This window comes from Lycium barbarum, chromosome 8, assembly GCF_019175385.1.
Source record: "Lycium barbarum isolate Lr01 chromosome 8, ASM1917538v2, whole genome shotgun sequence".
NCBI lineage: Eukaryota > Viridiplantae > Streptophyta > Magnoliopsida > Solanales > Solanaceae > Lycium > Lycium barbarum.
The window spans coordinates 70756775-70828863 of record NC_083344.1 but is presented as its reverse complement, the minus strand read 5'-3'; the positions used below and the strand labels follow the sequence as shown (position 1 = coordinate 70828863).

At 40.6% G+C, this 72089-nt stretch overlaps 1 protein-coding gene across 1 annotated transcript; it reads left to right on the top strand.

The window, feature by feature from the left end:
- The first annotated feature begins 13720 nt into the window (after positions 1 to 13720).
- Positions 13721 to 42948, top strand: LOC132607870 (uncharacterized). Its single transcript, XM_060321944.1, has 2 exons — positions 13721 to 14603; positions 42746 to 42948. The coding sequence occupies exons 1-2, from the start codon at positions 13721 to 13723 to the stop codon at positions 42946 to 42948; spliced, it is 1086 nt and encodes a 361-aa protein (XP_060177927.1).
- Positions 42949 to 72089: the final 29141 nt, after the last annotated feature.

The window sequence follows — 72089 nt, the reverse complement described above, 5'->3', positions numbered from 1 at the left end:
AACTTGCTCACCATGCATTCATGATTCACCAAATATACACGGCTATACATGTGATATACAACTCACCGCCACACAACTATATTCTTGCTATTCATGAATTTCACTCACTTTTGCACACTACAACATGCAAAAATATCCATAACATGTAAAGAATAAGTTCTTACCTTCTTCCTTGTTCTTTCACTTAGCTAAGTCTTGCAACTTGCTAGAATATGAATTTTTCTTGCTCCAAAGACCACTCCACCTTGCTAGGAATCCTTTAATTGGTAGAAAATAATTTTTGAAGAAATTTTTGTCAATTTTCTTGTCAATTTTTGCACTTGGCCGAAATGGCCTTGGAGATTTTTCCTTCTTTCCTTTTTCTCAAGTGTTCTTGAAGTTTCTAAATGAGATATGACTCATTAATTTATCCTTTATATTAATTATCACATGGATAATTAATAAAATCATGGGCTTGGGCCATGTTGGCCGGCCATCCCTCACAAATTTGGGCCTTATTATTTTTTTTTTTGATTTTTTTGGGCCAACCCGGTTGGTCCCGAGTTGTGCTAGCCCACTGACCTTTCGACCTTAAAACGTCCATATCTCCTTGTACCGACGTCACCTGGGGACCCACGACCTATGGTTGGAAAGCTAATTCAATTATCTATAACTTCTATTTCTTGGTATTTTTCCAAATTCCAAACTTATAATACTGTTTTTCCCCTAGAAATCAGATCACCCGAAAACGTTTTCTTAAAAATATTCATTTGGAGGACTTCCACTTTGATTTGGCCCAAGGGTCCTTCTTGAGTTGTGTTTAACTTCACATATGTGATTCATATGACTTTTCAGATGTGCCAAAAAAATCTCGATGTGTGGGCCCCACCTCAGCAAATAATCTGATGTTCAAAAATACGGGATATAACAATACGTTACGAGCATGACAATACCGATGATGAATCTAAGTCTAGAAGTCCTAAAACTCATGATACAATATTCCTACGAAGCTAATGATCCTTATATGATTCCTATGATATTGTTACCCCTACCTCTCCATGACTTTATTACATTTCGGGAACTATGAGACAATATTGATAAAAGCTTCTTATGAGATAAAGATGAGAAATATGTCATGAATACGATAATAATGATGATAAGTTTAAGCCTAGAGATTCTAAAGCAAGATATGATGTCTAGGAAACTAATGATCCTATTTACGATCCCTTGATGTTGTTCATGGTGTATACTCACCTTAAAATGTTAGTTCCTTCAAGGTGAGATATAATGCATATGATCACTCCATAATGTAATCGGGGGTTCTCGACCTTATGTCACCCCGATATTGTCACAGATTGTCTATAAGCTCTAATGTATGCCCTACGACAAATGTTCTGGAAGAACTACGAGTCTATGTTCATAGAGGATTTCATATGAGATAAAGGTACGAAATATGCCATAGATACGATAGTGGAAATGATGAGCCTAAGTTTAGAGATTATAAGGTCTATCATACGGTCTTTAAATTCAAATGCATGCTCTATGAAAGGTTATGATAAGCTTATGAGATGTATGTTTAATGATGAATGTATGACGATGCTAAGTTTACAACAAGGTTATGATATGCCTTTGATATGTATGATAATGATAAGTTTATGTTGACTATATGACGACGACGATAACAGTGATAACGATAATGATGACGATGATAATAATGCTAAGTCTATGATATGCTCACGATGATACGATTCCACCGTGCCTAAATGGCCGGACATGTCACCGCTAAGGTGGGTTGCTTGTTATTCCACCGTGCCTAAATGGCCGGACACGTCACCGCTAAGGCGGGCTACTTACGATTCCACCGTGCATCGAAGGCCGGACATGATCACCACTAGTGGGCGGCATATGATGGTTACCCGGACGCGGGTTAATAATAATGATTTATATGTCACGATGATGAATGCGCTATAATGATACATGCACTATGATAATATATATGATATATGTATGAAACGTCGGGAAGATATGTAAGTGATATTGTCGAGCCACTACGGGGCCGAATGCGGATAATGTTGAATGTGTATGAGCAGCTACCATATTATGATATATGTATGTTATGATGATGTATGCGCTATGATGATACATGTACTGCGATCATATATGATATAAGCATGAAAGGTAGCCTCCCTTAAAAGTTACGCAGGTTATATCTACATCTTCTGTCTTATGATTTCTCTATTATGTTCATTTCCTTCATGCCTTACATACTCAGTACAATATTCGTACTGACGTATGTTTTCTTCGGACGGTGTGTTCATGCCCACAGGTAGACAGGGAGGCGACCCAGATTTATAGATGCCGATAAGCTGACTTTTGAGAGCACTCCATTATTCCGGAGGTGCCATTGATTTACTGTTTAGTGTACATATATGTTTGGGCACCGGGGTCCTGTCCCGTCCATATGTCTAGTATTCTAGTATAGGCTCGTAGATACGTATGTGTGGGTAGCATTGTCTCACGATATTACTATTGTATGTATATTATTTTGATAGTCGAAGGGCTTATGTATATAAAAGTAATTATATTTTCAAATGAAAAATGATTTTTCCTATGATTTGAGTATGAATTTGATGAATGCACGCTTAATGAGTATGATGAGTAATAGAATGAGTGGTGCTCGGTGGTTAGCCCCGGGTACCCGTCATGGCCCCCTAGTCGGGTCGTGACATCAACGTTATTCAATTCCCACAATTCCTTACCAAAATGATTCATGACCATAACCATGGCATAACACCGTATGGGTTATCATATTATAATTCCTTAACGTCATTTATATCATCTACAACAAGATTTTTTTCATAATATATCTAAGGTCATGATTCATGTTAGCCTACTATTCAAGAATACCATTATTTTCACATTTGAGCTCCATATTCTACTTCTGTTACACCTCGGAAATTTCTCCGTACTTGTATGATGAGTGGAATGATGAAGAGTTTGAGTGAATGATGTTTTATTAAGTCGGGAATGGCTAATTAAGAATTTTTGGAAATAAGAAAGTCGCGGAAATTTTTTCAGCCCAGTGGTCGTATATGGCACTATACGGTCCGTAAAGTGATTTACGGACCGTATAGTGCAATCTTCCTCCAGCTTGTCAAGAATCCCAACGGACCGTAAACCTCAGTCGTAAATTGCCATAATCGCCAGCCAAACTTTCTGTTTCTGGGATGATTAAAAAAGACCATGGAGGACAGACCACAAATCAAAATACGGTCCGTATATGGTGGTTTACGACCGTTGTTCATCCCGACGAGAATTCATTAAAGATCAGATTTGTGATTTTTAAAGGGGACTTAAGCCTCATTTTAACTCATTATTCATTCAACCAACTCAAGAAACTTCTAGACCTCTCCACATACTTCATCTATGGAAATCCCAAAGAATCAAAAGAACATCAAGACCAACAACACCAAATTCATGAAATCAAGTGTAAGAACACAACAAAGGATCATCTAAGTGAAGAAATTCCCAAGAAGGTGGAACTAGGGTTTTGGCTAATTGAAGCATTTCAACTTAAGGATCGTTCAACCATCATCCAAGGTAAGTTTCATGATTTTTCCATGTTGTTTGAAGTATTGGAAAGCTTAGACACTTGAAATGTAGAAGAACATAAAAATGGGTCATTATTGAATGAATAGTGACATAAATGAATGATAGCGGAATGGAACTATGAACATTGAAGTTTTGTGAGTACTAATACGTTATAAATGATGTTTATATCATGAAACAAGCATTAAACGCATGAAAACACAGGGACGAGCTAGAAGTAGAAATAAGGGAAAATTGGAGGAAAATGGTGGATTTTGCCAAATGTACGTAAATGACGATTGTCGATTATGATATTGTGAATAATATTATGAATGTTGGGAGTTAATGTAAAACATGAGAAAAGTAGTATGAGCGAAGGAAGCGTTGTCCGACTTTTCCTAGAATTAGCGATGCACTCTTGTAGTTAGTTTACTAATGTTGATACAAATTCTCTTATGAAGGTAACGACGTGATATCGACGGAGAACAAGTGAGCGATATCTTAGCTAAACGACCAAGGTATGTGAGGCTAGTCCTTCTTTCTAATGGCATGAATCTTTTAGCTTGAATCCCTATTCCTTTCATGAGTTCTTGCATTCCAAGAAGTTAAAAGCCTATACCTATGAATCTCTATATGAGATAAGTCATACGATATGATGACATTAGAATGATGATGATGTTATTCATTGCCTACACTCACCTTATGTACTAGTCCTTTCAAGGCGAAGCAGAATGTCCATAATGGTCCCATAATGTAATCGGGGGATCACGACCTTACGTCACCCCGATAGAGTAAAGTTGATCATGAGTCTTATATACGCATTATGACAAGATAAGTATTTTATGATAAGCATATTACTATGAGTATTTACGTTAAGCATGTCATGATTGCATTCACACGGGGCCTAGTTGGCCGGGCAGACACCGCTTCGGCGGGCGGCAATACGGATACACCACGACCTACGGGTGTGGGCAGACACCACTAGTGGGTGGCATAAGATGGTACCCCGGACGCGGGAGTCCTGGACGCCGGCTAATATTATTGATTATCACACCGTTCCGACATAGACGGGCAGCTTGCATATGATGCATACATGTTATGATGATGATTATGAGTAAGATAGCATGCATTACTTCATTTATGATTATCAGTCAGATCCATATGTCTCATGTTGATGTTATCCCCATATTATTGATGTCTCCTTTAATTATGTATGCCTCTCATACTCGGTACAATATTCGTACTGACGTCCTTTCTTCGGACGTTGTGTTCATGCCCACAGGTAGACAGGGAGGAGAGCTTGGCCCAGGTCCTCAGTAGTTGTCAGCTGGTAGATAGCACTCCATTGTTCGGAGGTGCTTATGGCTATCCTTTTGATGTACATTCATATATGCATATTTTGGGCATGACGGAGTCTTGTTCCGTCTATGTATTCATTATGTTAGTAGAGGCTCGTAGATACGCAGTGTGGGTTAGATGGTCTCACAAGATGTTTTCATATGTATGTATATTACTTTGATGGCCAAAAGGCAAATGTATATAAAGTATTTATGTTTTTATTAAATATGATTTTCCTACAATTGGTATGTAAAATTTATAAAAGAGTATTAAATGAGCAAGACAAGCAGTAGATTGAGCGGTGCTCGGTAATTGCTCCGGGTACCCGTCGTGGCCCCTAGCTGGGTCGTGACAGGAGTGGTATCAGAGCAGTTCGTCCTAGGAAGTGTCTACGAGCCGTGTCTAGTAGAGTCTTGTTTATGGTGTGTTGCGCGCCACACTAATAAACAAGAGGCTACAGGGCATTTAGGAAAATGACCATCTTTCTTCTCATGAGATCGTGCGATAGAGCCATGTCTAGGATTATATCATTCCTAAAAGTGCGTTATGGTTTCAGAAAAATGCCGCTGAAAGGAAAAGCTACAGCTGCCCAGAAGGGCAAAGCTACTACAAAGAGGCAGGCGGAAAGATAGCCTCCGGTAATGGTAGAGGAAAGTGAATCGCAAAGTGAGGTCACGCCCAATGTAGAAGAGCAGGGAGGAGCCTCAGCTTCGATTCCTCCACCGGGTGCTTCGGGTCAACAAGTGTCCGAGGCCATACTTTTATTGACACAGTTGGTTGCCGCTCAGGCACAATGACAGAATGCGGGCCCAAGTGATCGTTCGGCTAGTACAAGAGCCCGTGATTTCCTTACTCTAAACCCTCCATAATTTTTCGGGTCGATGCCGGATGAGGACCCACAAGGTTTTATCGATGAGATGTTGCGGACGCTGAAACTTATGCATGGTTCTGAGACCGAATCCGTGGAATTGGCCTCATATAGACTTCGCGACGTGGCGGTACTATGGTATAAAAATTGGGTGATATCAAGAGGAGAGAATGCTCCACCTCCCATGTGGCAAGAGTTTGCAGATGCCTTTATTCGTCATTACTTGCCACCTGAAGTCCGCCGAGCTAGAGCGGACAGGTTCTTCAATTTGAAGCAGGGAAGCATGAGTGCCCGAGAGTATAGTATGCAATTCAACTCATTGGCCCGGTATGCTCCGACTATGGTGGCTGACATGGGAGACCGAGTCTATAGATTTGTGAGTGGTTTAGGACCACACTTGTTTAGAGATTGTCTGACAGCCTCTTTGCAAGACGGGATGGATATTTCCCGGATACAGGCCCATGCTTAGAACCTCGAGGAACGACAACGACAACAGAGAAGTGATCGTGAGGGTGACAGAAGACAAGCTAAGAGGGCTAGATCAATGGCGGAGAGCAGTGAGTAACGAGGGGGACCGAGACAGACGCATTCCAAGCACTCAGGTCAGTCAGCGACCAGTGCACCTCCCAGATTCTCGGATAGGAGATTTGACCGTTCTTTTCAGTCAGGCCAGGGGCAGAGTTCGAGGGCCTGAGATTCGCAGTCTAGGGGAGAATTTAGCCAGAGGAGACCATCAGTACCGCGGTGTAGCCAGTGTGGAAAATTACATTCCGGACAGTGTCGTCAGGGTTCGGATGCTTGTTATGCTTGCGGGCAGGTTGGTCATATGATGAGAGATTGCCCTTCAGCGAGGGACAGAGCGGGGACTCAGCCCACAGGTTCAGCAGCGGGGTCTTCTTCAGCGCGCCCGACAGCACAGACTCCTCAGACTACAGCAGGCAGAGGCAGAGGTAGAGGGGGAGCATCCACTTCAGATGATGTTCAGCCCCGTGTATATGCCTTAGCTGGGCGACAGGATCTTGAGTCTTCCCCAGATGTGGTCACAGGTACCTTGACTATATTTTCCCGCGACGTATATGCTCTGATTGATCCGGGTTCTACCTTCTCATATATTACTCCGTATATTGCTGATCGTGTTGGGGTGAGACTCGAGCCGATTAAACCTTTCGAGGTATTCACTCCGGTTGGTGATGCTGTAATAGCGAGGCAAATATATAAGAACTGTGTAGTCATTACATGTGATCGCCAGACGACAGCGGATTTGATTGAACTTGAGATGATAGATTTTGATGTAATTATGGGTATGGACTAGTTGGCATCGTGCTATGCTAATGTTTGTTGCCGGACAAAGGTAGTTCGATTCCAATTTCCGGGAGAGCCCATACTTGAGTGGAAGGGTAATACAGCTTCCCCAAAGGGTAGGTTTATTTCCTACCTTAAGGCGAGAAAGATGATAGCCAAAGGTTATATTTGTCATCTAGTTCGGGTTCATGACACGGAAGCGGAAGTGCCAACTTTCCAGTCTGTCCCGGTAGTGAATGAATTCCCAGATGTGTTTCCCGACGAGTTACCAGGCCTTCCTCCAGAAAGGGAAATCTACTTTGCTATTGATGCATTACCAAACACCGAGCCTATTTCTATTCCTCCGTATCGAATGGCTCCAGCAGAACTGAAAGAGCTAAAGGCACAGCTAAAAGATTTACTTGAGAAGGGGTTTATAAGGCCTAGTTCTTCGCAGTGGGGAGCACCAGTCCTGTTCGTAAAGAGGAAAGACGGATCGCTACGAATGTGCATCGACTACAGGCAGTTGAACAAGGTGACAATAAAGAATAAATACCCTCTTCCCAGAATCTATGATTTGTTTGATCAATTACAGGGCGCTAAATGGTTCTCTAAGATAGATCTGAGATCGGGTTACCATCAGGTGAGAATTAGGGAAACAGATATTCCCAAGACTGCCTTCAGGACAAGATATGGTCACTACGAGTTTCGAGTAATGTCGTTCGGGTTGACGAATGCCCCGGCAGTGTTCATGAATTTTATGAATAATGTGTTCAGGCCATTTTTGGACCTTTTTGTGATAGTGTTCATCAACGATATCTTGGTGTACTCTCGCACAGAGTCAGAACATGCAGATCATCTACGAATTGTTCTTGGCGTTCTTCGAGATCGGGAATTGTATGAAAAGTTTTCAAAGTGCGAGTTTTGGCTTAATTCTGTTGCATTCCTGGGTCATGTTATTTCAGATGATGGTGTTCGAGTTGACACTCAGAAAATAGAAGCTGTGAAGACTTGGCCAAGACCTACGACGCCTACAGAAGTTCGTAGTTTTCTGGGTTTGGCAGGTTATTATCGAAGATTCGTAGAGGGCTTCTCATCTATTTCAGCCCCATTGACAAAGTTAACCCAGAAGTCGGCTAAATTCCAGTGGAGTGATGCCTGTGAGCGTAGCTTCCAAGAGTTGAAAAACAGGTTGACCTCAGCGCTAGTGCTAACACTTCCAGAAGGATCAGATGGCTATGTAGTATATTGTGACGCCTCCAGTGTGGGATTGGGATGTGTATTGATGCAGAATGGGAAAGTTATTGCATGTGCTTCGAGACAGTTGCGAAAAGATGAACAGAATTATCCCACTCATGATCTTGAGCTAGCTGCGGTCATTCATGCATTGAAAATGTAGAGACACTACTTATATGGTGTGCACGTGGACATCTATACGGATCACAAAAGCCTTCAATATATTTTTAAACAGAAGGAGTTGAACCTGCGGCAAAGGCGATGGTTAGAATTACTGAAGGATTACGATGTGAACATTCTATATCATCCAGGGAAGGTGAATGTAGTAGCAGATGCACTTAGCCGCTGATCGATGGGTAGTTTATGTGGAGTTCCTTCGGAAAAGCGAGAAATGGTTCGTGAGGTCCATCGGTTAGCAAGTCTCTGCGTACGGCCAATTGATTCAGGAGATGCAAGTATTAGCATCAATGACCCCACAGTTTCATCATTGAATCTAGAAGTGAAGGAACGACAATATGAAGATCCTCAATTAGGCCACTATCGAGATCTATCTCATGAAAAGGAAAAGTCTCCATTCGAAGTTTCCATAGAAGGGGTTCTTAGATATCGAGACAGGTTATGTGTACCAAATGTTGCAAACTTGCGCCAACGGATTTTAGAGGAAGCACATTATTCCCGGTTTTCCGTTCATCCAAGTGCAACTAAGATGTATCACGATCTCAAATTGATTTATTGGTGGGATGGCATGAAGCGAGACATAGCATAATTTGTAGCACAGTGTCCAAATTGCCAGCAAGTGAAGGTCGAGCATCAAAAACCAGGAGGCTTATTGCAAGCAATTGAGATTCCTACGTGGAAATGGGAACAAATTAACATGAATTTTGTGGTAGGATTACCCCGTACGCGAGGGACGTATGATTCTATATGGGTGATCGTGGATAGAATCACGAAAGCAGCTCATTTTCTTCCCGTTAGAACCACATATTCAGCGGAAGATTATGCTAAATTGTATCTCAAGGAGATTGTACGACTTCACGGTATTCCTTTGGCCATTATCACAGACAGAGGGGCACAGTTCACAGCCAAGTTCTGGAAGTCCTTTCAAGAAGGTCTAGGTACTCAAGTTAAGCTCAGCATGGCGTTCCATCTGCAGACCGACGGACAAGCCGAACGTACTATTCAGACCTTGGAAGATATGCTACGAGCGTGTGTGCTGGACTTTGGTGGTAGTTGGGATGAGCATTTACCTCTTGTTGAATTTGCCTATAATAATAGCTATCATTCCAGTATTCAAATGGCTCCATACGAGGCCTTATATGGAAGAAAATGCAGATCTCCAATTGGATGGTTTGAAACCGGAGAAGTACAATTGATAGGCCCCGACTTGATCCAACAAGCAGTTGAAAAGGTTAAAGTGATTCGAGACCGACTGTTAACAGCCAAAGTTGCCAAAAGTCTTATGCAGATAATCGCCGACGAGACTTGGAATTTCAAGTGGGCGATTGGGTGTTCCTGAAGGTATCGCCGATGAAGGGAGTGATGATATTTGGCAAGAAGGGAAAGCTAAGTCCCAGATATATCGGACCCTACCAAATCATTCGCAAGGTGAGTCGAGTAGCCTATAAATTGGACTTCCCTTCAGAGCTCGAATCCGTGCATCCAGTATTCCATGTTTCGATGCTCCGCAAGTGTATTGGAGACCCAACAAGAATAGTTCCGGTTGATGATGTGCAAGTAACAGAGAAGCTAACATACGAGGAAATGCCCATTGCCATTTTGGATAGACAAGTACGAAGGCTTCGGAATAAAGAGGTTGCTTCAGTCAAAGTTCTATGGCGGAACAATAATCGGGAAGAAATGACTTTTGAAGCGGAGGAGAAGATGAAATCTATGTACCCCCATTTGTTCCAATCCCCAGAAGATATTTAAGATGAGACGCCGATGATGTAAGGTATGTATGTTTTAATTTTATGTTTTTGGTCGTGTGTGGCCATAAATGTGTTGATATTATGATATGGCCCTGTGAGGCGAAGATATTGTGGGTTGTTGTAATGGAAAGGTAGTGTCCAAATTACAAAGGAAACTCTAGCAAAATTTTTCTAGAATTCCCAAGTGTCGAACATTCGAGGACGAATGTTCCAAAAGGGGGGAAGAATGTTACACCTCAGAAATTTCCCCGTACTTGTATGATGAGTGGAATGATGAAGAGTTTGAGTGAATGATGTTTACGGACCATAAACCTCAGTCATAAATTGCCATAATCCCTAGCCAAAATTTCTGTTTCTAGGATGATTAAAAACGATCATGGAGGACATATCGTAAATCAAAATACGGTCCGTATATGGTGGTTTATGACCACTGTTCATCCCGACGAGAATTCACTAAAGATCAGATTTGTGATTTTTAAAGGGGACTTAAGCCTCATTTTAACTCATTATTCATTCAACCAACTCAAGAAACTTCTAGAACTCTCCACATACTTCATCTATAGAAATCCCAAAGAATCAAAAGAACATCAAGACCAACAACACCAAATTCATGAAATCAAGTGTAAGAACACAACAAAGGATCATCTAAGTGAAGAAATTCCCAAGAAGGTGGAACTAGGGTTTTGGCTAATTGAAGCATTTCAACTTAAGGATCGTTCAACCATCATCCAAGGTAAGTTTCATGATTTTTCCATGTTGTTTGAAGTATTGGAAAGCTTAGAGACTTGAAATGTAGAAGAACATAAAAATGGGTCATTATTGAATGAATAGTGACATAAATGAATGATAGTGGAATGGAACTATGAACATTGAAGTGTTGTGAGTACTAATACGTTATAAATGATGTTTATATCATGAAACAAGCATTAAACGCATGAAAACGCAAGGACGAGCTAGAAGTAGAAATAAGGGAAAATTGGAGGAAAATGGTGGATTTTGCCAAATGTACGTAAATGACGATTGTCGATTATGATATTGCGAGTAATATTATGAATGTTGGGAGTTAATGTAAAACATGAGAAAAGTAGTATGAGCGAAGGAAGCGTTGTCCAACTTTTCCTAGAATTAGCGATGCGCTCTTGTAGTTAGTTTACTAATGTTGATACAAATTCTCTTATGAAGGTAACGACGTGATATCGACGGAGAACAAGTGAGCGATTTATTAGCTAAACGACCAAGGTATGTGAGGATAGTCCTTCTTTCTAATGGCATGAATCTTTTAGCTTGAATCCCTATTCCTTTCATGAGTTCTTGCATTCCAAGAAGTTAAAAGCCTGTACCTATGAATGTCTATATGAGATAAGTCATACGATATGATGACATTAGAATGATGATGATGTTATTCCTTGCCTACACTCACCTTATGTACTAGTCCTTTCAAGGTGAGGCAGAATGTCCATAATGGTCCCATAATATAATCGGGGGATCACGACCTTACGTCACCCCGATAGAGTAAAGTTGATCATGAGTCTTATATACGCATTATGACAAGATAAGTATTTTATGATAAGCATATTACTATGAGTATTTACGTTAAGCATGTCATGATTGCATTCACACGGGGCCTAGTTGGCTGGGCAGACACCGCTTCGGCGGGTAGCGATACGGATACACCACGACCTACGGGCGTGGGCAGACACCACTAGTGGGCGGCATGAGATGGTACCCCGGACGCGGGAGGCCTGGACGCGGGCTAATATTATTGATTATCACACCGTTCCGACCTGGACGGGCAGCTTGCATATGATGCATACATGTTATGATGATGATTATGAGTAAGATAGCATGCATTACTTCATTTATGATTATCAGTCAGATCCATATGTCTCATGTTGCTGTTATCCCCATATTATTGATGACTCCTTTCATTATGTATGCCTCTCATACTCGGTACAATATTCGCACTGACGTCCTTTCTTCGGACGCTGTGTTCATGCCCACAGGTAGACAGGGAGGAGAGCTTGGCCCAGGTCCTCAGTAGCTGTCAGCTGGTAGATAGCACTCCATTGTTCGGAGGTGCTTATGGCTATCCTTTTGATGTACATTCATGTATGCATATTTTGGGCATGACGGAGTCTTGTTCCGTCTATGTATTCATTATGTTAGTAGAGGCTCGTAGATACGCAGTGTGGGTTAGATGGTCTCACAAGATGTTTTCATATGTATGTATATTATTTTGATGGCCAAGAGGGAAATGTATATAAAGTTTATATGTTTTGATTAAATATGATTTTCCTACAATTGGTATGTAAAATTTATAAAAGAGTATGAAATGAGCAAGACAAGCAGTAGAGTGAGCGGTGCTCGGTAATTGCTCCGGGTACCCGTCGCGGCCCCTAGCTGGGTCGTGACAATTTCCTTCCATAATCCTAGTCTTCAACCCCTCAATATTCGTAATATCATGAAATGATCATAAAACTCACCTTTGATTGTGTAGGGATGGGCTTTTGATGAAGATACTACACTTGGAGAAAACCCTAGCTCCACTTCCAAAGAATTTCTTGACTTCCAACAACCCTAGAGAACTCCGTTGCACTTGATTTCCTTGAGTTGATGATATTGATCATTTATTCTTGGAAAACGATCAGCCCATCTGGACTTATACAGACCCGTATATGGTCCGTATAAGTGATCGTATTTCACCATCAGGGATTTTGCTTTCCTGCTGGGGGTTATATGGACCCTTATACGGACCGTATAAGTGGTTGTATAACTCCAATTTTTTCGAAGTTCATCTCGTCGTTTCGTTTGATCTCCAATCCTTATGGAACCTTCTTAGCACTTCATTAACTATCTAAGGAGCGTTATAACTCTTCCTCAAGACATTATTAAATCCACATTAGCTCGGTACTTGCAAACCCTTCTTCAAAACACGACTTATGCTTGGCATTCTTCAACGAACTTTCTTCTCTTGTCTCAAAATTCTTTGGAATCTTAATTAGATCCGTCAAGTACTACTTCTTACTTGTAGAAACATCATATACTTCTTATCCCGCATTAGTCTATTTACTGAGCAACAACATGAAATTGTTTGAGGTGTAACAGGTTTGTGGCATTTTGGTGAGTCGTTCGGATAACATCGGGTCAAAGGGAAAGTAGTCATGACCAGTAAAGAATCAGACACTACCATTATTGACCCGTCAAAGAATCCTGTGGAACAAGATTCGGGGTCAGACAATGAGGTTCAACAGTTGAAACAACAAATGATCGAAATGCATCAGGCATGGTCTAGCGGGAACCCCCGCCGCTATTTTCCACTTCCATTGACACTTTGCTACCGCACCCTTCAGATGTCATCCCATATCACATCTATCCTAGTAGCTCCGACCCCTATTTCATTACCCAACAAGACAAAATCACTGCATGTCCTGCACCACCCGCCATACCTGCCTTTGTAGCCCCTCTACCCACCACACCTGCCTTTGCAACTCATCCACCAGTTATGATTCCTGGGTCCACTTGTGCACCTGTGTTCAATATTCTTGAGACCCAGTATTATGCTCCTGAACTGACACTTAAGGTGCCTGAGTCATATTGCTACACCTCTCAGCTCAAGCACCTATTTAAACTTGAGAATCATGTCAACACAGATGATTATGAGGAGAAGTTTAGGAAAATGAAAAGTTCTATGAAGAACTTACAAGGTCTTGGAGGTCATAGAAGTGTTTCGTACAAAGACTTATGCATGTTCCCTAATGTCCACTTTCCTATTGATTTCAAGGTCGCAAAGTTTGACAAATATGATGGACATGGTGATCCTATGGTCCATTTAAAGAGGTATTGTAATCAATTGAGAGGAGCTGGGGGTAAGCAAGAGCTGCTTATGGCCTACTTAGGTGAGAGTTTGACGGGTTTAGCCTCAGAATGGTTCATTGATCAAGAATTCACTAAGTGGTATATTTGGGACGACATGGCTCAAGAATTTGTGCCGCAATTCCAATACAATATAGACTTAGTTCCTGACAAGAAGTCTCTGATCAATTTGAAGAAGAAAACTGTAGAAAATTTTGGGGAATTTGCCATCAGGTGGCGGGAGCAGGCTGCAAGGGTGAGACCACCGCTGAAAGAAAGCGAGGTTGTGGAGACTTTTATCCAAGCTCATGATGAAGAATATTATCAACACATGCTCCCTGCCTTAGGTAAATCATTTGTTCAAGCCATCAAAATGGGGGAGATGATAGAAGATAGGTTTAGAACAGGACGTATTGTGAGTTTTCCTACCTTTAAATCCACCACACATGCAAGTGAAAGTTGGTCAAGAAATATTGGGATAGAGAGGGATGGAAATTCTGATGTTGTAATGATTGGATCTGGACAAGGTCAAGGTCCGAGGGCTGCCATCGGCAATATACTCAGCCTCAACGTCGATCAAAAAATTACACACAATGGCGAGCAGCAACACCACAAAACCCTCATCCGTCTCCATAAAATTTTCAAGCATCATATAATCCCCGTTCGAGGCAGGAGTACAGTAGGAGACATAGGCCAACGGATAATTTCACACCGATTGGGGAATCTTATAAGAGCTTGTTCCAGAATGTCACGACCCAACCCCGTGGGCCATGACTAGTGCCTGAACTGGGCACCCATATACGAACCTGTTACATATAATCAAACTGAATCTATGAGTAGTATGGAAACTTGCAAAAGAACTCCAACGGTTCATAACGTCGTCATATATATATATATGCCCAGATAAACTGTCTCCTGAGGAGTCACAACTGATCAAATCATAAAATGATCCGCAAGACGACAAGGCTGCCACTACACATCAATATCATGTCATATGCTAGCCGACAAGGCTGCCATTACAGATGAACATATACACAGCACAACGTATAGACACAGCTGAACAGAACTTATACACAACCCACACACATGGCTACAGACCTCTAAGAGTACTAATAGTGAAATATGACGAGACAGGGCCCCGTCGTACCCCTGGATAAACATATATATATATATATATATATATATATATATATATATATATATATATATATATATATATATATATATATATATATATCATATGATCTGTACCAAAAGTCTAAACTCCGGAACAACGGAGCTCTCCAAGACAGCTGAGTAGAAGTCCTATGCTGAAGGGTCACCAAACTGACTATTTGTACCTGTGGGCATAAAACGCAGCCCCCCGAAGAAAGGGGGTCAGTACGAAATATGTACTCAGTATATAAAGCATGAAATACAGTAAAAAGGATCATAACTGGAATAAGGAGTACAGAAACAAGTACAATGTCCAGAGTACCAAAACACTCGCCTTTGAAACATAAATCATGCATGTCAATATCATATATCATATCCGGCCCACTATGGGACTCGATGAACATGGTCGCCACCCCGTCTTTGGCGCCATAACACAACATAACACCATAAACACATCATAACGCCATAACACAGCATAACTCCGTAACACAGCATAACTCCATAACACAGCATAACTCCTATATATATATATATATATATATATATATATATATATATATATATATATATAATATTCCAGCCCTCTAGTGAGGGACTCGGTGAACAATGCAGTGAAACTGTGCACGATAACATACCCGGCCCGGGACTCGGTGAAAGACATATTGAGACATGCACGAGTGGAGTAGTGAGCAACCATATGCAAACTAAAACATTTTCAAAGACTCAATGGAATAATCAAATCGAACTCTCATTTGAAAATCAAGACAATAGTCAAATCAAACACCTTTCGAATGTCACTCGGAAACATATCAAACATCTCTCGAATGTCATCATAAAGTATATCCAAGAGCCTTAGGAATCATAGTCATATGTCAATATAGTATGAAACATCTTATATAAGTCTGGACATTTGTTATCATAAAGTTTCTAAGAATAGGAGCTTATATATATATCAACTACTATCCAATGTACCGGAACTGAAAAGGGAAGCTCAATCACTTAAGAGTTCTAACATCAAGACGTGAATAAGAATCATAAATCACACTCAAAACTTATGAATAGTATTACCCCAAAGTTCATATCATTCATCGCTTAGATCTAAGACATGCCAAAAGAAAGAAGGGACAGCTTTACATATCTGTTAACGATTAATCGCAAACCCGTTCGCTTCATCGCCCCTTTAGCCTATTTAATATAAGAGTAACGCTATCGTTATATTTTCTAGTTCGTAAATCTGTAGCCCGCCGCTTATAGAACTTATTCTTTAACTCATACTTTCTCGATTAGGGTTTTTCATTAGTTAAGGACTTAACGGAAATCGGACAACATTTCCCCTATATATTCGCCTAACCCGAATTTCCAATTATTCTCCTGTTATCACATAAATACCAACAATAGAGACATACATACAAAATTCTTAGAATTCAGCCCACAACAATTCTAACAACCCAACAACCTTTCTGAATCCATTTCAACCCACAATTCCATATAATGACGATTTCATGCATTTTCTTAATTCCAATTTCGTCCAATCCAATTTTAATCCTTCCATTACAACACCATTAATTTAATTATACTATAAAACAAGAAAATCTTACCTAAATTTTCTCGAAGAAATTTCTGCACTTAATTGCTCCAATTTCACAATTTCTTCTTCCTCAATTCAATATCCAATGTTGCTATCACCTCCTTAAACTTGCAAATCATCTTGGAATTAAATCAAAGCAAACAAAATCAACATTTCTTGGCCATGGCTGGCCGTGAGCAGCAGCCATGGCCATGCTCTCTTCTTTCTTTTTTTTTTTTTGCAAGAATGAAATTAAGTGATGAATAATTCATCACTCAATTTTGTACATATATGTTTCCTCTTGGTTTGACACGTTAGTGTCCTAAGTGCAGCCCACTTGGTGACCACGTGGCAGCCCACTTGGTGCCACATGGCAGCCCATTGCAATTTTTTTTTCGGGTGGGGCCCACAACTAATAATTAAATTAATTAATTTTAATAAATTATTAATCCTTACTTAATAATCTAATCATAATTAATTAGTTCCTAGTCTCCAATAATATTTCTACACTAAATAAAATTTATAAACAATTTAGGTAATAATTAAAATTGAAAATTAAAGGTTCCTATTTCATATCCGAAAATAATTTCGCCTTTAACTTGAGTCAATTTTCTTGTGAATAATTCGACGTATAAATATACGGGGTATAACACAGAAATTGAGACATTTGGGCATGATCACTCCTCTACTCGGGTATACTCCTGACCCGCATTCAAAAAGTTTTGATCCCACCGTACGATGTGCATATCATTCTGATATTCAGGGACACAGCACTGAAGACTGTCGCACTTTAAAAAGAGAAATAGAAAGAATGATTCAAGAAAACCTGATTGTGGTACAAGACAGCGATACTCCAAGCGTCGCAGAGAATCCTTTAATGGCACAGGATGATGCACATTCGTAGCAATGAGTGTGTTGGCCAAAGGGACCCAGAACCTAATTGTTGAGGGTAATATATTTGACATTGGTGAAGGTTCTAGCAGTGTTGATATGCAACTTAGTGGCTAAGGTGTCAAGTTCAGCAATTGGGGAAGTCACTCCTTTTTCAACTTTAAAGGAGTATTGGTAGTTCGTTTTGACGCACTTTCTGTTATCCGGATTATTCAGAGTTGCAATCTAGATTTTACTTTGCTTGTTTTGATGTTCGAACCCTTCTATCCTTTTTATTTAATGAAAAAAAAGTTTTGTTTTTGTTAAATTTTCAATTAATTTTGTTTAGTTTTCTTTTGTACAATTTGTTTGAGGCTGGTTCTAGTGACATGGCATGCATGCGAAATTTTTGGTCAAATCTTAAAACCTGATCTAGCCAGGGGACAAATGCACCAAAACTTGAAAATTGTGAAGAAGAACATTTGAGGAAACATGCAGAGATAAGTATGAAGGAAAAGTGAGAGACAATATCCAACAATGCATTTGTCGTGAAGAGATACCATATCATTTTCATTTCTCATTCTCAAATTGCGTGTTTTGTACTTGACATTTTTAAGGATTGGTATGACGAAGGCATTTCATTCTGCATCTAAATGTTATGTCACCATTTGCTACCCCTGTTGAACCTTAGTTTTATTTTCTTTCATACCCCCTCTTTTGGAATCAAAATAGAATCAGAAAAGGAAAAAAAACAAAAATAGAGAAGGACAACGAAAAGAAAAAGAAAGAAGGAAACAAAATCACACAAAACAAAAAAAAAAAAAAAAGAGAAGGACAACGAAAAGAAAAATAAAGAAGGAAAAAAAATCACACAAAACTATAAAAAAAAAAAAACAAAACAAAACAAAGAGAGAAAACACAAGAAATGAGCTGCCGGAACTACGTCTGACCTGATTCTTGTCTCGACAGGATACGTAGGCAACCCTATTCTGGGATTCGGTCCAACCAAAGAAAATTCAAAATTTCCCATTTCAAAGAAACTGGGATAGAAGTTTTTTTTCCTTTTGAGTCGATTCCAAAAGTTGTAAGTCTCACCCCTATTATTTTGTGTTGTCTTCGAGCCTCCAAGCCATCCTTTCTTTTCAACCCTTTCCAAAAGACACGTTACAACCAAAGAAAAGACGAGAAAGAGTTTGGAAAAGCCGGGTATCATACGGCCCAACATACTGGCCGTATGTTCTGCCAAGAATGGGACTTTCACTGGACCAAATCTACGGCCAGACATACGGCCAGTATAAAATATATAGACCGTATGTTGGTCCATAGAATTTGGTCGGGACAGCTTCTAAAATTTATATAAAAGACCAACCTCATTCAATTTATTTCATTTCCTCACTTCACACTTCAAGAACACTCTATAAAGCTCTCCACACTTCTTCCACATGAACCTAAGAGAAATTCATGATCAACTTCATCAAACCAAGAAAATCAAGTGTAAGAAGCTCATTGGAGTTCATCCAAGTCAAGAAATCCCATTGGAAGTGAATTAGGGTTTTGGCTCAAGTGAAGTATTTCTACTCAAGGCTCATTCCTACACTATCTAAGGTAAGTTTTATGATCTTCCATGTTGTTGAAGGTATTTAGAGGTTGAAAGGCTTAGATTATGAAAGGAGATAGAAAATGGGTCACAAAGATGAGAATAATAAGATTTTGAGTAGTAGCTTGGGATGAGTCATGTTTCTTGATATGTTGTGATTGTAAATATGTTATAAATGACATTAAGAACATGGGATAAGCATTATATGTGAGAAAACATACTAGTGTACTATGACATTGGTTATGGATGAATTGATGTGAAATTGTGAAATGTGGATAATGTAGGTGTATGAAGATTGTTGCTTATGATGTTGTGAATCTAATTATAGAAGTTTGCAAGTTGATATATGACATGGGGAAAGTTGTATAAACAAAGGAATTGCTGCCCAATTTACTCTAGCTTTAGTAAGCACGTTCATATAATCGATTAGCTAATGTTAATGCGAACCCTCTTGAAGGTAGAGCATTGAAGGAGAACGATCAAGCGATAGAGTAGCTAAATGAAAAGGTATGTAAGGCTAGTCATTTCCTTCTAAGGCATGACTCCTATTGCATGAATCTTCCTATTTTTCCATGATTTTCCTATATAATGGAAATTATGAGTCTATGACTATAAAGAGCTACATATGTATAAGATAAAGAAAAAAGATACGACGGGAGCATGATGATGATGATGCTGAGTTTAAGGACAAAGAATCCTAAAGTAAGGTACGATGTTCATGAGGTTAATGATCCTAAGTATGGTTCCATTGATGTTGTTCCTTGTGTACACTCACCTTAAATGTTAGTCCCTTCAAGGTGAGATATGATGAATATGATCACTCCATAATGCAATCGGGGGTTCACGACCTCATGTCACCCCGACATAGCTATAGTTGCCTTTATGTTCTAATGCATGTTTTATGATAAATGCATGATGACGATAAGTTCATGATGAGTGTATGATGATACGATTCCACCGTGCCTAATCGGCCAGGCATGGCACTGCGAAGGCGGGCTGCATATGATTCCACCGTGCCTAATTGGTCGGGCATGTCATCGCGAAGGTAGGCTGCATATGATTCCATCGTGCCTAATTTGCCGGGCATGTAACCACTAAGGCAGGCTGCTTATGATTACACCGAGCCTAGAGGGCTGGGCATGACACCACTAGTGGGCGGCGTATGATGATTACCTGAACGCGGGTTAACGATGAGGGTGTATGTGATATGGTAAACGTGATATGATGATTTATGTGATTTCATAATATATGTGATATGATAAAAATGCTCACACTCTTAAAAATCAAGCGGGTTATATCTATTCTTCACCTTATGTCTTATGATTTGTCTATTATGTTCATTTCTTGTATGGCTTACATACTCAATACAATGTTCGTACTGACGTCCTTTTTCTTCGGACGCTGTGTTCATGCCCTCAGGTAGACAGGAAGGAGATCCGGACTCGTAGTAGCTGTTAGCAGGACTTGAGAGCTCTCCATTGTTCCGGAGGTGCCACTGATTTATTCTTTTATGTATATATTTTTTGGGCACGACTGGTGTCACGACCTAACCCCGTAGGCCGTGACTAGTGCCCGATCTAGGCACTCAAACGCATTCCAGTATATAGCAGAAGCCGACAAGGCTTTATTTCAAATTTAGCTAATTTCCAGAAAAATTTTGGCAGAGTCTCCTTTGTTTTACGGACTATCCCAAATACCCTGCACGCAGAAAATACCAACAAAGGCCACACAGGGCCAACAGAGCAACATTTAAATATATGCGGACCGGCCGCCGCGGCGAATGGGATCGTCCAAACACAACATATGCACACAGCTGTACAGAAAGACCCCAACCCCCAAACATGTCTACAGACCTCTAAACAGACCAACAGAATCATATGGCGGGACAGGGCCCCACCGTACCCAAGAACGAGAATATACATATATAGAAGTGACAGACTGTACCAAAAGATGGCTCTGAATAAAAGAGCGCTCCAAATGGCAGAAAAGATATCCTAGACAGACGGATCGGCAAACCTGTCGTCGGTACCTGCGCGGCATGAAAACGCAGCCCCCGAGGAAAGGGGGTCAGTACGAAATATGTACTGAATATGTAAAGCCTGAATTACAGAAACAAAATCATAACTGGTACAGAACGTACAGAAAGTGAGCAGAAAATCCAAAGTATCAAATACATATTTTCAAAACATGCAGAGTGTGTACGGAAACATATGTCATATCAAATTCGGCCCCTGCCAAGGGACTCGGCAGACAGAACGTGGCCACCCTCCCGACGCTGGTGCCACAACACAGAAGAATCAGAATGGGGGCATAACCCCATCACATAATATATCATATCAGATGGCCATAGCAAATCATATCAGAACAAGCGTACATGGCACAGCATACTCCACAAACCCATGTACGCGTATACCTGCCCCCTCACATCGAGGCACGGCGAACAATGCAAAGGATCACGCTTGACAACATATCCTGGCCCGGGCTCAGTGTGGGAAACATTGGGGCATCCACGAGTGGAGTAGTGAGAGACTAAATGCAATTAAAATAGTATCAATATTTTCAGAGACTCGATGAGGCATATTACTGACAAACCAATCCAATGAAGTCGGATGGGATCATGCTAAATGAGTTTCGAATGTCATAATAAATTACAGAAGTATAACCTTTCTGAAATCGTTCCGAGTGTCAAAACAACTTATCAGACTTAATGGAATATTTAAAACAATGTTTGTTAGGTAATTAGAATGGTAGTCAAAACCTTTCTTTCAAAAACCGCTCGAAAATAGGACTTAAGTACAATAAGGGCAAAACCGGGAATAGCGGGCCCGCCTCGGGACAAACAAGGCGGCGGGATCAAATTATGCCCTCTAAGCTTATGGGGTCACCTAAAAGGCTCCTACGGACATTCTATAGCTTTCCAAGTAATTTAGAGCAAATCTGCATAATCTCGGGAAAAGCATACCAAAATGGTCCAATTCTACTGAAGGAAAAGACGACATTTTTACTTGCGGATTCCGATGGCCAGAAAGTCTTACGAGGCCCGAATTCGATTCTAATACACTTAGGCATGCCAAAAGAAGGATCGGGGTAGCTTTACATACCTTTTGAGCTTTTTAAGCCTATCCAAGCTCACTTCCCGTTTCGTCAAAAATCTGCAAATGGTCACATTTACCAATTATGAGTTATGGATGCCATAAATTCAACTTAATGCATACTTGCCTACCGAAATTTCGGCAGCACTTCCCCTCTACATATAGCACCCCCGAGAATTCAACTCGGCTCAAAACCACCAACAACAACCCAAACAACAACATCAACATCAACAACAAACATTAGAGACACAATATCCTTCAACTAGCCATCATTCTAACAAAGTGACATAACCTTCACTCCAACCTAAATCTTTAAACTAATATCAATGATTTCACATTCATTATCAATCAGGATCATCACAATATAGTTTTAGAAACATTTCATATCGTTTCCTCAAGTTATACACACGATATACATAATATACAACTTTTCGCCAAAGTCATAACTTATTCAAAACATCTAATCTTTGGCACACATATTCACCACATGTTTCCAACTTCCAAATTCATCAATGATCATCACAATTAACAACCAAATAACTTCATTTTCCTAATGTCGGAAAATCATACTAAAACGACATAAGTTTCTACATTCCATTTCAATACAAACTTATATCATTTTATCTTCATTTACATTGCAAACATCACAATAACACACTAACACACTAAACAACTTAATCCATTCCCACTCCAACTCCAACATAGTACACGGCCATATGCTCCTCTATCAACATCAACCAAATTCATTCAACTTCCAATTCCAATATGCATTTCATCACAACCACAACTAGAATATAACATGTATTCAACACATTATGACTATACAATCATATACATACCCACGGCTACACATATACATCACACACCCACTTTGCAAACTTCCATTTCTCCATACAATTAACACATTTCTACATACTACAACACAAACAAGACTTCATAACATAAGGATAAGGGATAAATTCTCACCTTTTCCTCTAGTCTTCTTCACTTGGAGGTATGGTCACTTTGAAAAATTTGATGTTTCTCTCTCCAAACCAACTACACCAAGTTACAAAGGGACCTTGAATTAGTAGAAAAATCACAAGGCAACAATTTTTGGAACATGATTTTTGGGAGTGAAATTTCCCAAGCAAACCCGAAACCCTCTTGCTCTTTCTCTCTTGCTTGTTTTGTTTGTTCTTGCTTTCTAATGTCTTGAATCTTCTATGCATATAATATAAAGAATTGGTCACATGACCAAGCACATGACCAAATAAAATAGGCTTGGATTATGGCCATGTTGGCCGGCCATGATCCCTACTTTGGGCCTCAATTCCACTTCAATTTGTTTGAGCCCAATGACTTGTGAATCATATTTTGCAATTCCCGAAACTAATTTCTAAAATTCCTAAATTGCCCTTAGCCTTGTCCCACACTTCCACGACTCTATTCTTTCATGCACAACTCCTATGTCAAATAAAAATCAACTTTGACCTTATTTCTTACAAGTCAAGATTATTTTCAAATTTTCCCAACGTGTGAAAATACGGGATATAACATCCTCCCCCCCTTTAGAATATTCATCCTCGAATGTTAAATTAATCTTATAGACTCTGAAAATACTTTGGGGGAGTTCATGTTTGTAGACAACACATATAGCACACATTCATTATTGAAATAGAATTAAGCAAGGATTCAAGATTACCTGTGGGCATAGGGAACAAATGACGATATTTCTTCTTCATTTCCTCTTCGGCCTCCTAGGTCATTTCCTCCCTATTATCGTTCCGCTACAGCACCTTAACAGAGGCTACATCTTTGTTCCGGAGCTTCCTTACCTGGCGGTCCAAAATGGATACGGGCTGCCCCTCATACGATAACTGCTCCGTCACCAGAATATCATCCGCAGGAAATATTCTGGAAGGGTCACCAATGCATTTGCGGAGCATAGATACATGGAATACCGGATGTACCGCTTCCAAATCTGATGGCAGATCTAACTCATAGGCGACATTTCCAATTTTTCTAACAATCTGATAAGGCCCAATATAACGCGGACTGAGCTTACCCTTTCTGCCGAACCGCATTACGCCTTTCATAGGCGATACCTTTAGAAATACCCAATCACCAACCTGGAATTCCAAAGGACGACGCTGTTTATCAGCGTATGATTTCTGTCGACTCTGGGCTGCCAATAGTCGCTCTCGGATCAGTTTCACCTTATCAACGGCCTGCTGAATCATATCTGGGCCAATTAACTCTGTCTCGCCAATATCAAACCAGCCGATAGGTGACCTGCATTTCCTGCCATACAAGGCCTCGTACGGAGCCATCTGGATGTTGGAATGGTAACTGTTATTATAAGCAAATTCAATCAATGGCAAGTGATCATCCCAGCTACCTCTGAAATCAATAACACGGGCCCACAACATATCTTCAAGCGTCTGGATGGTGCGCTCGTCCTGTCCGTCACTCTGAGGATGAAAAGATGTACTCAGGCTCAGCTGAGTCCCTAATCCTTCCTGAAAAGATCTCCAGAAGTTCGCTGTAAACTGAGCACCTCTGTCAGTGATAATAGATATAGGAACTCCATGAAGTCGCACAATTTCTTTAATATAAAGCCTGGCATAATCCTCAGTGGAATAAGTAGTTCTGACGGGAAGAAAATGGGCTGATTTTGTCAGCCTATCAATAATAACCCAGATGGAATCATACTTCCGTGGAGTGCGAGGCAAACCTGTAATGAAGTCCATATTAATGATCTCCCACTTCCACGTCGGAATTTCCATTTCCTGCAACAGTCCACCCGGTTTCTGATGTTCAATTTTGACCTGCTGACAATTTGGACACTGGGCGACGAACTCTGCGATATCCCGTTTCATACCATCCCACCAGTATAGGCATCTAAGATCATGGTACATCTTCGTAGAACCAGGATGAACAGAATAGCGAGCATAGTGTGCCTCGCCCATAACCTGCTGCCGTAGCCCTGCAATATCAGGTACACACAACCTGCCTCTGTACAATAATGTTCCGTCCGGTGTAAACTCGAATGGAGTATTCTCCTTTTCATGGGTTGTATCTCTGCATCGAGCTAAAACAGGATATTCATATTGATGCCGTTTGATATCTTCCTTAATAGATGATTCAGAAACCCCTCGGATAGAAATCCGTGTATCGCCAGAATCGGCCAGACGAACCCCAAGATTAGCCAACTGATGAATGTCACGTACTATCTCTCTCCTGTCTGGCTGTAAACCTGCTAAGCTGCCCATAGATTTCCGGCTGAGTGCATCTGCAACAACATTAGCCTTGCCCAGATGATACAGAATATCCACATCATAGTCTTTCAGGAGCTCCAGCCACCTCCGCTGCCGCAAATTAAGCTCTTTCTGCTTGAAAATATACTGGAGACTCTTATGATCTGTATAGATATCAACATGAACGCCATATAAATAATGTCTCCATATCTTCAGGGCATGGATCACCGCCGCAAGCTCCAGATCGTGAGTAGGATAATTCTTTTCATGCTTTTTGAGCTGTCGGGAGGCATAAGCTATAACTCGGTCGTGCTGCATCAATACACAGCCTAACCCCACACCAGAAGCATCACAATAAATAACATACCCGTCTGGTCCCTCGGGAAGAGTCAGAACTGGAGCTGTGGCCTGCTTCTCTTTCAGCAACTGGAAGTTTCGTTCACAAGCATCAGTCCACTGGAACTTGGCTCCCTTCTGAGTTAGCCTTGTCAAAGGCGCTGAAATCGAAGCAAACTTTTCCACAAATCTTCTGTAATAGCCTGCTAATCCCAGAAAACTACGTACCTCTGTGGGCGTCGTGGGTCTGGGCCAATTCTTCACGGCCTCAATCTTCTGTGTATCCACCCGGACACCATCAGCTGCAATAATATGCCCCAGGAATGCCACTGAAGCCAGCCAGAATTCACATTTAGAAAATTTTGCATATAATTTCTGATGCCGAAGTACCCCTAATACCGCTCTCAGATGATCTGCGTGCTCTGCCTCGGACCGAGAATAAACCAGAATATTATCGATAAATACAATTACGAACATATCCAAGAACGGCCTGAATACCCGATTCATTAGATCCATGAATACCGCAGGAGCATTAGTCAGCCCAAAAGACATAACTCTGAATTCATAATGCCCATATCTGGTCCGGAACGCTGTCTTAGGAATATCAGCCTCTCGTACCCGTACCTGATGATAGCCCGACCGAAGATCTATCTTCGAAAAATATTTGGCGCCTTGCAACTGATCAAACAAGTCATCAATTCTGGGGAGGGGGTATTTATTCTTTATAGTTACCTTATTCAGCTGCCGATAATCAATACACATACGCAGCGACCCGTCTTTCTTACGCACAAATAATGCCAGGGCTCCCCAAGGCGAAGTACTGGGCTTGATGAAGCCTTTTTCTAACAGATCCTTCAACTGCTCTTTCAGTTCTTTCAATTCTGCCGGTGCCATTCTGTACGGGGGAATAGATATCGGTTGAGTATCTGGAAGCAAATCAATAGTAAAATCTATCTCCCGCTCTAGAGGAAGGCCTGGAAGCTCATCCGGGAATACATCTGGAAATTCATTAACCACGGGAACTGACTGAAGAGTCAGCGTTTCTGCTGTCAAGTCTTGTACCCGAACCAGATGATAAATATAACCTTTTCTGATCATTTTCTTCGTCTTAAGGTATGAAATAAACTTACCTTTAGGCGATGCAGTATTACCTGCCCATTCTATAACTGGCTCCCCAGGAAACTGGAAACGAACTACCTTATTTTGGCAGTCAACATTAGCATAACAGGAAGCTAGCCAGTCCATACCCATAATAACATCGAACTCGATCATATCTAACTCCACCAGATCTGCCTTAGTGTCACAACCACATACAATTACAGAACAGTCTTTATATACCTGTTTTGCTACAATAAAGTCCCCAATCGGTGTGGCTACCTCAAATGGCTCTATAGGTTCAGACGTTATACCAATTTTTCCAGCAACAAGAGGCGAAATATACGACAAAGTTGAACCTGGATCAATTAATGCATACACAGACCGAGAGAAAACCAATAATGTACCTGTAACGACATTAGGCGATGCCTCCTGATCCTGGCGGCTGGCCAAAGCATAAATGCGGTTCGAAGAACCGCTAGTACCAGAAACTCCACCACGACCTCTGCCGCGACCCGCCGATGCTGATGTACCCGGCCCTGTAGGGCGCATAGCCACTGACGAAGATGATGACCCGACGGCTGATCCGGTAGGCTGCGCTGCACCACCCGCACTACCCTTATACGGGCAATCTCTCACAGAATGGCCCTGACGGCCACAAGAAAAACATGCACCGGTGGCTCTGTAGCACTCCCCAGGATGGTATCTGCCACAATGAGAACACTGAGCCCTAGGTGGCCTCGTATGACCAGAACCCCTATCCGTCCGCGAACCTGAAGCCCTAGAGCTCTGACCTGCTCCTGAATAACCCGGGCTATCAAATCTGCGACCTGTAGGCTGTGGAGGTGCGCTCTGTGCCGGCTGGGATGGATATCTGCTAGGCTGCTGCGGCTGCTGAGGCTGTCTGCCCCGAAACTCTCCAGAATACCCGGACGATCTGGCCCTCTTGGGCTGTCTCCGATCCTGACTCCTATCGGGCTGATGACCCCTGTGCCGGTCCTCCATGCCCGGGGCATGCGCTTGAATACGGGCAATATCCATATCGGGCAGAGCGGCCAATACCAAGCAACTGTCGACAAAATACCGGTCCAACCCCATAATATACCTGTGCATCCTGTCAGCCATAGTAGCTACCACAGCAGGTGCATATCGGGCCAATGAGTCGAACTCCATACTGTACTCTCGAACACTGCGGCCCCTCTGTCTCAGCAATAAGAATCTGTTGGCTGTGGCCCGCCGTAACTTCGGAGGCAGAAAATGGCTAAGAAAAGCCTCAGAAAACTCATCCCAGACTGCTGGTGGAGCGCCGTCGCCTCTGGCCAACTCCCAAGACTCGTACCAATTAGCTGCTACATCATACAACCGGTACGAAGCCAACTCGACTGACTCTATCGCAGAAGCCTTAATCAAATGTAAGGTGCGCCGCATCTTCCTGATAAACTCCTCAGGATCCTCCTCGGGCTTTGTCCCGAAGAACTCTGGAGGGCCACAAGTCAAGAACTCACGAGCTCTCGAACTGTCACGCCTATATGGTCGGTCACCTCCCAATCCGTGCCCCTGAACCTGTCCCGCCACAAGTCTGGTCAATAGCTGGACTGCCTCTCTCATAGTCTGAACCTCAATGCCTGGCCGTGGAGCTGGGGGCTCAGGTACTGGAATCTCGGGAGTTGGCGGTGGAGCCGCCCCTCGACCTGCAGCTGTTGTTGCTCCAATCTCCTCTACATGTGGCAGTGTGGAAGAGCCCGCTGCCGGGGGCAAAATATCAGGAGCAATATGTGCATGGGCCCTGGTAACCCTCTGGGCCCGACTAGTCTCTCCCACAGCTGCTGCCTTGGCCTTTTGGGCCGCTTTCGCCTTTTTTGGAGGCATAACTGCAAATGTAACAATTCGTTAGGGAGGAATCATCCTGATAACACAGCTCTATCGCACAATCTAAGACAAAAAGAAGGGTAGTATCCTAAATGCCCTGTAGCCTCCTGTTTATAGGTGTGGTGCACAACACGCCGATAAATAGGACTCTACTAGACAGTCTGTAGACATTCCGAGGACGAACCGCTCTGATACCACTTTTGTCACGACCCAACCCCGTAGGCCGTGACTAGTGCCCGATCTGGGCACTCAAACGCATTCCAGTATATAGCAGAAGCCGACAAGGCTTTATTACAAATTTAGCTAATTTCCAGAAAAATTTCGGCAGAGTCTCCTTTGTTTTACGGACTATCCCAAATACCCTGCACGCAGAAAATACCAACAAAGGCCACACAGGGCCAACAGAGCAACATTTAAATATATGTGGACCGGCCGCCGCGGCGAATGGGATCGCCCAAACACAACATATGCACACATCTGTACAGAAAGACCCCAACCCCCAAACATGTCTACAGACCTCTAAACAGACCAACATAATCATATGGCGGGACAGGGCCCAGCCGTACCCATGAACGAGAATATACATATATAGAAGTGACAGACTGTACCAAAAGATGGCTCTGAATAAAAGAGTGCTCCCAATGGCAGAAAAGATATCCTAGACAGACGGATCGGCAAACCTGTCGTCGGTACCTGCGCGGCATGAAAACGCAGCCCCCAAGGAAAGGGGGTCAGTACGAAATATGTATTGAATATGTGAAGCCTGAATTACAGAAACAAAATCATAACTGGTACAGAACCTACAGAAAGTGAGCAGAAAATCCAAAGTATCAAATACATATTTTCAAAACATGCAGAGTGTGTACGGAAACATATGTCATATCAAATCCGGCCCCTGCCATGGGACTCGGCAGACAGAACGTGGCCACCTTCCCGATGCTGGTGCCACAACACAGAAGAATCAGAATGGGGGCATAACCCCGTCACATAATATATCATATCAGATGGCCATAGCAAATCATATCAGAACAAGCGTACATGGCACAGCATACTCCACAAACCCATGTACGCGTATACCTGCCCCCTCACATCGAGGCACGACGAACAATGCAAAGGATCACGCTTGACAACATATCCTGGCCCAGGCTCAGTGTGGGAAACATTGGGGCATCCACGAGTGGAGTAGTGAGAGACTAAATGCAATTAAAATAGTATAAATATTTTCAGAGACTCGATGAGGCATATTACTAACAAACCAATCCAATGAAGTCGGATGGGATCACGCTAAATGAGTTTCGGATGTCATAATAAATTACAGAAGTATAACCTTTCTGAAATCGTTCCGAGTGTCAAAACAACTTATCAGACTTAATGGAATATTTAAAACAATGTTTGTTAGGTAATTAGAATGGTAGTCAAAACCTTTCTTTTAAAAACCGCTCGAAAATAGGACTTAAGTACAATAAGGGCAAAACCGGGAATAGCGGGCCCGCCTCGGGACAAACAAGGCGGCGGGCTCAAATTATGCCCTCTAAGCTTATGGGGTCACCTAAAAGGCTCCTACGGACATTCTATAGCTTTCCAAGTAATTTAGAGCAAAGCTGCATAATCTCGGGAAAAGCATACCAAAATGGTCCAATTCTACTGAAGGAAAAGACGAGATTTTTACTTGCGGATTCCGATGGCCAGAAAGTCTTACGAGGCCCGAATTCGATTCTAATACACTTAGGCATGCCAAAAGAAGGATCGGGGTAACTTTACATACCTTTTGAGCTTTTTAAGCCTATCCAAGCTCACTTCCCGTTTCGTCAAAAATCTGCAAATGGTCACATTTACCAATTATGAGTTATGGATGCCATAAATTCAACTTAATGCATACTTGCCTACCGAAATTTCGGCAGCACTTCCCCTATACATATAGCACCCCCGAGAATTCAACTCGGCTCAAAACCACCAACAACAACCCAAACAACAACATCAACATCAACAACAAACATTAGAGACACAATATCCTTCAACTAGCCATCATTCTAACAAAGTGACATAACCTTCACTCTAACCTAAATCTTTAAACTAATATCAATGATTTCACATTCATTATCAATCAGGATCATCACAATATAGTTTTAGAAACATTTCATATCGTTTCCTCAAGTTATACACACGATATACATAATATACAACTTTCCGCCAAAGTCATAACTTATTCAAAACATCTAATCTTTGGCACACATATTCACCACATGTTTCCAACTTCCAAATTCATCAATGATCATCACAATTAACAACCAAATAACTTCATTTTCCTAATGTCGGAAAATCATACTAAAACGACATAAGTTTCTACATTCCATTTCAATACAAACTTATATCATTTTATCTTCATTTACATTGCAAACATCACAATAACACACTAACACACTAAACAACTTAATCCATTCCCACTCCAACTCCAACATAGTACACGACCATATGCTCCTCTATCAACATCAACCAAATTCATTCAACTTCCAATTCCAATATGCATTTCATCACAACCACAACTAGAATATAACATGAATTCAACACATTATGACTATACAATCATATACATACCCACGGCTACACATATACATCACACACCCACTTTGCAAACTTCCATTTCTCCATACAATTAGCACATTTCTACATACTACAACACAAACAAGACTTCATAACATAAGGATAGGGGATAAATTCTCACCTTTTCCTCTAGTCTTCTTCACTTGGAGGTATGGTCACTTTGATGAATTTGATGCTTCTCTCTCCAAACCAACTACACCAAGTTACAAAGGGACCTTGAATTAGTAGAAATATCACAAGGCAACAATTTTTGGAACAAGATTTTTGGGAGTGAAATTTCCCAAGCAAACCCAAAACCCTCTTGCTCTTTCTCTCTTGCTTGTTTTGTTTGTTCTTGCTTTCTAATGTCTTGAATCTTCTATGCATATAATATAAAGACTTGGTCACATGACCAAGCACATGACCAAATAAAATGGGCTTGGATCATGGCCATGTTGGCCGGCCATGATCCCTACTTTGGGCCTCAATTCCACTTCAATTTTTTTTTGAGCCCAATGACTTGTGAATCATATTTTGCAATTCCCGAAACTAATTTATAAAATTCCAAAATTGCCCTTAGCCTTGTCCCACACTTCCACGACTCTATTCTTTCATGCACAACTCCTATGTCAAATAAAAATCAACTTTGACCTTATTTCTTACAAGTCAAGATTATTTTCAAATTTTCCCAACGTGTGAAAACACGGGATATAACAACTGGTTCCTGTCCCGTCCATATGTCTAGTACTCTAATAGAGGCTCGTAGATACTCATGTGTGGGTAGTATGGTCTCACAGTTTTCCATTGTATATATGTATTATTTTAATAGCCAAAGGGCTTATGTTTCCAATGAAAATGGTTTTCCTATGATTATAAACATGAGAATAATGAGTGGTGCTCGGTGGTTAGCTCCCGGTACCCGTCATGGCCCCTAGCCGAGTCGTGACAAAAGTGGTATCAGAGCAGTTCAGTCCTAGAAAGTGTTTACGAGCCGTGTCTAGTAGAGTCTTTTTTGTGGTGTATTGCGCACCACACTAATAAACAGGAGGATACAGGGCATCTAGGAAAAATGACCACTCTTTTTCTTCTGAGATCATGCGATAGAGACGTGTTATAAGATTTTCCTTCCCTAATAGTGTATTATGATTTTAGAGATACCGCCAAAGAGAAAAGCTACAGCCGCCCAGAAGGGAAAGACTACGATAGAGAGATGGGTAGGAAGGGAGCCGCCAATGAATGTAGAAGAGGGCTAATCACATAATGAGGCTTCGTCTAGTACCTCTTCTATTCCGCCTATTATAGAAGAGCAAGAAAGGGCTTCAGCTCCAACTCCTATGCCTCCAGTTTCTCCCCCGGTTTCTTCGGGTCAACAAATGATCGAGGCTATCCATCTATTGACACATTTAGTTGCCGCTCAAGCACAGCGGCAGGGTACAGGTTCAAGTGACAGGGCAGTTAGTACTCGAGCCCGTGATTTCATGAGTTTGAATCCTCCGGAGTTTTTCGGGTCAAAGCCGGATGAAGACCCGCAAGGTTTCACTGATGAAATATTGAGAACATTGAAGATTATTCATGCCTCCGAAACTGAATTTGTGGAGTTGGCATCTTATAGACTCCGGGATGTGGTGGTTTTATGGTACAATAATAGGATATCCCCAAGGAAAGAGAATGCGTCTCCTCCAGTTTGGCAAGAATTTGTAGATGCCTTTATCCGCCAGTATTTGCCACCCGAGGTCTATCGAGCTAGAGCAAATAGATTCTTAAATTTGAAACAAGGAAATAGGAGTGCTCGGGAGTATAACCTTCAGTTTAATACATTGGCTAGATATGCTCCGACTATGGTGGCCGATATGGGAGATAGAGTGCACCGATTTGTGAACGGCTCAAGGACACATTTATTTAAAGATTGTTTAACGGTTTCATTTCAAGATGGGATGGATATTTCCCTTATTCAGACCCATGCCTAGAACCTAGAAGAGCAGCAGCATCCGCAAAGGGGTGAGCATTATACTGATAGAGGGCAAAGTAAGAGGGCCAGATCAATGGGTGCCGGTAGCGACTATAGAGGGGGATCGAGGCAGTCACATTCTATACACTCAGGCCAGTCGGCGACTAGTGCACCTCCATGGTTTGCAGGTAGGTGATTTGACCGCTTCATTCATTCAGGGCAGGGTCAGAGCTCGAGAGCTTCAGGTTCCCAGTTTAGGGGTGATTATAGCCAGAGTAGACCACCAACCCCATGATGTAGTCAATGCAGGAAGTTACATTCGGGGCCATGTCGCCAGGGTATAGATGCTTTTTATGTTTGTGGACAGACTAGGCAAATGATGCGTGATTACCCCTCGAGGTACGGTAGAGGTGGGGTTCAGCCCATAGGATCAGCGGCTGGTTCTTCTTCTGTGCTCCCGGTAGGGCAGAATCCCCAGATTTCAGCAGGCTGAGGTAGAGGCAGAGAGGGAGCATCCAGTTCAGGTGGTATCCATCCCCGCATCTATGCATTAGCCAGATGACAGGATCTTGAGTCCTCCCCGGATGTGGTTACAGGTATATTATCCATATTTTCCCATGACGTATATGCATTGATAGATCTGAGTTCTACACTATCTTATATTACTCCGTATATTGCTGCTTGTATTGGGGTGAAACCCGAGCCAATTAAACCTTTCGAGGTATCTACTCCGGTTAGTGATCCCGTGATTGCTAGACAAGCGTACAAAAATTGTGTAATTGTGGTATGTGACCGCCAGAGTAAAGTTGATTTAGTTGAGCTGGAAATGCTAGATTTCGATGCAATCATGGGTATGGATTGGTTTGCCTCATGTTATGCTAATGTTGATTGTCGAATGAAAGTAGTTTGATTTCACTTTTCGGGAGAGCCTGTGCTCGAATGGAAGGGTAATACAGCATCCCCAAGACGTAAGTTTATTTCCTACCTTAAGGCAAAGAAGATGATAGCAAAAGGCTATATTTACCACTTAGTTCGTGTTCATGACACCGAAACAAAGCCACCAACTTTCTAATCCGTTCCGGTAGTGAATGAATTTTTGATTGTATTTCCAGATGAACTTCCAAGTCTTCCTCCGGAACGAGAGATTGATTTCGCTATTGATGTGTTGCCGAACACCAAGCCTATTTCTATTCCTCCTTACCGAATGGCTCCGGGAAAATTGAAAGAGCTAAAGGCACAATTGAAGGATTTGCTTGAGAAGGGGTTTATTAGACCCAGTTCATCACCTTGGGGAGCACTAGTTCTATTTGTGAGAAAGAAATATGGTTCCCTACGGATGTGCATCGATTATAGGCAATTGAATAAGGTGACGATAAAGAATAAATATCCTCTTCCGAGAATTGATGATTTGTTTGATCAATTACAAGGTGCCAAGTGGTTTTCCAAAATAGACCTAAGGCCAGGTTATCATCAAGTAAGAGTTAAAGAAGAAGATATTCCCAAAACAGCCTCCGAACGAGATATGGCCATTATGAATTCCGAGTGATGTCATTCGGGTTAACTAATGCTCCAGCAGTGTTCATGAATTTGGTGAATAATGTATTCAGGCCTCTCTTGGACCTATTTGTGATAGTGTTCATTGATGATATTCTGGTATACTCTTGGACAGAATCAGAACATGCAGACCATTTACGTATTATTCTAGGAATTCTTCGAACTCTAGAATTATATGCAAAATTTTCAAAGTTCGAATTTTGGCTGAATTCTGTGACATTCTGTGGCCATGTTATTTTAGATGATGGCATACGAGTGGATACTCAGAAGATTGAAGCTGTGAATACTTGGCCAAGGCCAACAACGCCTAACGAAGTCCGTAGTTTTCTGGGATTGGCAGGCTACTATAGAAGATTGGTAGAAGGATTTTCCTCTATTTCAGCTCCATTGACAAAGCTAACCCAGAAGTCAGCTAAATTTCAATGGAATGATGCTTGTGAACGCAGCTTCTAAGAGTTGAAGGACAGATTAACTTCAGTCCCAGTTTTGACACTCACAGAAAGGCCAGATAATTATGTTGTATATTGTGATGCTTCTGGCGTTGGGTTAGGATGTGTATTGATGCAACACGGTAAAATCATTGCTTATGCTTTGAGACAGCTGCAGAAACATGAAAAGATCTACCCAACTCATGATCTCAAATTGGCTGCATCCATTCATGCATTAAAGATGTGGAGACATTACTTGTATGGTGTTCATGTTGATATCTATACAGATCACAAGAGTTTGCAATACATTTTCAAACAGAAGGAGTTAAATTTGTGGCAGAGGCGGTGGTTAGAATTATTGAAAGATTATGATCTGAGTATTTTATACCACCCCGGGAAGGCAAATGTAGTAGCTGATGCGTTTAGCCGCAGATCAATGGGCAACCTAAGTGAAGTTCCTCCGGAGAAGAAAGAATTAATTCATGAGCTCCACCAACTAGCTAATCTTGGAATTTGTCTAATTGATTCATGCAGTGTAGGAATTGATGTCAATAATCCCACTGTCTCATCCTTGGACATGGAGGTAAAAGAGCGTCAATATGAAGATCCTCAGTTGAGCCACCATAGAGACACATTTCACGAAAAAGAGAAGTCTCCATTTGAAATTTCTATAGATGGAGTTCTTAGATACTGAAGCAAGCTATGTGTTCCGAATGTTGCAGAATTACGTCGTCGAATTCTAGAAGAAGCTCTTTATTATTGGTATTCTATTCATCCAGGTGCAACAAAGATGTATCATGATCTCAAGTTAATGTATTTGTGGGATGGAATGAAGAAAGACATAGCAGAATTTGTAGCTCAATTTCCAAACCATCAGCAAGTGAAAATCGAGCATCAAAAGCCAGGAGGATTATTGCAAGCAATGGAATTCCTTACTTGGAAATGGGAAGTGATCAACATGAATTTTATTGTGGGATTACCCCGTTCCCGAAGTAAATATGACTCCATATAGGTGATCGTGGACAGACTCACGAAATCGGCCCATTTTCTTCCAGTTAGGACTACGTACTGAGCAGAATATTATGCAAGGTTGTATCTCAAAGAGATTGTGCGACTCCATGGTATTTTGATGTCCATTGTTACTGACAGAGGGGCACAATTTACAGCTAAGTTTTGGAAATCTTTTCGAGAAGGTTTGGGTACTCAAGTAAAGCTTAGCACGGCATTTCATCCGCAGACTGATGGGTAAGCCGAACGTACCATTCAAACCTTGGAAGATATGCTACGGGCATATGTACCAGATTTTGGTGGTAGTTAGGATGACCACCTACCCCTTATTGAGTTTGCATACAACAACAGCTACCATTCCAGTATCCAAATGGGTCCGTATGAAGCTCTGTATAGAAGGAAGTGTAGATCCCCAATTGGATGGTTTGAAGTAGGAGAAGTACGGCTAATAGGCCCTGAGTTGATCCAACAGGCAGTGGAAAAGGTCAAGGTTATCCGAGATCGATTGGTGACAGCCCAAAGTCGCCAGAAATCATATGCGGACAACCGGCGGTGAAACTTAGAATTTCAGGTTGATGACTGGGTATTCTTGAAGGTGTCGCCAATGAAAGGAGTGATGAGGCTTGGTAAGAAAGGAAATTTGAGTCCTCGATACATTGGACCTTATAAGATTGTCCACAAGGTGGGCCAAGTAGCCTATCAATTGGACTTACCCTCAGAACTTGAATCGGTCCATCCGGTTTTTCATGTCTCAATGCTCCGCAAGTGTATTGGAGATCCTATGAGGATTGTTCCAATAGATTATGTTCAAGTGACAGAAAGGTTGGCTTATGAAGAAGTACCCATTGCCATATTAGATAGGCAAGTACGGAGGCTTAGAAATAAAGAAGTAGCCTCAGTTAAGGTCTTATGGTGAAAAAACAACCGAGAAGAAATGACTTGGGAAGCGGAAGAGAATATGAGGTCCAAGTACCCGCACTTATTTCAACTTCCGGAAGAGATCCAAGATGAAGCGTCAAGATTATGAGGTATATGTGTTCTCTTTTTATGCATATGGGTCGTGTGTGGCCAAACTTTATTGCTATTATGTTGTGGCCCTATGAGGCATTGTTATTATGGGCTATCGTGACAGGATGGTAGTGCCATATTACAGGGGAAACTCTGGCAAAATTTCTTTAGAATTCCCGAGTGCTTAACATTCGAGGACGAATGTTCCAAAAGGGGGGAAGAATGTTACACCTTGGAAAAGTTTTCGTTAATGCACAGTGAATAGACTAACGAAGGGCACGAAGTATGCGATGTTTCAATAAGTAAGAAATAGCATTTGATGATCCTAATTGAGATTTCAAAGACATTAGAGGTAAGAGAAGAAAGTTGCCAAGAAAAGCTAGGTATACGTTATGTATCAGATAAGATTCATGAGTACTGAATTAATGATGACTTAATGATGTCTTAGAGGAGAGTTATAATGTCCCTTAAGTTGTTAATGAGGTTTTAAACAAGTGTTAAGAAGGTTTCATGAGGATTGGAGATCAAACGAGTCGACAAGAAAGAGTTTGGAAAAGCTGAGCATTATACGGCCCAACATACTGGCCGTATGTTAGGCCGTATGTTCTGCCCAGAATGGGACTTTCACTGGACCAAATCTACGGCCAGTATAAATATATGGACCATATATTGGTCCATAGAATTTGGTTGGGACAGCTTCTAAAATTTATATAAAAGACCAACCTCATTCAATTTATTTCATTTCCTCACTTCACACTCTAGAAAGCTCTCTACACTTCTTCCACAAGAGCCCAAGAGAAATTCATGATCAACTTCATCAAACCAAGAAAATCAAGTGTAAGAAACTTATTGGAGTTCATCCAAGTCAAGAAATCCCATTGGAAGTGAATTAGGGTTTTGGCTCAAGTGAAGTATTTCTACTCAAGGTTCATTCCTACACTATCTAAGGCATTTTTTATGATCATTCTATGTTATTTAAGGTATTGAGAGGTTGAAAGACTTAGATTATGAAAGGAGATAGAAAATGGGTCAAAAAGATGAGAATAATGAGATTTTGAGTAGTAGCTTGGGATGAGTCATGTTTCTTGATATGTTGTGATTGTAAATATGTTATAAATGACATTAAGAACATGGGATAAGCATTATATGTGAGAAAACATACTAGTGTACTATGACCATGGTTATGGATGAATTGAAGTGAAATTGTGAAATGTGGATAATGTAGGTGTATGAAAATTGTTGCTTATGATGTTGTGAATCTAATTATAGACGTTTGGGAGTTGATATATGATATGGGGAAAGTTGTATAAACAAAGGAAATGCTGCCCAATTTTCTCTAGCTTTAGTAAGCACGTTCATATAATCGATTAGCTAATGTTAATGCGAACTCTCTTGAAGGTAGAAACGTGAGCATTGAAGGAGAACGATCAAGCGATAGAGTAGCTAAACGAAAAGGTATGTAAGGCTAGTCCTTTCCTTCTAAGGCATGACTCCTATAGCATGAATCTTCTTATTTTCCCATGATTTTCCTATATAACGGAAATTATGAGTCTATGACCATAAAGAGCTACATATGTATAAGATAAAGAAAAAAGATATGACACGAGCATGATGATGATGAGTTTAAGTACAAAGAATCCTAAAGTAAGGTACAATGTTCATGAGGTTAATGATCCTAAGTATGGTTACATTGATGTTGTTCCTTGTGTACACTCACCTTAAATGTTAGTCCCTTCAAGGTGAGATATGATGAATATGATCACTCCATAATGCAATCGGGGGTTCACGACCTCATATCACCCCGACATAGCTATAGTTGCCTTTATGTTCTAATGCATGTTTTATGATAAATGTATGATGATGATGATAAGTTCGTGATGAGTGTATGATGATACGATTCCACCGAACCTAATCGGCAGGGCATGTCACCGCGAAGGCGGGCTGCATATGATTCCACCATGCCTAATTGGCCGGGCATGTCATCGCGAAGGCGGGCTGCATATGATTCCACCGTGCCTAATTGGTCAGGCATGTCATCGCGAAGGCGGGCTGCATATGATTCCACCGTGCCTAATTGGCCGGGCATGTCACCGCTAAGCCAGGCTGCTTATGATTACACCGAGCCTACAGGGTCGGGCATGACACCACTAGTGGGCGGCGTGTGATTATTAACCGGACGCGGGTTAAAGACGAGGGAGTATGTGATATGGTAAACGTGATATGATGATCTTTGTGATTTCATGATATATGTGATATGATTAAAATGCTCACACTCTTAAAAGTCAAGCCGGTTATTTCAATTCTTCACCTTATGTCTTACGATTTCTCTACTATGTTCATTTCATTTATGCCTTACATGCTCAGTACAATGTTCGTACTGATGTCTTTTTTCTTCGGACGCTGTGTTCATGCCCACAGGTAGACAGGAAGGAGATCCGGACTCGTAGTAGCTGTTAGCAGGCCTTGAGAGCACTCCATTGTTCCAGAGGTGCCATTAATTTATTCTTTTGTGTATATATGTTTTGGGCATGACGGGGTCCTGTCCCGTCCATATGTCTAGTACTCTAGTAGAGGCTCATAGATATGCATGTGTGGGTAGTATTTTGATAGCCAAAGGGCTTATGTATATAAAGGTAATTATGTTTCCAATGAAAATGGTTCTCCTATGATTATAAACATGAGAATAATGAATGAACGCAGGATGAGTAATAGAATGAGTGGTGCTCGGTGGTAAGCTCTAGGTACCCGTCATGGCCCCTAGCCGGGTCATGACAGTAAAGCAATGGTAAGATGAGAGACAAACAAATGAGAGAGGGTTGTCAGTGAAAACCCTTTGGACACCACTAGCTGAATGAGAGTCTTGAGCTTGTTGAATAGGTTGGGATATGAAACCTTGATTTCAAAACAAGTTGTGAGAGCACAACAAGAGTTAAAGAATAGATTGGTTGAATATATTAGGCCGCTCAATCCAAAATGTGTCATGACCATTGGAGCCAGCGACTACATTCAGATAAGTGTCTTCTTTCGTTTTCTCCCAATAAGAGATATTTCTTGTTGAATACCGCTTTTTTCCACTTCTACATCTTTTTACTTCTTTTGTTTTGTTTCGTTGAGTCATCCATGTAGAACGGGTGGAGAAAGGATTTTAAAACTTGCTACCAACTTTTCCAATTGCCAAGCAAAACATCTGGCTAGCACATGAAGGTAACATGATTCAAAGTGGGTAGAGTACCCAATGAGTTATCGTTCATTGATAGATTCTGGATTCATGAAAATATAAGGGATTAATAGAGTTTGAATTAATGGGCACAATGAAACAGAGGTGTTGTGTTGGTTTTGATTTAAAGTTATTGAAAGTCATTGCGGCAGCCAGAGTTTGGGTCAGTGGTCCAATGAGGTGATGGTGAGTACTAACTATTAGGAAATAACAGCTGAATTGGAAAAGTGCATGAGCGATCACCTTCAGAACCAAGGCCACAAACCAACCAACACATTTTAAAACTTAAAAATTTTCTTTGTTTGAAACAGGAATGGATGTTATCCTCAAATCAAAGGTTCAAAGCTTCAAAAGGAATGGATGTCATCATCAAATCAAAGGTTCAAAGCTTCAAAAGGTACAATGTCTCGTATTTGCCGATGCAAAAGGAAATGTCACAGCATAGGTTTGCAAGCAACAAAAATTGATCAACTTTTCAATTATGAATAATGCCACCCCTAGGAGACGCACTTCCTAGTCTGGGATGTAGGAGACGCACTTCCTAACCCAAAGATTTACTCCTATGAGATGCACTTCCTAGTCGAGTCTTTCAGTTTAACCCCTAAGAGACACACTTCTTAGTCAGGGTCTTTTAAGTTTGGCTTTTCGGAGACGCCCTTCTTAATGCGAAACATTACTCCTAGGAGATGCACTTTTTAGTCAGAATTTTTCAATTAACCCCTAAGAGACGCACTTCTTAGTCTGGGTCTTTTTAGTTTTTGACTTTCGGAAACGCACTTCCTAATGCAAACCTCCACTCCTAGCAGACGCACTTCCTAGTCGAGTCTTTCAGTTTAACCCCTAAGAGACACACTTCTTAGTATGGGTCTTCCTAGGTTTTGACTTTAGGAGACGCACTTCCTAATGCAAATCTTTACTCCTAAGAGACGCACTTCCTAGTCGAGTCTTTCAGTCTAACCCCTAAGAGACGCACTTCTTAGTCTGGGTCTTCCGGGTTTTTGACTTTAGGAGACGCACTTCATAATGTAAACCTTTACTCCTAGGAGACGCACTTCCTAACTTGAACCATAAATCATATGAGACGCACTTCCTAGTTTGGATATTTTTAATTTTTGACTTTAAGAGACGCACTTCCTAATGCGAACCTTTACTCCTAGGAGACACACTTCCTAGTCGAGTCCTTTAGTTTAACCCCTAAGAGACACATTTCTTAGTCTAGGTCTTCCTAGTTTTTGAGTTTAGGAGACGCACTTGCTAATTCGAACCTTTACTCCTAGGAGACACACTTCCTAGTCGAGACTTTCAGTTTAATCCCTAAGAGACACACTTCTTAGTCAGGGTCTTTTAGGTTTTGCTTTTAGGTGACGCACTTCCTAATTCAAACTTTTACTACTAGGAGACGCACTTCCTAATTGAGTCGTTCAGTTTAACCCCTAAGAGACGTACTTCTTCGTCAGGGTCTTTCAGGTTTTGCTTTTAGGAGACGCACTTCCTAATTTGAACCTTTACTCCTAAGAGACACACTTCCTAGTCGAGCCTTTCAGTTTAACCCCTAAGAGGCGCACTTCTTAGTCTGGGTCTTCCTCGTTTTTGACTTTAGGAGACGCACTTCCTAATGCAAACCTCTACTTCTAGGAGACTCACTCCTTAGTCTAGTCTTTCAGTTTAACCCCTAAGAGATGCACTTCTTAGTCTGGGTCTTTTAAACTTCTTAGTCCGGGTTGTAGGAGACACACTTCCAACCCAAAGCTCTACTCTTAGGAGACGTACTTCCTAGTCGAGTCTTTCAGTTTAACCTCTATGAGATGTACTTCTTAGCCTGGGTCTTTCAATTTTTACGTTTAGGAGATGCACTTCCTAATTTGAACCATAACTCATAGGAGACGCACTTCCTAATTTGAACCATAAAACCTAGAAGACGCACTTTCTAATCATGAGTATTTCAGATTCACCCTTAGGAGACACATTTCCTGGTTGGAGCATTTGATTTTACTTTCATAATTGAATTATTATACATACAGTTTATAATTTTGCTAACACTCACCAAAAATTTCTTGGTGCAAACAGGGACAGAAGACTTTCGTTCGTGTTATTTATTTTGATAATTTACAGGAACTGCCAGAAGAACGGGAAGCCAGTCAGGACCTGCCTGGAGAATGGGAGGAAGTTCAAATAGCATGATCCGCCAGGTCATCAGGAACCCGCCTGGAGAATTGGGACAATTTTCAATTTCAAGTTCAGGAGCCCGACTGAAGAATAGGGTGTACTTTCAGTCGGTTTCAAGTTATGTCAGAAGTAGCAGGAGCCCCGCCTAGAGAATAGGGATGACTTTAAATTTTAAGTTCAGAAACAAGCATGAAGATTCAAGTCAAGATTCAAGAGAAGCTGCATAGATAGGATCTTGTACTTGAATTTTCTTTTTAACTTTTATTTTTCATTTTGATGTAATAACAGGAGCCGCGGACCGGAACCCCGACAAGACCTCACTCAACTCTCCAGCTCAGTATGTTCTATCACCCTTCATACTCTTGAACTCCACAAGACCTAATTCCCTTATTACCTGGGATATGTAGGGTGCTCAAGACCAGGGATCTGTCACGCGCCAAAACCCACCCTAGGCGTAATAGGCATCCGATGCTACGAACAATACCGGAAGCACCTTATAAAATCCATAATCATCTAATCTCTTTCGAAAATATTTTAATAAAAATGAAAACCAGTCATTAATAAATTGGATAAAAAAAACGATCATACTTTGATATAATCCAGCTGAAGTCAAATCAGAAACTTAGTAAATAAATGTGGCAAAATGCCCGACGAGTCACACAAGACTCCAACACACTACCCACAATATGACAACTGTATATGGAGCTTCTAAGATAATAAAGACTGTCTAAAGACATCCAGACACAGCCCGAAACTAAAATACGAAAAGTAAAGATAGAATGGTACCCCACGAAAAATCATGTGGGCTCACCGAATAGTCTCGAAAGCAGCAAGTTCTCTCATGTCGTAGGCGTATCATGAACCTTCTCCTCAATGATACCTAACATACCATAAAAAACAACAATGGTATGCCTGAGTACTTCGTACTCAGTGAGTGTCTAAGGGGTAATGGTTAACAAAACAAGATATGATGAATAAAATCAATAAAATGATATCAATGAAAATAACAGTTCAAACCTAGGAATAAAGTAAGTCAGCAACATTAAAGAGTCATCAGAGAATCCAACAACAGAGGACACATTAACTTAACTCCTTACCATTTACGGTGCCACGTATTTCACTTACGTATTCAATGGCACCACAACCCACTCACAGCCAACAAAATATCAATCACTCAATACTCCGGCTAAGAAAACACGGGGCTAATCATCCTCTGGACTAGCACAGTAACAGATACACCGGGTGACATACCTCGGAGGTCAATCGTCCTTTGAACTGACACGACAATAAATACTCCGGCTAGGAAGAAACGGAGGTCAATCGTCCTCTGGACTGACACAACAATATATACTCCGGGCTAGGAAGCAACGGAGGTCAATCATCCTCTGGACTGACACAGCAATACTCATACGATACGTTAGGATCCATAACGGTTAATCGTTCTCTGGACTAGCACAGCTTGCCCATAAAGGCTCAAACACCAACAAAATACAAATCATGGCATATTACCGAATCATCAATCATGGCTTAGAGCCTAATCTCACTTCTCATGTCATCATCTCAAAATAGAGGCATTTCAAGTCATAGCCGATTTAGAATCTTATTCAAATCTCTTATTCAATTTTCAAGTTCAAGAAATCCATTCAACAGCAAAACAGGTTTAAGGTCCAACCTTTACAAAATTGAGTTCAATCATCCAATAATGGGAAAAAATGAGTTTTACAAAGTAGTATAGTTCGTATAAGGTTCGATGCGGGCTTGACCCTACACACGCATGACCTTGTTTAAAAGAAATCATCTTTAATTCCAAAGAACTTCCACCACATAAGAGTTATAACCATGTTCATATTTTAAAGGAAGATTTCAAGTCATAAACAATCATCCACACATTTCAAGCAAGACAACATACTTCAAAGAAAGATTTTTAAAAGCAGACATACTTCAAGAAAGATTTTTGGAAATCTAGACATACCTCAAATCCCGGTCAAACGCACTTTCGAAGATTCAATAATCACACTACAATGGTTTTAGATGATAAAGATTAGAACTTGAATCGTTTCTTGAAGTTTTCTTGGAATTTCGAAAACTAGGGTTTTTTCGTAAGCTTTATAAACGGGTTCTTGAACCCTTTCATGAATCACTAACAGATTCCAACCTTGTAAAACTTCTACTCTAACCCATTAATTTATTAATACAAGGAAAATTTAGAAACTTTACCTCTTAGACGAATTCCACAAGCCCCTATCTTCTTCTTCTTGAGAATTAAGAACTTAGGGTCTTAGAGAGATTATTTGCTATCAAGAGGGGATTGATGTGGTGTGGGAATGATCAAGATTGAGTGAGAACTTACCTTAGGGTTAAAGAGACTTTTCTAGGGTTCTTTTCCTCAGAAATATTGATTTGAAACAAAGTGGGAAATAACATAACGAAGTAGGACTGAAAGAAAATTCAGAACTAGAAAATATTCCCCGCTCCGTGCTGAGTCCACGTCGCGGGTTCAGCACCTGATCATGTTTTTATTTTGGTCTGCAGCTGAATTCTTCCGTGCTGGGTCCGCGACGCGCGCCCAACACATTTTTCGAACAATCGATATTAGCTTAGTAACACGATCATAACTCCCTGTAAGTAGCTCCGTTTGAGCCCCAATTTGTATGGTTGGAAAGGTATTTAAGAGGCCTACAACTTTCATTATATAGGTTTTCTCAAATTCCCAACTCAAATACCCTAAAACTGGCCATAAGTGCAGACTGTCTCTAATTTAAACAAATTTAGAAGCCCTTAAGAACTTCAATTGTTGGTTTGACTTCAAAACGAACATCTTCCACTCGAATTCATCAAGAATGGATTCATATAGATAACATATCATCTTAACACTAGATTTTTATACATTCACACCTAGTTCAACTTTATGGGGTGTTACAGGTTCGGTCACACATTTTTGTTCCATTCCTTTCCCTTCCTTCAAAAAATAGTTAGGTCCAAATTTGTCTCGTTGTCTACGTCTTTGTTTGAGAACTCTTCGCGTCCCCAACCAAAGAGGGACAGGTTGTAACCACGTAATTTTGACCCTCCCCGGTGTTTCACCTTATAGTGTTTAAATATTTCTTTTAATTTTTATTTTTTGATGGGTCGATTTTATTCTATTTTTATTTTTGTAGGCTTATTTATGAGATCAAAAGCAAAAAGTATTTACTATTTTTAGAGTATAAGTTTCGTGTTAAAAAAAATTAAAATTTACAAAAATATGTTTTTTTTTAATTTGATTTTGTTTAGCTAGTTATTTTCTTTTAAATAGTATATTTGTTTCTATCTAGGAGTAGTTATTAAGTATTTCTTATTTTTACATTTAAATACAAGATAAATAAATAAAAAAAGATGACAAAAAGGGAGAAAGGGGCAAATGGGATTATACTACCTCATCACAAAATGACAAAGGTTATAACAAATTTTATCACAAAAAAAGGGGAGGGGACACGTGATAGAGGGGGAGTATTATTATTGGGGGTGGGACCCGCAAAAAAAATGAAAAAGAATAGAAACAAGCAATACAGAGATGGGATAAAGAGAATATATATAGAGAAAGTGGGGACACAGAAAAGCAGAATAGAAAAGGAAAAGGAATAGAGAGAGAAACAAAAAAAAAATCATCTTCTTCATTGTTGTTACTCACCTGTAAACAAACCCACCACTGCACCACCATCTTCTTCACCACCTCGCATCCATTGGAAACCTCCTCAACCACCACGACCCTTGTTCCCGTCCGAACACCCCAAAATAATTAAAAAATCATAACTCAACTTAAACCACCCATTTAACCACCTGAAAACCCCGCTGAAAAACCCCCATAAACACCCCAAACCCACACCGCGAAACCAGATATAAAACATCCTTGTTCCACCTCTAAAATCATAGACTCATAACTATTTTTCCTGTCTCTATTTTCGGTATGGAATTTCGGGAAAGCTTAATATCGTGGTTGAGGATTACTCGAGTCGAGGTCTTCGGTCGGCGGTCCTATTCGTGGTTCAAAAAATTCAGAATTGCTTTCCTTGAATCAATTTGTGGTCGAGTAATTGAGGTTCTAATCGCACAGTGAAGGTCCAATTTCTATTTCTTTTCCTTTAATTTTTAGCTTAATCTGTGATTATTAGGTTTATTTGTTTTCGATGATTTTATGATTGCTTTGCTGTCTAATATGCTGATCCGATAAATTAATTGTTGATTCTTTGTGTTATTAAACAAATTGATCACGGGGGCGTTTAAGAAGTTGAATTCGGACTAGTTACAACTTAAGGGTAATTGAGTTTAAGGATCGTTATTAATTTCATCTTTCATTCCTCGATTCGCTAGTGATATTTTCTCGGCATTGGACATTTTGGGTAGGCACATTTTAGGGTGCGGTGTATGAATTTTGAAGGTGAGAGGTTGCCCCTTTTGTTGAATTAATTTGATCCGGGGAATGCCCCGAGTACTTGTATTAAATTTTCATCCGGGGAATGCCCCGACGTACTTGTGATGGAGCTCGAAGTGGACATTGATCAGAAGTTAGTATATGATAGCTTAGTTTAGTTTTCCTTTCATTTTCTTTTTAACATTTTTTAGAAAGGGGTAACCTCGAGCCATTTGGTATCCACGCTTGCTTGTTTGTTTGAGTTTTTATTTTATTTTATTTATCTGATTGAGTTTCTGTTTAAGACAATATGAGTTAATTAAAGCGAGAGTGCTAAAACCACGGTACTCGAGGGATGCCTCACACCTTCCCTTCGGTCAACAAAATTCCTTAACCGGAATCTCTGTCACTGATTAGTTTTTAGAGTCAAACTTGTTTTTGAAAGGAATATTGATTTTACGATGATTTGGCACACCAAAAGTCGAAGCCAGGTGGCGACTCTTTTTCTCAAAATAAAAGCCCTTTTCGAAACACAATTTTCATCACTTTCGATTTGAAAACCCTTTTGAACATAACATAATAAATCATATTTTTGTGGGAAAAAAGGGGTGTGACAATGGCTTGAATATATGAACGTGAAGAAAACATGACATGGAACATGGGAACTGAACTAACATGACATGGTTTCGTGAAAACATAATCACTGAAACATGAGACATGGGTACTGAATACATGAACATGAACGTGAAACGTGAGGCATGAATATGTAAGGGCTATGACATGGATTCGGAAGTTATTTACCTTGAACACTTTCTGCTTGCTCTTAAATCAAATGAGGATATCTTGAGTTCATGTCCTCTTTGGCTTCCCAAGTAGCGTATTCAACTTTCTGACTCCTCCACAAGACCTTTACTGAACCTACTTTCTTAGTCCTCAACTTGAGAACTTGACGATAAAGAATAGCCACTGGGATCTTTTCATAGGTTAGGCCATCCTTAACTGTTATAGTATCAGCAGGAACAATCAACGACGGCTCTCTCACACACTTTCTCAACATGGATACGTGAAACACTGGGTATACAGCAGCTAACTCTTGTGGAAACTCAAGCTCATAAGCTATTTGACCAACCTTTCACAGGATTCTATAAGGTCCAATATATATGGGACTGAGTTTCCCTTTCTTGCCAAATCTCATCACACCCTTCATAGGTGAAACCTTTAAGAACACCCAATCGTCAACTTGAAACTCTAAGTCTCTGTGCCATACATCTGTATAGGACTTTTGGTGACTCTGAGCCATTCTCAAACTGTTATATCCTGTATTTTATACGTTCGGATATTCCAAGGTAGTCGTGACGAAGTTGAGGGAATGACCATTTCCCAAATGTACTTCAATGTACAAGTGGATTATAAATATTATTTACAACATTAGTATCATGGAAATAACGTGGATGGTTAGGGACGAAACGGTAATTTTACAAGGTGTTCATGAAGGTTCTTGAAAGGCCATAGTGGTTGTGTACCCTATGTGGACTAAGACTTACATAAGAAGACACTTAGTCTTCTTTATTCATTTTGGAGAAAACTCAAGAAAATGGGAGAAAATTTTAGAAAAGAAAGAAAGGAGGGCTAAGTGTGAATTACAAAAATTATATGGGCCAAAGCTTGCATGGAAAGACATTAGTCTTCCTTATTTAGACTTAAGGAAATTCAAGAAAAAAGAGGAATTTTCTAGAAAAGAATGGAAGGGGTCATGTAGTCATATTTTTGTGTTGAGGGACTTATTCATAAATATGGAAAAAAATGGGTGGAAGACTTGTATAAAGTTATTCCAATATTCATTATTTCTCTAGAAATTTCAAGAGAGTGAAGAACAAAAAGAAGAGGAGAAAAACAAGAAGGCATTTCGGCCAAGAGGAAAAGAATTGCAAGAAAATTTCAAAAAATTTCTTCAAAATCATTTCGTACCAATTAGAGGGTCCTTAACAAGGTGGAGTTGTTGTTGGAGCAAGAAAAGCTTATATTCTTTCAAGCTACAAAATATAGCCAAGTGAAGAGTTGAAGCAAGAAGGTAAGAATTCATCCTTTTCTTATGTGTTATGGATGTTGTGCATGTTGTAGTGTGTAAAATGAGTGAAATTTATGGAGAATAAGAATGTAAGGGTGTGGCCGTGTGTACCTAGGTAGATGTAGGAAATTATGTTTAATTATTGTGTCTAGCATTGGGTTGTTATTGTTGTGAATGTTATGTCGATAAGAGAAGTTGAATGATTTTGGAAAGGTTGTAGTTATGAATGCATGATGGTGGCCGTGTGGTATATAGTATGTATAACCGTGTGTATGTGTTGAATGGTGGAAGAAGATGGGCTAATTTTATTTAGTGTTTTGGTTGTTGTTGTATCGTGGATACTATGTTGTTAAGGAATGCATAATAATCTTGTGAAGTTGTAGAAGTTGGAGACTTGTGATTGAGGTATTTAAATTGAATATTATGTTCTTGTATGTATGGAGGATAATGTTGTTAGTATGGTATTGTTGGCATATGAATTATAATGCTCTTATTGGAGTTGGAAAGTTTTTGGAAGAAGAAGTAAATTGATTGAATATGGAAATTGTTAGTATTGTTGTTGGCATTGTTGTTGAATTATGTTAATAGTTTGATCGGGTTTGAATTCCCGGATTGTGTTCGATGAGAATTTGACTAAATTGAATGTCGAGGATGGTATATTTACAGAGGAAATGCTGCCGAAATTTCGGTAGCCAAGTATTACCTTAAGATTTCAACTCTAAGTATACTAATGAGAGTTTTGGTAAAAACGACCAATTTGCACATTTTGACGAAATTGTGACGTGAATTTGGAATAGCAAAAGGAGCGGAAGGAGGTATGTAAGGCTTCACCCTTCTTTCTATGGCATGTCTTAGTTGTACTAAGTTGGGTACGAGCGGGGACAACTCGGTTCCCCGGAATCCGCACCTAAAGTTTTCCACTTTTTGTTCAATAGAATTGAACTAGAAAGTGTGCCAATTGTTGGAAAAACCTCCTACACCCTTAGAACTTGTATAAATGGGACCCGATTACCCTAAGACCCTCATAAGTGACGCTATGACACGTAACATATGTAAATCGTATACGCTACCTCATCCGGCCCGAGGTGGGCCCGTTACTCTCGGATTTTCCTATAGTCGTGGTTGACTTACTTGAAGTAAATCCAAAGGGGACTTTTGATCCCAATCTCGTTACCGAATGATAAGTACTGTGACTACTCTAACGAGAATGTTTCTATGAGGATAATGATAATTAAAATGTTAGACAAAAGAATGTACCTTTGATAAGTACGACCGGGACGACTCTATGACTAAGATGACTAAGCTAAGTATCTTACGTAAACATGAAAGTGATACACTAATTTTTGAATCGTATTTATATTTCCTAGCTATATCTTTATTTTCTCTGATTCCAAAGCCTATGACGGTCGTCTATGATGCCCACGATTTCATTCTACGATTACTGTAATCCTATTCTCCGTTGATAGTCTCGCCTTAAAATACTTGTTCCTTCAAGGTGAGACAAAGCTATCACTAGCATTCCATAACGTAATCGGAGGTCACCGACCTTACGTCACTCCGATGGATACATGATTTTCCTTGGCGCTTGTGTGCTTATATGATAGATGTATATAAAACAGGTATATGTGTATGGATATGTATATATAAATAAGATAAGTAATTGTATATGAGACGTGTATATGTATAAAATATAAGCAAATGTATATGTATATGTGTATGGGGAAAGGGGAAGGGCCACTGTTATACCACCACCTGATTCAGCTGGATTCCATCCTGGACGCGGGATGCCCGGACGCGGGATATGGGAGAGCCATACGCGGCGTCTGTATATTTATAAAATGTATGATACATATATATGATGTAATGTGTTGGGACACCGTTGGGGAGGGGGTTGGGAGAGCCGATATATTCGGCGTCTGTAAATGTGAATAAAAGATACTGTTTACTGAATTGTACCATTTTCTGTATACAAGAATAAGGGACACCGTGGGAGTGGAGCCGATTGTATTCGGCGTCTGTAAATGTGAGCAAAAGGTACCGTTACTGAAATGTACTATTTTCTGTACACGAGAATAAGTAATATATAAATGTTAATTCCTATGCTTATGAAAAGAAACGTTTCAAAGACGAAAGGGCAAGCCTACATGACAGCCGGCCTAAAAAGGGGCCTTCCTATGCACAGGTTGCTTTCTCACCTCGTTATATGCCCTGTGACTCCATGATATTATTAATCGTACTCTATGTTACTGCTTGTATTATTTTCTATGCCTTACATACTCGGTACACTATTCGTACTGACGTCCCTTCTTGTGGACGCTGCGTTTCATGCCGCGCAGGTCAGCAGACAGGTGGACTTGATCCTTAGGAGCTCTGCCAGCAGTACTCTACAGCGCTCCAGTCGTTCCGGAGCCTTATTTCAGTGGTACTATTTTGTGTATATATAATCTCGGGCACGATAGTACTCGGCCCTTTTCTATGTATAAGTGTACTATGTCTAGAGGCTCGTAGGCAGTTATGTACAGTCGGTCAAGCATAGTTAGATATATGGTGTTTTGGCATGTTAATGTTGTCGTATAAAGTGCTAACGAAGTTTATTAGCCTATGTTCAGAATGACGCTGCTAATGTTAATGTTCAAAAAAAAAATATGGCTCTGTTTACACGGCTTGTTAAGAGGTAAGGGTAATATGATAGATAAGGAGTGCTCGGTACAAGTATCGGGGTACTCGTCACGGCCCCTAGTCGGGTCGTGACAGAAGTAGTATCAGAGCAGTTCGGTCCTAGGGGTTTGTCTACGAGCCGTGTCCAGTAGAGTCTTGTTTATGAGTGTGTAGCGCGCCACGCTTATACACAGGAGGCTACAGGGCATTTAGGAAATGTGTAGCGCGCCAGGCTTCCATATTCCTTTCTTAAACCTATGTTATGTTTTCAGTAATGCCGCCGAAGAGAAAGGCTACGATGGTCGAGAAAGCCAAGAGGGTGGCGGCCAACAGAGTTGAACGGGAGCTAGAAGATGAAGAATCTCATAATGAGGCTCCCCCTCAGACTTTTCCTGCCCCCCCCCCCCCCGGCACCAGCAGAGCAGGAAAGAGTTCCAGCTCCAGCCCCCGCACCCCCAGTCCCACCGTCAGCAGCTCCGGGCCAGCAGATGGCAGAGGCCATCCAGTTATTGACCCAGTTAGTTGTCGCACAGGCTCAGCGGCAAGATGTAGACCTGGGAGATAGGGCGGTAAGTGCAAGAGCCCGTGACTTTATTACCCTGAAGCCGCCAGAGTTTTATGGGTCAAAACCAGAGGAAGACCCACAGAGTTTTATAGATGAGATGCTGAGGACTATGAGAATTATACATGCTTCGGATACGGAGTCCGTAGAGTTGGCTTCATACAGGCTGCGGGACGTGGCAGTCCTATGGTATAATAGCTGGGTATCTTCGAGGGGAGCAAATGCACCCCCTCCGGTTTGGCAGGAATTTACTGAGGCATTTCTGTAACATTTTCTACCACCGGAGGTTCGACGGGCTCAAGCAGATATGTTCTTGAACCTTCGACAGGGAAATATGAGCGTACGTGAGTACAGTCTTCGTTTTAACTCGTTAGCCAGGTACGCCCCAACCATGATAGCTAATATGGGGGATCATGTGCACCGATTTGTGAGTGGGCTGGGGCCACATTTAGTCAAGGAGTGCTTGATGGCTTCACTCCAGGATGGGATGACTATTACTCATATTCAGACCCACGCCCAAAACCTGGAGGAACAGTATCAGTCACGAAGAGAGGAGCGTTATTCAGATAAGGGTTCCAGAAAAAGGGGCAGATTTTCCGGGACTAGAAGTGAGTATAGAGGGGGGCAGGCACAGGGGCAACCTAGGTATTCAGGCCAATCGGTGGCCAGTGCGCCACCTCGATTTGCAGATAGGGGATTTGATCATCCTACCTATTCAGGACCAGGTCAGAGTGCCAAGGCTTCAGGATCCCAGTACAGAGCTGATTTTAGCAGGACGGGGCTGCCCCCACCACGATGTGCTCGGTGTGGCAAGCCACACTCTGGGCAGTGCTACCTAGACACCGGTGGTTGTTTTGCCTGTGGTCGAACTGACCATTTTGTACGTGATTGCCCACTAAAGGATGAAGGAGGCCGAACTCAGCCAGTCGGATCAGCAATCGGTTCATCGTCGACCGTGCGCCCTCGTGGACAGACTTCCCAGGCTCCAGCGGGCCGCGGCCGAGGTAAAGGAGGGACACCTAGTTCAGCCGGTCCTCCGCACCGCCTATATGCACTGACAGGACGATAGGACCCTGAACCTTCCGCAGACGCGGCCATAGGTACTTTTTCAGTATTTTCTATGATAACCGTGTGTTAATCAATTCAGATTTTATTTTACTCTATACTGTCCTCTATATTACTGAACATACTAAGAGTTTGGAAATTTGGACGAAAAGTGGCTATACGCATAGGTAAAAAGGCGGATACTGGAGATTGCGGAGGTTAGAACTGTAAATAAAAGAAAAGATGTGTTACGCGGACGTTTCGAAACCTGCTAAAACCCCAACGCGTCCCATATTATGCGACATAAGTAGTACGGGGAAGTGGAGGTAGAAGTACTAACACCGAGACACTGAAATGCATTAAAGTTTCAAGGTTAAGCGTGCTCAAGTGGGAGTAATTCCATGATGGGTGACCCCCTGGGAAATATGCTGAAAATCTCATAAAGGCGGAAACAAGAGACGAGTGTAAGAGTGGGCAGCCCAAGGTAAATTGGGGTGCGGAAAGTGGTTAGAAACCCCATACGAGTTATATAGGCCGAGACGGACTAAACTAACAAAAAAAGGGAAGCCATGACGACAAAAAGCTTTGGGAATGACGGAGAAAAGTACAGGTGTCAAAGGGAGAGACCAATATTAAGTCCACACTAGCTAAGGCAAGGAAACCCTAATATGGCGGCATACGAGAACGTGTCTAGTGAGGGGATAGACGCGGCGGATGCCACGAAAAAGGGATTATAACCGTGAAGGTCGCAAGAGGCAACCTAAGCTCCCAAGATGAATATGCTAAGTGACATGAGGCATCTACAGAGTAGACCTCCCCGAAATAATATACTACGCTATGAGGCCAGTTCAACATTCGAGGACGAATATTCTAAAGGGGGGGAGGATGTTATATCCTGTATTTTATACGTTCGGATATTCCAAGGTAGTCGTGACGAAGTTGAGGGAATGACCATTTCCCAAATGTACTTCAATGTACAAGTGGATTATAAATATTATTTACAACATTAGTATCATGGAAATAACGTGGATGGTTAGGGACGAAACGGTAATTTCACAAGGTGTTCATGAAGGTTCTTGAAAGGCCATAGTGGTTGTGTACCCTATGTGGACTAAGACTTACATAAGAAGACACTTAGTCTTCTTTATTCATTTTTGAGAAAACTCAAGAAAATGGGAGAAAATTTTAGAAAAGAAAGAAAGGAAGGCTAAATGTGAATTACAAAACTTATATGGGACAAAGCTTGCATGAAAAGACATTAGTCTTCCTTATTTAGACTTAAGGAAATTCAAGAAAAAAGAGGAATTTTCTAGAAAAGAATGGAAGGGGTCATGTAGTCATATTTTTTGTGTTGAGGGACTTATTCATAAATATGGAAAAAAATGGGTGGAAGACTTGTATAAAGTTATTCCAATATTCATTATTTCTCTAGAAATTTCAAGAGAGTGAAGAACAAAAAGAAGAGGAGAAAAACAAGAAGGCATTTCGGCCAAGAGGAAAAAAATTGCAAGAAAATTTCAAAACATTTCTTCAAAATCATTTCGTACCAATTAGAGGGTCCTTAACAAGGTGGAGTTGTTGTTGGAGCAAGAAAAGCTTATATTCTTTCAAGCTACAAAATATAGCCAGGTGAAGAGTTGAAGCAAGAAGGTAAGAATTCATCCTTTTCTTATGTGTTATGGATGTTGTGCATGTTGTAGTGTGTAAAATGAGTGAAATTTATGGAGAATAAGAATGTAAGGGTGTGGCCGTGTGTACCTAGGTAGATGTAGGAAATTATGTTTAATTATTGTGTCTAGCATTGGGTTGTTATTGTTGTGAATGTTATGTTGATAAGAGAAGTTGAATGATTTTGGAAAGGTTGTATTTATGAATGCATGATGGTGGCCGTGTGGTATATTGTATGTATAACCGTGTGTATGTGTTGAATGGTGGAAGAAGATGGGATAATTTTATTTAGTGTTTTGGTTGTTGTTGTATCGTGGATACTATGTTGTTAAGGAATGCATAATAATCTTGTGAAGTTGTAGAAGTTGGAGACTTGTGATTGAGGTATTTAAATTGAATATTATGTTCTTGTATGTATGGAGGATAATGTTGTTAGTATTGTATTGTTGGCATATGAATTATAATGTTCTTATTGGAGTTGGAAAGTTTTTGGAAGAAGAAGTAAATTGATTGAATATGGAAATTGTTAGTATTGTTGTTGGCATTGTTGTTGAATTATGTTAATAGTTTGTCCGGGTTTGAATTCCCGGATTGTGTTCGATCAGAATTTGACTAAATTGAATGTCGAGGATGGTATATTTACAGAGGAAATGCTGCCGAAATTTTGGTAGCCAAGTATTACCTTAAGATTTCAACTCTAAGTATACTAATGAAAGTTTTGGTAAAAACGACCAATTTGCAGATTTTGACGAAATTGTGACGTGAATTTGGAATAGCAAAAGGAGCGGAAGGAGGTATGTAAGGCTTCACCCTTCTTTCTATGGCATGTCTTAGTTGTAATAAGTTTGGTACGAGCCTCGGGGACGACTCGGTTCCCCGGAATCCGCACCTAAAGTTTTCCACTTTTTGTTCAATAGAATTGAACTAGAAAGTGTGCCAATTGTTGAAAAAACCTCCTACACCCTTAGAACTTGTATAAATGGGACCCGATTACCCTAAGACCCTCACAAGTGACGCTATGACACGTAACATACGTAAATCGTAGACGCTACCTCATCCGACCCGAGGTGGGCTCGTTACTCTCGGATTTTCCTATAGTCGTGGTTGACTTACTTGAAGTAAATCCAAAGGGGACTTTTGATCCCAATCTCGTTACCGAATGATAAGTACTGTGACTACTCTAACGAGAATGTTTCTATGAGGATAATGATAATTAAAATGTTAGACAAAAGAATGTACCTTTGATAAGTACGACCGGGACGACTCTATGACTAAGATGACTAAGCTAAGTATCTTACGTAAACATGAAAGTGATACACTAATTTTTGAATCGTATTTATATTCCCTAGCTATATCTTTATTTTCTCTGATTCCAAAGCCTATGACGGTCGTCTATGATGCCCACGATTTCATTCTACGGTTACTGAAATCCTATTCTCCGTTGATAGTCTCGCCTTAAAATACTTGTTCCTTCAAGGTGAGACAAAGCTATCACTAGCATTCCATAACGTAATCGGAGGTCACCGACCTTACGTCACTCCGATGGATACATGATTTTCCTTGGCGCTTGTGTGCTTATATGATATATGTATATAAAACAGGTATATGTGTATGGATATGTATATATAAATAAGATAAGTAATTGTATATGAGACGTGTATATGTATAAAATATAAGCAAATGTATATGTATATGTGTATGGGGAAAGGGGAAGGGCCACTGTTATATCACCACCTGATTCAGCTGGATTCCATCCTGGACGCGGGATGCCCGGACGCGGGATATGGGAGAGCCGTACGCGGCTTCTGTATATTTATATAATGTATGTTACATATATATGATGTAATGTGTTGGGACACCGTTGGGGAGGGGGTTGGGAGAGCCGATATATTCGGCATCTGTAAATGTGAATAAAAGATACTGTTTACTGAATTGTACCGTTTTCTGTATACAAGAATAAGGGACACCGTGGGAGTGGAGCCGATTGTATTCGGCGTCTGTAAATGTGAGCAAAAGGTACCGTTACTGAAATGTACTGTTTTCTGTACACGAGAATAAGTAATATATAAATGTTAATTCCTATGCTTATGAAAAGAAACGTTTCAAAGACGAAAGGGCAAGCCTACATGACAGTCGGCCTAAAAAGGGGCCTTCCTATGCACAGGTTGCTTTCTCGGCTCGTTATATTCCCTCTGACTCCATGATATTATTAATCGTACTCTATGTTACTGCTTGTATTATTTTCTATGCCTTACATACTCGGTACACTATTCGTACTGATGTCCCTTCTTGTGGACGCTGCGTTTCATGCCGCGCAGGACAGCAGACAGGTGGAATTGATCCTTAGGAGCTCTGCCAGCAGTACTCTACAGCGCTCCAGTCGTTCCGGAGCCTTATTTCAGTGGTACTATTTTGTGTATATATAATCTCGGGCACGATAGTACTCGGCCCTTTTCTATGTATAAGTGTACTATGTGTAGAGGCTCGTAGGCAGTTATGTACAGTCGGTCAAGCATAGTTAGATATATGGTGTTTTGGCATGTTAATGTTGTCGTATAAAGTGCTAATGAAGTTTATTAGCCTATGTTCAGAATGACGCTGCTAATGTTAATGTTCAAAAAAATAAATATGGCTCTGTTTACACGGCTTGTTAAGAGGTAAGGGTAATATGATAGATAAGGAGTGCTCGGTACAAGTATCGGGTACTCGTCACGGCCCCTAGTCGGGTCGTGACACAAACGCGCTTCCATGGCCTGATAGACCAAATCTGGTCCCAACAACTCTGCTTCACCAATTTCAAACTAACCAATGGGTGATCTACACCTTCGCCCATACAGAGCTTCAAACGGTGCCATCTTTATACTAGTATGATAACTGTTATTATAAGCAAATTCAATGAGAGGAAAGTGATCATCGCAACTACCTTTGAAATCTAGGACACATGCTCTCAATATATCCTCAAGAGTCTGAATAGTACGCTCTGCATGACCATCTATCTGAGGGTGAAAATTATGCTGAGGTTCACCTTGTCTCCCAATCCCATCTGAAAGGAATTCCAGAAATTCACTATGAACTGAGTACCACGATCTGAAATAATGGATACTGCGGTCCCATGCAATCTAACAATTTCATGAGTATACAACTTGGCAAAGTCTTTTGCTGAATATGTGGTCTTAACAGGAAAAAGTGTGCTGACGTAGTAAGTTGGTCCACAATCACCCAAATCGAGTCATGCCTGTGGGATGAGCGAGGTAGACCTGTTATAAAGTCTATGTTTATTATCTCCCATTTCCAAATAGGAATATCAATATTCTGGTGCTTGGCATTCACTTGGTGACAATTAGGACACTTAGCTACAAAATCTGCTACATTCTTTTTCATGTCATTCCATCAATAAATTTCCTCAAGGTCATGATACATCTTCGTGGAACCTGGGTGGATGGAATACCTGGAATTGTGAGCTTCTGCCATAATTTTCTCTCTAAGCTCGTCAACATCTGGAACACATAGCCTGAATATGTACCTTAAGGTAACATCATTTCCCCCTTGTTCGAAAGTTGTTGTCTTATGCTTGTGAATCCCTTCTTTCAGCTACAATAAGTAGGGATCACTAAACTGTTTCTCCTTCACTTCGGCCACTAGGAGGAATAATCCCTGTTATGAACAACAATTCCACTATCTTCGAAGTCCAAGAGTTGAACTCGTAGGTAAGCGGTGCACTTCATTGGTCATAATTCTCTTATCTACCTCAATGTGAGCTAAACTTCCCATGGAATGCCGACTACGAGCCGACTACAACATTCTCCTTCCCTGGATGATAGAGAATATTTGCATCATAGTCTTTAAGAAATTCGAGCCACCTCCTCTGCCTGAGATTACACTCTCTTTTCTTGAAATATACTATAAGCTTTGTGATCGGTGAAAATATAAACATGCACTCCATAAAAATAATGACGCCATATCTTAAGTGAGAAAACCACGGCTGTCAATTCCAAGTCATGAGTCGGATAGTTCTTTTCATAAGCCTTAAGCTAACGGGATGCATAATCTACAACCTTACCATGCTGCATTAAAACACATCTGAGACCAATTCCCGAAGCATCACAATAAACTACAAACCCTTTGGTTCCCTCTGGTAGTGTGAAAACTGGAATAGAGCAGATATAGAGGAAAATTCCTATACGAAACGTCTGTAATAGCCTGCCAGACCCAAGAAAGTTCATATATCTGACTGAGGTGGGTCTGGGCCAATTCTTTACGGTATCAATCTTGAGAGAATCAACTTTCACATCTTCACCTGAAATCACGTGGCCGAGAAACGCCACTGACTTAAGCCAAAATTCACACTAGGAAAATTTAGCATACAGCTCAGGATCCTGAAGTGTCGGTAACACTATTCTGAGATGCTCTGTATGTTCAGTCTCACTATCAGAATTTACCAAAATATCATCAATAAACACAATGATGAATAAATCAAGATACGGCTTGAAGACCTTGTTCATAAGGTCCATGAAATCAACTGGTGCATTTGTCAACCTAAATGACATGACATGAAATTTGAAATGACCATAATAGGTTCTAGAAGCGGTCTTCAGGAGATCAACTTCCTTAACTTTTAACTGATGGTATCTTGATCTGAGGTCAATCCTGGAATAACACTGGGCACCCTAAAGTTGGTCAAATAAATCATCTATTCTAGGAAGAGGGTATATGTTCTTAATAGTGACCTTGTTCAATTGATGGTAATCAATGCACATGCATAAGACACCATCTTTCTTCGAACAAACAAGGCTGGCGCGCCCCAAGGTGACACACTTGGCCTATTAAATCTCTTGTCAAGAAGATCTTTCAACTGGGCTTTTAACTCTTTTAACTCTGCTGGAGCCATTCTGTATGGAGGAATACATATTGGTTTAGTGTCGGGAAGTAGATCGATTCTAAAGTCTATCTCCCTATCGAGAGGAACTTCGGGAAGATCTTCTAGAAACTCATTAATGACTGGTACATACTGGAGAGGTATGGGTATTTGTATCCCTGAATTGAACTAAGTGATAGATATACCCCTTGGATATCATCTTTCTAGCTTTGAGATAGGAGACAAATCTACCCCTGGGTACTACTGAATTACCCTTCCATTCTATGACTGGTTCATTAGGAAATTCAAATCTTACTATTTTTGTTCTACAACCCACTGTGGTATAACATGAAGTTAACCAATCCAAACCCGTGATCACATCAAGGTTGTCACGCCCCAACACCCACCCTACACCTGACCGGCATCCGACGTCATGAAAAATATTAGAAGAACCTAAAAGATGCACAATGACACTTGAACTCGCCAGGTTCAATAATCACCTCTAACAGTTTATAAAAGAAATTTAAACAAGTCATGATGTAAGAATAAAATCAGCGGAAGTCTTTATAATTTAAATGATTCAACCAAAACATGATAGTGTGCCCGAAAGAGTTAAACAACAACTCTTCTTCTACCCACATTCGAATGTATACTAAGGAGCTTCTAAGAATAAGGAATAAACGTCTAACTCATCGGGACGCATCCCGGAAACTAATATAAATAAATGGAATCAATAAATGGGGTGTCCTACGAACAAGCATGTGGGCTCACCAAATTAGCAGCATCAGCAAGTTCTCCTAAACGTTCTAAATGTCACGAACCTGCTCTTCTTCATTAACTAACATACCATAAAAAACAACAATAGTATGCCTGAGTACTTCGTACTTAGTGAATGCCTCGGGGACAAGAAGTGATGAAAATAAAGTGTAATAACATATAAAGAAATCAGTTTTGAGGATAGTATCACACAATATGGAAACAGTTATTCAGCTTGTTTATCTCAATGAAAGACAATTATCAAAAACAGGTTATAAAGTCCTTGTCAAGTTCCAACCTCCAAATATGCCATTTAAATTGATCATGATTATTAACAACAGTTCCATTAAAAGATAGGAATATCACACTTGCCAATACAGGCCCAAAAATCAATCATAACGAAGGGATATATAGCAGCGCATCACACTGGAATATAAAATTCAACGATGGCTATCCTTCTTCCCGAATAGCTAGTCATAATCACACCCCAGGTAGCGAACCCGGAAGTGGCCACTCTTCCTCCCGAATGGCTAGGCATTAACACACTAGGATCCATAGTGGCTACCCTTCCTCCCGAGTAGCTAGGCAAAACACAACTACAAGTTTTCATAGCATAGAAGCCAATTCATAATTCATTTGTAATGTAGTCATATCATCAATTGTCATTAAGGTTCATTATGCCATATTGAAAGAATAAGTCATTTCAATAAATGTTTTGAAAACGTTTAACTTCTTTAAGAAAGATTTCCATATCCTAATTCATCAATGAGAATATCATTACCAACCCTTAACCATCATTATTAAGCATCTCTTATGGAGGAAAACTTTCATAATATCATATACATATATAGGGTTTGTTACAATCTAGGTTTAATGTCGGTTTGTCCCCTCACACACATTAACCACCTTTTAGACATGAATTACAGTTCAAGAAACATGAAAAGATTACTTTTCTTTTTATTCATTAAAGAACCTTGAATGAAATTTATACTTCCAACGAAAGTTTGAAAAAGTGATTTTCATTCAAAATAAGTTTTCAAAAGAGAGGCATACCTTAATATGTTTAATGAAGTTTAACAATTCACTTTTCTAATGAAGAACACCCAAAACCCTAGCTTGAATCACTTTAGGAAGAATTATGTTGCAAATCCTTGTTGTGGGAGGTTGATAGGAGAATAACACGTTGTTCGTTTAGAGAATGAGGGAAATCTAATTTTTTGAGTTAAGGGATGAATTTATATAAATCCAAGCTCGGCAGGGTCCGTGATTGGCACGAAAGTGGACGAGAAAAGATGAAAGCTGATTTTTCCCGTCTCACTACCATCCTCGCCAGGCATGGACTTGGGAGAGCCGAGAAAAATCACTCTCGCCTCATTTTTCTGGCCTTGGCCTCACTTTACTGGTTTGTGGCACTCAAAATAAGCCTAGCTTGCCCCATTTGTCACACAGCAAGATCTAGAAATGAGCCCAAAAGTCTTCCAATTTGTCTGGCTAGCTAAAGTTCGTACTTGGCAAGACTTGTAGACGAGCCGGGACAAGCTTCCTTCATTAATTCCTATGCATGCGAAATCCTTAGTACGAACTCCATATCTGCCATACGAATCAACATACTCTCTAATCATAGATGTGTCTTAGCTTAGAGGTACGAGGAGTTACAAACTACTTATCACCAAAATCATCCTGAAAGGTTTTACATAACAAAAATATGATATTCCAAGCCTCATTTATTCATTCACATTTAACCTGAATCTACGGAATGTTACATTATTCCCATTTAAGATCATTCGCCCTCGAATGAAAGTAAGGCTTAAGGTTTTCACGAAGATCAAGAATAATCAACAACCCAATGTTTGAACACGTACCTGAAATAGGGAATAAGTGAGGATATCTCTTCTTCATGTCCTCCTCTGATTCCTAAGTCAATTCTTCGGTATTATGGTTTCGCCACAACACTTTAACCGACGCTATATCCTTCGTTCTCAACCTTCTAACTTGGCGATCTAAAATCTGAACTGGTTCTTTTTCATAAGATAAGGATTCATCAATCTCAACTTCTCCATGGTTCAACACATGAGAAGGTCAGGTTTATATAACCTCAACATTGAAATGTGAAACACCGAATGACCCATGGACATCTCGGCCGATAATTTTAACACATAAGTGTCACGATCCAACTAGGGAGCCATGACGAGTACCCGGAGCTGACTACTGAGCACCACTCATAATGCTAATCATCATACCCATCCTGAACATATACACTCTCCAAGGCATTACATAAGCCCACACGGCTGCAAAAATGATATACAAGAATATACACTGATGTATCCATGAGACAACTAATACCCACACATCCGTATCTACGAGCCTCTACTAGAGTACTGAGACATAAGGACGGGACAGGACCCCGTCGTGCCCAAATATATATACACAAAATAATGTATCAAAAATGGCACCTCCGGAATAGTGGAGTGCTCTTGTAAATCTACTGAGTAGCTCCTAGGGATCTGGGCTACCTCCCTGTCTACCTGTGGGCATGAACACAGCGTCCAAAACGAAAGGACGTCAGTACGAACAATGTACTGAGTATGTAAGGAATGAACAATAATAACATATCAGAGAGATAGGGAAACATCAAGTAAGGAAACAACCTGTAACTGAATGTCACTAAAGACAGAACAATGCATGCTGACTTACATCATAAACAACATCATATCAAGTATGCATATATAAGTTGCCTGACCATATAGGTACGGTGTGATTATCATTAGCCCGCGTCCAGGCCTCAAGCGTCCGGGGTAACTATCTCATGCCGCCCACTAGTGGTGTCTGCCCATGCCATCTAGACATGTTGTATATGTTGCCCGCCTTAGCGGTGTCTGCCCGGCCATATAGGCACGGTGTAATCTCATCATCATATACTTATCATAAAGCATGCATTAGAACTCAAGTACAAACTATAACTCTATCGGGGTGACGTAAGGTCGAGAACCCTGGATTCCATTATGGAGTAGTGATGATCATCATACCTCACCTTGAACGAACTAGCATCATAAGGTGAGTCTAGAAACAATGAATAACATCGAGGAATCATTAGCTTCATAAAAATATCATATCATGAGATTTAGAATCTCTATACTTAGACTCATCATGGTCATTATCATATTCGTAACATATCTCTTAACTTTATCTCATGAGAAGCTCTTTATAAACATAGACTCATAGTTCCCAGAATGTAAGAAGATTATGGAAACCAAAGGAAGTCATGTCATAGGAATCATGCCTTAGCAAAAGAAGGGACTAGCCTTACATACCTCTTTGTCTCCTTAAATCTATCGACTAGATGGTTCCCTTCGGAGTCGACGATTCTACATTCAAGAGAATTCGTACTAAGATTAGATAACCGGAAACATACTTAAGCTTAAGCTAAAGCTGATGAAAATTGGGCAGCATCTCCTTTGTTTCTACAACTTCCTCCATATGCTGTAATAGCTCCCAACATCAATAACAACATTCATAATATCATAATTAATAACTTTGTCAAGTTCGACATTATCCAATTCCCACAATTCCCTACCAAAATGATTCATGACCATAGCTATGGCATAACATCGTATTCGTTCTCATATAATACCTCTTTAACATCATTTGTATCATTTACAACATGATTTTACTCATAGCATCTCAAGAATCATGATTCATGTCAAACCACTATTCAAGAATACCATTATTCTTATATTTGTAACCCATTCTCTACTTTCTTCCATAATCCAAGTCTTTTGAACCATTCAATACTCTTAATAGCATGAAATGAACATAAAACTCACCTTTGATTGTGAAGGAATAGGTTTTGGATGGAAATACTTCACTTGGAGAAAACCCTAGCTTCACTTCCAAAGAAATTTCTAGCTTACATCAACCCTAGTTAGCATTTTTGCACTTGATTCTACTAGTCTTTGGTACTTGATCTTTGATTTCCCTTGTATTCATGTAAATGAAGTGTGTGGAATATTCTAGAGGTTTAGAGAGAAATGGAGGAAGTGGAGGAATGAAAATAATAACTTGGGGTCTTATATTTATAATTGGGAAACTGACCCGTCACAGATTATACGGACACTTATACGGTTACGATCCGTATAAACTTAAACGGTCCGTATAAGTGACCGTGAAACTGCACCAACAATCATCCTTTCTGTAACTATTATACTGTACCTTATACGGTCCGTATAAGTGATCGTACAATACTCCCAGTGATCACCCTTCACTGTGACGGTTATACGGACCGTATAAATAGTCGTATAATCCACTCTTTCTCCAAACTTGTTCTCGTCATCTCGTTTGATCTCCAATCCTTATGGAACCTTCTTAGCACTTGTTTAACACCTCATTAAAAACCTAAGGGGTGTCATAACTCTTCCTCAAGACATCATTAGGTCAACATTGTTTTGGTACTTTGCAAAACCCTTCCAAAACACGACTTATACCTTACATTCTTCAACGAACTTTCTTCTCCTGCCTCAAATGTCTTTGGAATCTTAATTAGAACCGTCAAGTACTAATTCTTACTTGTAGAAACATCATATACTTCTGAACCCATGTTATTCTATCTACCACATGACGACATGAAATTTTCCGAGGTGTAACACTCTTCCCCCCTTTAAAATATTTGTCCTCGAATGTTAAGTTCTCGGGAATTCAACAAAATTTTCGCCAGAATTTACCCAGTAATATGACGCTACCATCCTATCATAACAGCCGATAATAACATCACCTCACAGGGCTACAACACAATAGCTAGAAATTATGGCCACACACGACCAAAAGCATTAAAAAGAAAGCATAACATACCTCATAGTACTGATGTCTCATCTTGAATATCTTCCGGGGGTGGAAACAATTGAGGATATTTGGACTTCATGTTTTCTTCTGCTTCCCAAGTCATTTCCTCTCGATTATTGTTTTGCCACAAGACCTTAACTGAGGCTACTTCTTTATTTCTAAGTTTCCGTACTTGCCTATCTAGCATGGCAATGGGTACCTCCTTATAAGCCAACTTTTTCGTAACTTGAACATCATCTACCGGCACGATTCTAGTAGGGTCTCCGACACACTTACGGAGCATTGATACATGGAAAACTAGCTAGACTGATTCATGTTCTGGAGGTAAGTCTAGTTCATAAGCTACTTGGCCTATCTTGCGAACAATCTTATAAGGTCCAATGTATCGAGGACTTAATTTTCCCTTCTTGCCAAATTTCATCACACCTTTCATCGGTAATACCTTTAAGAATACCTAATCATCAAGTTGGAATTCTAAGTCTCTCTGATGGTTGTCCGCATAAGATTTCTGGCGACTTTGGGCTGTTAACAATCGATCTCGGATAACCTTGATCTTTTCCACCGCTTGTTGAATCAACTTCGGACCTATTAGTTGCATCTCTCCTACTTCAAACCACCCGATTGGGGATCTACACTTTCTTCCATATGGAGCATCATATGGGGCCATCTGAACACTAGAATGATAGTTGTTGTTGTATGCGAACTCAATAAGAGATAAGTGATCATCCCAGCTACCTCTGAAATCTAGCACACATTCCTGCAATATATCTTCCAAGGTCTGAATGATGCGTTCAGCTTGTCCATCAGTGTGTGGATGAAACATTGTGCTAAGCCTTACCTGAGTACCCAAACCTTCTTGAAAGGACTTCCAGAATTTATCAGTAAATTGTCCTCCTCTATTTGTGATAATAGAAATCGGGACACCGTGAAGTCTCACTATCTCCTTAAGATATAACCTTGCATAATCTTTTGCTGAATATGTGGTTCTGAGTGGAAGAAATTGAGCTGATTTCGTGAGTCTGTCAACAATCATCCATATGGAGTGATATTTTCGCTGAGAACAAGGAAAACCTACAATGAAATCCATGTTAATAACTTCCCATTTCCAGGCTGAAATTTTCAATACTTGCAATAATCCTCTTGGCTTTTGATGCTCAATTTTCACTTATTGGCAATTTGGACATTGAGCAACAAATTCTGCTATGTCTTTCTTCATTCCATCCCACCAATACATTAATTTGAGGTCGTGATACATCTTTGTCGCTCCTGGGTGAATAGAATACCGAGAGTAATGAGCTTCTTCTAGAATCCGATGACGTAGTCCTGTAACATTTGGAACACATAGCCTGTCTCGGCATCTAAGAACTCCATCTGCAGAAATTTCAAATGGCGACTTCTCTTTCTCAGTAAATGAATCTCTATGGTGACTCAACTGAGGGTCTTTATATTGGCGCTCTCTCACCTCCATATCTAAGAATGAAACAGTTGGGTTGTGAATACCAATTCATGCATCGCCTGAATCAATTAGACAAATTCCGAGACTGGCTAGCTGGTGGAGTTCACGAACTAATTCTTTCTTCTCCGAAGGGACCTCACATAGACTTCCCATTGATTTGCAGCTAAGTGCATCAGCTATTACATTCACCTTTCCGGGGTGGTATAAAATGCTCACATCATAATCCTTTAATAATTTTAACCATCGCCTCTGTCCTAGATTTAAGTCCTTCTTCTTGAAAATATATTGGAGACTCTTGTGATCTGTATAAATATAAACATGTACACCGTACAAGTAATGTCTCCACATTTTCAGCGCATGAATAACCACGGCCAATTCACGATCATGGGTCGGATAGTTCTTCTCATGTTTCCGCAACTACCGGGAAGCATAGGCAATGACCTTACCATGATGCATCAACACACTGCCTATCCCAACACCAGAGGCATCACAATACACAACATAACCATCTGGCCCTTCTGCGAGTGTCAGGACTGGGCTGAAGTTAGTCTATCCTTCAATTCCTGGAAACTGTGTTCACAAGTATCAGTCCACTAGAATTTTGCTGATTTCTGAGTTTACTTCGTCAATGGTGCTGAAATAGAGGAAAATCCTTCCACAAATCTTCTGAAAGCTGCGGACTTCTGTAGGTGTTGTACGCCTTGGCCATGTTTTCACAGCCTCAATCTTTTGAACATCTAGTCGAATGCCATCAGCTGAGATAATATGGCCCAGAAAAGTGACAAAATTTAGCCAAAACTCGCATTTTAAAAATTTTGCATACAATTCTCGAGTCCGAAGAATTCCAAGGACAATACACAAGTGGTCTACATGCTCTATTTTTGACCGAGAATATACTAAGATGTCACCAATGAACACAATCAAAACTAGGTCTAGAAAGGGCCTGAATACACTATTCATCAGATTCATAAACACTGTCGGAGCATTAGTTAACCAAAATGAAATCACCCGAAATTCATAATGGCCATATCTCATTCTGAAAGCTGTTTTGGGAATATCTTCTTCTCTAACTCTCACGTGGTGATACCCCAATCTTAGATCAATTTTGGAAAACCATTTGGCACCTTGTAATTGGTCAAACAGATCATCGATTCTTGGAAGCGGACATTTATTATTTTATCGTTACCTTATTCAGCTGCCTATAGTCAATGCACATCCGTAGGGAACCATCTTTCCTTCTCACAAATAGGACCGGTGCTACCCACGGTGACGAGCTGGGCCAAATGAATCCCTTCTCGAGCAAATCTTTCAGTTGCGCCTTCAGCTCTTTCAACTCTGCAGGTGCCATTCGGTAAAGAGGAATAGATATAGGCTTGGTGTCCGGCAACACATCAATAGCAAAGTCAATCTCTCTTTCCGGAGGAAGGCCTGGAAGTTCATCTGGAAATTCATTTACTACCGAAACGGATTGAAAAGTCGGCGACTTTGCTTCGGTGTCATGAACTCGGACTAGATGATAAATATAGCCTTTCGCAATCATCTTCCTTGCCTTAAGGTAGTAAATAAACCTACCTCTTGGAGACACTGTATTACCTTTCCATTCAAGTACGGGTTCTCCCGGGAATTGGAATCGAATTACTTTCATTCTGCAATTAACATTAGCATAACAAGAGGCCAACCAATCCATGCCCATAATCACATTAAAATCTAACATTTCAAGCTCAACCAAATCAATTTTAGTCTGTCAATCGCATACCACAGTCACACAATTTTTATACACTTGTCTGGGTATTACTGGATCACCAACCGGAGTAGATAGCTTGAAAGATTTATTTAGCTCGAGTTTCACCCTAATACGGTTAGCAATATAACGAGTAATATAAGACAACGTAGAACCTGGATCAATCAATGCATAAATGTCATGAGAGAATATGGATAGTATACCTGTTACCACGTCCGGGGAGGACTCGAGATCCTGACGTTCGGCTAAAGCATAAATACGGGGCTGGGTGCCACCTGAAATGGATGCTCCTCCTCTGCCCCTACCATGGCTTGCTGGAGTCTGGGGAGTTTTCCCTATCGGGCGCACAGATGAGGAAGAACCAGCTGCTGATCCTATAAGCTGAGCCCTAACTCTACCACCTATCGATGGACAATCAAGCATCATATACCTAACCTGACCACAGGCATAGCAAGCATCTGAACCTCGGCGACACTGACCTGAATGTAATCTACCACACTAACTATACTGCTGCACTGGTGGTCTCCGCTGGCTAGGATCACCTCCAAACTGAGAACCTGAGACTCTCGAACTCTAACCCGGACAAGAATAAATAGGGCGATCAAATCTTCTGCCCCCAAACCGAGGAGGTGCACTCATCTCAGACTGACCCGAGTATTTGGAATACTATTGCTGCCCCCTCTATATTCACCGCTAGAAGATCTGACCCTCTGTATCTGTCCTCTATCAACATCACGCTCGCCTTGGCGCGGCTGCTATTGCTCCTCTAAGTTCTGGGCATGGGCCTGAATACGGGAATTATCCATCCCCTCCTGTAATGAAGCCGTCAGACAATCCTTGAACAAATGTGGCCCTAAACCACTCACAAATCTGTGTACTCTAGCCAATGAATTAAAGTAAAGGTTGTACTCCCGAGCACTCATATTCCCTCGCTTAAGATTCAAAAATTCATCAGCTCTGGCCCGTCGAACCTCGGTTGGCAAATAATGACAAATGAATACTTTCACGAACTCTTGCCAAACCCGGGGAGGTGCATTCTCTCCTCTTGAAGAAATCCAATTATTGTACAAAAGGACCTCTACATACCAGAGCCTATAAGATGCCAACTCCACAGATTCAGTGTTATGTCCCGTATTTTCATACGTCGGGACGTTTTAAAATAAGCGCGACGAGTTAAAGGCAAGACTATCTTAAGATATGAAGTAGAGATTTTAACTTCCGGTTTCGTGTCGAGTCACAATTTATCCACAACTTCCGTGTGGCATTAAACGAGTAATGGAAAATTGGGATTAAACTAACCATAATTGGATTAAAAAGTGGGATTGGAAAGACAAAAAAAATCAGTCCACTTTATGCCTTGTTTGGCCGTGCCATGTAAGGCTTTGGTCAAAGAATCTTGACCCAATTTAGTGTAATCCACATGGCCAACTCAATGAGGGGAACATATTGACACAAAGTCTGATCACTCCACACCTTCACAACATAATTTTCATCACCACAGGTCAAGAAACATTTAGAGATAGAAAGAGTAGAGAGAAGTGCTCTCGGCTAAGAGCTAGCCGAGAGGGTGGGGTGATATTGTGCCCAGAAATTCCAGTTTTTCTCCATCAAAACTATCCCTCATCTAGTGTGTAAGAAAGTGTATTAGTTGTTGAAGAGAAACAAGAAAGTGAAGCACTCAATAGAGTTGAAAATTCGGCCAAGTGAAGCACAAGATTGAAAGGTAAGAATGTTTGTTGTTTCTTGTGTTGCATGATGATTTGAATGTATAGTTCATGCATGTTGTTGTTGGATTGTGGTTGTAGTTGAAGTAGAGAGTGAGCCGTGTGTGAGGTGAGTTTATGACTGATTTCATTGTGCATGTATTGTTAGTGAATTGAATATGTATCAACATATGTAAATGAACAAAGATTGTGGGAGTTTGGTTGTGATGTTGCATGTTGGCTATTGGACTGTTTTTGCTCGAATTTAAAATGAATCATGTGTTGAAGATTCTGATGAAGTCATGCTTAATCTTGTTGAACATGTATTGGAAATGAATTGAATGCATTGTAGTTGGATAAACGAATGAAAATCATGAAGTTGGAGTAGTTGTGATGAAACCGGGTAGGGGGCTGTTTTGGACGAATTCATGGACTGTTTTGGGCTATAATTTGATTGTTGTTGTTGTGAACATTGTAGTGTATTGTATGCATGTTGAATATGTAAATTAAGGTGTTCAAGAAACGAATTATGTTGAGGGGTAGGGGCAGTCCAAAAACCGTGGACAGTTTTAGGGATTAGAAGTGAAATTGTGTGTGTTGAATGTTGGTTTTTGTTGCAAACGTGTAGTGAATGTAAAATGCCATGATTCAAGTTAAAACTGAACTGATTGTGGGCTGTTGTAAGAGTGAAGATGATGCTAAAACAGTTCCAAGATTTCATGAAAGTAAAGTCATGAAAAGTGTTGTGTTGTTGCAAGTTAAAACTGGAAAATTGCTAAGTAAGAATGGAAATGATGTGTGTGTTGGGTTGCCGTGTGTATGAGACTATTTTGGGTGGTGTAGGGACTTCCCAAGTTCCCTAAGTCATGCTTAAACAAGTTTTGATCAATATATGAAAGAACGACTAGCCATGTTAGCTTGTAACGCTAGTTGGGTAAAATGCGAACGAAACGTCGTTTAATTGTTAGAAAGGAGTTGTGAATGTCACAATACGTGTTGAATGCCCTTGTAGACTAATTGTAGTTCTTCACATCTTGATATAGGATAAGTATTGTTGGGCAGCAAGTACAAGTTAGAATACAACTAAACGCAAAAGGTATGTAAAGCCTATTCCTTCTTTCTTTTGGCATGTCCTAGACGTAAGAATGAAACGATATGAATTTTGGGGTAAATTCTATTCTCTAGTTCATGTATGGCTTATGAATCTATATTTCACTAATGTTATTATCATGTACCTACAGTATGAGTGACTAATGAACGATGCATGAAAGTTCCTATACTTAAAGAATTGCACAACTAAAGACATACTTGACTTCCAAAAGCTATACCATATTAAAGTGACATATGTACATGAAGTCTAAAACGTTTCTTGTAATAGTTTGTTATGAGACTTGAAATGAACTGAAGGTGAACATTATTTTGACACTTAGAGCGGGTTAGTTGCTTATCCCTTGAGTCTAAAAAGATGATTTGCATATATGTGGTTGCTTATTATTCTGCTCGTGCTTACCGCTATATCCTTCACTGAGTCCCGGGCCAGGGTACGTTTTCGT

Coding starts and splice junctions, on each gene's coding strand:
- LOC132607870 (XM_060321944.1), top strand. CDS start 13,721: ATGATTCCTGGGTCCACTTGTGCACCTGTGTTCAATATTCTTGAGACC. Junction 14,604..42,745: donor TGGATCTGGACAAGGTCAAG/GTCCGAGGGCTG, acceptor GATAATTTACAG/GAACTGCCAGAAGAACGGGA.